At 40.4% G+C, this 60,948-nt stretch overlaps 1 pseudogene, besides 1 other annotated feature; it reads right to left on the reverse strand.

The window, feature by feature from the left end:
• Nucleotides 41,491-42,017: an enhancer, noted in NCBI's record as "H3K27ac-H3K4me1 hESC enhancer chr20:16956495-16957021 (GRCh37/hg19 assembly coordinates)". NCBI's record gives its function as "activates a minimal SCP1, AML or CMV promoter by ChIP-STARR-seq in naive H9 embryonic stem cells {active_cell/tissue: H9 hESC(naive)}" and the evidence as "EXISTENCE:reporter gene assay evidence [ECO:0000049][PMID:30033119]".
• LOC124904984 (uncharacterized) lies at nucleotides 48,472-48,674 on the reverse strand (annotated as a pseudogene).
• Nucleotides 48,675-60,948: the final 12,274 nt, after the last annotated feature.

Here is a 60,948-nt window from a genome sequence, read left to right on the forward strand (position 1 = left end):
GCAAAACTTCTCAATAAAATATTGGCAAACCAAATCGAGCAGCACATCAGAAAACTTATCCACCACAATCAAGTCAGCTTCATCCCTGGGATGCAAGGCTGGTTCAACATACACAAATCAATAAATATAATCTATCATATAAACAGAACCAAAGACAAAAACTACATGATTATCTCAATAGATGCAGAAAAGGCCTTTGATAAAATTCAACATCCCTTAATGTTAAAAACTCTCAATAAAGTAGGTATTGATGGAACATATCTCAAAATAATAAGAGGTATATCTATGACAAACCCACAGCCAATATCATATTGAATGGGCAAAAGCTGGAAGCATTCCTTTTGAAAACTGGCACAAGACAGGATGCCTTCTCTCACCACTCCTATTCAACATAGTATTGGAAGTTCTGGCCAGGACCATCAGTCCAGAGAAACAAATAAAGGGTATTCGAATGGGAAGTGAGGAAGTTAAATTGTTTCTATTTGCAGATGACATGATTGCATATTTAGAAAACTCCATCATCTCAATCCCAAATCTCCTTAAGCTGATAAGCAACTTCAGCAAAGTCTCAGGATACAAAATCAATGTGCAAATCTCACAAGCATTCCTATACACCAATAACAGACAAACAGAGAGCCAAATCATGAGTGAACTCCCATTCACAATTGCTACAAAGAGGATGAAATACCTAGGAATACAATTTACAAGGGATGTGAAGGACCTCTTCAAGGAGAACTACAAACCACTGCTTAAGGAAATAAGAGGGGACACAAACAAATGGAAAAAACATTCCATGCTCATGGATAGGAAGAATCAATATCGTGAAAATGGCCATACTGCCTAAAGTAATTTATAGATTCAATGCTATCTCCATCAAGCTACCATTGACTTTCTTCACATAATTAGAAAAAAACACTTTAAATTTCATATGGAACAAAAAAAGAGCCCGTACAGCCAAGACAATCCTAAGCAAAAAGAACAAAACTGGAGGCATCATACTACCTGACTTCAAGTTGTACTACAAGCCTACAGTAACCAAAACAGCATGGTACTGGTACCAAAACACATATATTGACCAGTGGAACAGAACAGAGGCCTCAGAAATAATGCCACACATCTAAAACCATCTGATCTTTGACAAACCTGACAAAAACAAGCAATGGGGAAAGGATTCCCTATTTAATAAATGGTGTTGGGAAAACTGGCTAGCCATCTGCAGAAAACTGAAACTGGACCCCCTCCTTACAGCTTATACAAAAATTAACTCAAGATGGATTAAAGACTTAAATGTAAGACCTAAAACCATAAAACTAAAGAGCTTCTGCACAGCAAAATAAACTATCATCAGAGTAAACAGGCAACGTACAGAATGGGAGAAAATTTTTGCAATCTGTCTATCTGACAAAGATCTAACATCCAGAATCTACAAGGAACTTAAACAAATGTACAAGAAAAAAAAAACAACCCCATCAAAAACTGGGCAAAGGATATGAACAGACACTTCTTAAAAGAAGACATTTATGCAGCCAAGAAACATATGAAAAAAAGCTCAACATCACTGATCGTTAGAGAAATGCAAATCAAAACTACAATGAGATACCATCTCATGCCAGTCAGAAGGGTGATTATTAACAAGTCAAGAAACAATAGATGCTGGTGAGGCTGTGGAGAAATAGGCATGCTTTTACACTGTTGGTGGGAATATATATTAGTTTAACAATTGTGGAAGACGGTGTGGCAATTCCTCAAGGATCTAGAACCAGAAATACCATTTGACCCAGCAATCCCATTACTGGGTATATACCCAAAGGAATATAAATCATTCTGCTATAAAGACACATGCATACACATGTTTATTGCAGCACTGGAACCAATCCAAATGTCCATCAATGATAGACTGGATAAAGAAAATGTGGTACACCATGGAATACTATGCAGCCTCAAAAATTAATGAGATCATGTCCTTTGCAAGGTCACGGATAAAGCCAGAAGCCATCATCCTCAACAAACTAACACAAGAACAGAAAACCAAACACCACATGTCCTCACTCATAAGTGGGAGTTGAAATACGAGAGCACATGGACACAGGGAGGGGAACAATACGTACTAGGCCCTGTTGGGTTGTGGGGGGCAAGGGAAGGGAACCTAGAGAATGGTTCAATAGGTGCAGCAAACTAACATGGCACACGTATACCTATGTAACAAACATGCACGTTCTGCTCATGTATCCTGGAACTTAAAGTAAAAGTAAAAATAAAAATAAATAAATAAAGCTCTTAGTTTATCCTGTAATAGAATATTCTCTCACCTTCTTTTTATTGTCTTGATTAAAAAGGACAATTATCATAATTTAAATATGTGTATATAAGAATATTCTCCTCTCAAGGCATATCATCAAATAAAACAATTTTATCAACTTTTTCTATAAACACATTTAAATATACAGAAAGTCAAAAGAGAAGTTCAATGAGCACATATAACCCCACAACCTGGACTCAGCAATTATTAACCTATTTCCATATTTGTTTTATTTCTTTTCTTTTCTTTTTGTTTTTTTAGAAGGAGTCTTGCCCTGTTGCCCAGGCTGGAGTGCAGTGGCACAATCTCCGCTCACTGCAAGCTCCACCTCCCAGGCTTACACCATTCTCCTGCCTCAGCCTCCCAAGTAGCTGGGACTACAGGTGCCTGCCACCATGCCCAACTAATTTTTTGTATTTTTAGTAGAGACGCGGTTTCATCATGCTAGCCAGGATGATCTCCATCTCCTGACCTCATGATCTGCCCACCTCGGCCTCCCAAAGTGCTGAGATTACAAGTGTGAGTCACCGTGCCCGGCACCTATTTCTTTTTATATATATATATTTTTAGTAGCTGACATCATGAAACATTTTCTCTAAGTATTTTGTCATTTGTTTTCTAAAATAAGAATATTCTCCTACAAAATCACAATATTATTATTCTACCTAAGAAAAGCCACAATCATTTAATAATATTATCTAAACTAGGTAATATTAATATTATCTTGATTAGATAACTAGACTATAGTCATATTTCTCCATTTTTACGTGTCTAAGTCTGTTTTATGTTGCTGTAACATAATATCACAGACTGGATCATTTATAAAGAGTAGAAGTTTATTTAGCCCCCATTTCTGGAGACTGGGAAGTCCAAGAGCATGGCACCAGCACCCGGTGAGGGCTGTCTTCCTATATCATAACATGGTGAAGGGTATCACATGGAGAGAGGGCGAGAGTGTGCCAGCTCAGATCCCTTGTCTTCTTCTTATTAAGCCACCAGTCTCATCATGGGGGTCCCACCCTGATGACCTTATCTAACCCTAATTAACTCTCAAAGGCCCCACCTCCAAATACCATTAATATGTGAATCTGGGGATTAAATTTCCAACACATGAAATTTGGGAGACACATTCAAACCACAATATTACCTAAAATATCTTTTCTAGAAATATTTTTTCAAACCAGAATGTTTAATCTAGCGTGATCTTCCTCAGATATGTTTTTTTCCCCATAGCATTTACTTCTTTAAGAGATCAAACCAGCTATCTTGTGGCATGTCTCTTATTCTAGATTTCTCTCATTGTTTCTTCAAGGGATTTAATTTGTTCCTATTTCTCTTGTATGTCTTACAGGCTAGAAAGAAAATCCAAAGGCTTGATTAAATTACAAAGATATTAAACATTGTTGGTAATAATTCTTCATAAATGATGCTGCCTAATTCATTTTACATTACATCAGGAGGCATATAAAATCAGATGGTCCCACTATTTGTGATAAATGCTGTTGTTGGTTAAGGTGGTGGCTTATGGATTTCTCTACCAGAAAGATACATTTCCCATTGCCACTGCCAATCTATGGAGTGATATTCTGGCATAAGTCCTAATATAGTTTTAACTTATATTTTTATAACTAGAGGTTGATAAACAATATTGAAGTATATAACTTCTGATTTTTACAAGTTGCTATTGTCCACATAGCATTCATCTCTTTGTTTCTGTATAATAAATGTGTTCAACTACATTACAGTCAGCAAACTAAAGCCCATGGACCAAATCTGGCCCACTTCCTGTTTTCATAAATAAAGTTTTATTGGGACACAGCCACTCTCATTTATTTACATATTATCTGTGACCTTTTTTTTTTTTGTATCGTGTCAGCAGAGATGAGTATTGTAACAGAAATCCTATGGCCCACAAAGCCAGAAATATTTACTCTTTATAAAAAAAAATTGCCCCCTTCCCACCCCAGAATTAGACGGTCTCAGATCTCTCTGAGTGCTAGCATTGTATTTTGCATATTCCTGCCAGATTATCTAGCACCAAATCTGGCTGGTGAGTACCTAGATTCTTACAATAGCTTTATTGAGGAATAACTGGCATACAATAAGTTGCACATATTTAAAGTGAATAACTTGAATAGTCTGACATACTAATATATCTGTGAAAACATCACTATGATCAAGATATTGAATAAATCTGTCACCCACAAGTTTCCTTACATCCCTTTGTCATCTCTTTCCCACTCCACAGTAACCATTGGTCAGCTATAGTTACCATAGATTAGTTTGCATCTTCCAGAATGATATATAAAAGGAGTATATACAGTATGTACTCTTCTTTTGTTTGGCTTTTGTCACTCAGCATAATTATTTTGAGATTTATCCACGTTCCTGCATGTGAAGGAAACCAAAATATTTCACAACATCCTAAGCCCCACCTGCAACCAACTGAAGAGACCCTTTCTTAGCCAAGAGGAGCCCAGAAAAACCTTAAAAATGGAATTCCCAGTCACGATGGGAAGGGAGGTTGAACACACTTCATTATACCCCCTCTCTTTTGGAATTTACACACAACTGACCAGCATTAACGTTTCAGTAGAGATCACAAGACTGACAGAATGGACTCTTTGTGGCAGTAAGATACCAAAGTATAAAAGACCTAAGGCAATGCAAGGCCAGGATTAAGTCACACCCTACAAACCAAAAAATCTTGTTAAACTTTTTTAAATTAACCTGATACAACGTAGCTTAATATCCAACCTGACTATGGTATAGCATCACATGACAGACAGTAGGACCCCTTATCTTAACATAAGCATTCCTTTGTATTGACTTCAAGTCTTTAGACAAAGCACAACTCTTTCAACCAATTGCTAACTAAAGATTTCCTAAAATCCACCCATGACTGTATAGCAGGTAGGCAGACATAAGCAGGGAAGGAGAGCACCCCTGTCCCCAACCAGGAATGTCAGGCGATCATCAGGTGATGGTCAGGCAGTTGTTTACTGTCTCTAAAGTAATAACTGGTTGCAGCCAGTGCCAGGGAAAGGCAGTCTCCCTGTAGATAAAAAAACCCCTGAATCTGGTGATCAGCAGCTTCCTGATAAGAACTCAGGAGTTGGGTGAGTGGGCTCACACATGCACATTAAGAGGCAAAATGGCAGAGTGTAACTGGTATATGACCTCCTAAGGAAATACAGCTGGTAAGGGAAGAACATCTTTGGTAAGCATTCATACAACTCCGGGAAACACACTGTGCTTGCTCCCCTCCCAAGTGCTAGCAAGCACTGCACATGCAGACAACCCACCCCAAGGGAAGAATCAGGGGAGAAGGGACACAAGACCCTGGAAGTGTGCCAACATATAAAACCCCAAGTCAAAAGGTCAAACCCCGCGCTTGCCCTCCAAGGTGCCCATGTGGCCCTCATCTAATTGTGCTTTACTTTCTTTTCATTCCTGCTGTAAAGCTTTTTAATAAATTTTCATTCCTACCCTAAAACTTGCCTTGGTCTCTTTTTCTGCCTTCTGTCCACCAGTCGAATTCTTTCTTCTGAAGAGGCAAGAGTTGAGGTTGCTGAAGACCTGTATGAATTTGCCACCAATAACTAGACTACCTGCCACCACTAACATGACTTGTAAGCTTTGAGATGTCCCATATCTGTGGGCTAAACCAATGAATGCTATCCATGTATTGATGTATAATTTTACCTACAATTCCTCTCTTCCTAAAATGTGAAAAACCAAACTATAACCTGACTGCCTTAGGACCAGTTAAGGTTTCTTTGATTTGTGTTTTCTGTGGGCTGTGGTCACTCATATTGGCTCAAAATAAACCTCTTTAAGATATTTTACAGAGCCTGTTTTTTCATTAACACCCCAGAATATGCTTCTCTGATGTATTTCAAGATGGCTATTCAGGAGGTCTGGAAATATAAAAATGGCTGAAAAGCCATCTTTTGTGGGGGAGATTTGCATCTGTAGAGAAAATCTGCACTGGCACAGCCAAGCTTTCTCTGAGGTCCTCCCTTGTCCAATCTAGGAAAGATGAACTGAGACATTGACACCTTTAAAGTCTGAAAGAAACCTATACCATCTATTCTCTCTGAGGGCTGCCACCTGAGAGGTTTCATCTACATAACAAGACCACCTTTGCTAGCCACGTCTCCTCTTCTCCCACTGCCATAACCCACTTGCCACCATCCAAGCCCTATTCTTTCTGTAACCTCAAGATGGTATAAAAGCTCAACCATCTTGCCTTTCTTTAAGATCTTATATATTTTGTTCCACAAGATAATGCCTGCCTCTCAGGCTCATTCAAATTCAAAAGAGAATCATTTACAAGTTAATTCCTGTCTCCCTGGTTCATTCTTTCTCCCTAATACTCACTTACTGTCCTGCAAGAGAATTGTCTACATTCCTCATATCCTCCCTCCCTTATGAAAAAGGTATATAAGCTTCTTCAACTCATTTAGGGGGTTGGGGTAAACACTCCATGGTTCTCCTCATGCATGTTAATAAATCTGTATGCAATTTCTCCTATTAATCTGCCTTCTATATGTTGATTTTCCAGCAAACCTCCAGAGGGCAAAGGGGAAGCTTTCCCTTGGCCCCTATACCTGTCTCCTTTTTTATTGCTGAGTGTTATTCCATTGTAGAAATATACTACAATTTATTTGTTCGGTCACCTGTTAATGGACATTTGGGTTGTTTCCGGTTTTACGTTACTACAAATCAAGCTGCTATAAACATATTGTACAAGACATTATATGGACACATGCTATTATTTTTCTTGAGTGAATATCTAGAAGTGAACTGTCTGGATCATATGGTAGTGTGTGTTTAACTTTTAAGAAACAGGGCAGGTCTTTAAAAATGTTTATAGTGACTTCACATTCAGAAGCCTCTGTCATTTAGGGTTGTGTTTCATTAACTTTTTATTGTTTTTAAATCCCAAGATAGAAAATTATACCAACAGTCAAGAGAAATTCATGAACTCTGATCATTTATATTAGTAAACATAATGTACATATAAATAAACTGGCACAAAGTACATATTGCAGTCATTTTCAAATGATACTTTGAAATTAGTTAATTCTAGTTTAAGATACTTTGTAAGTAATTATATGTTTCAAGGATTCTCTTCCTTCTCAGAAGCTACTTCAGTGATTAAAAAGCTTAAAAGGTTGATGTCTATGTTTTATATTTCCAAAAATCTCAGAATACAACCACAGGTTCTGAAACTTCATGGTATTGAGGATCCTTTTCTTTGAGTTGGGAGCCACTTAAGGGTCTTCTCATTATTTTGGAGGATTCAACCAGATCTTTTTAATTGTCTGGTGGCAAATAACAGGTGGCAACTCTGGCTAGCTTTTTAAAGGAAAATGTATTGTCAGGGTGTGGTCCAGCTCCCAGGATGAAGAAAGTTGAAGAACTGGGTTTGAAAGAGGTGAGACCCAGGGAATCAGAGTGCCTTCTCCAGGAGCATCTCCACAGCCTCCCAGGGCTACAACACTCAAGGAATTCAGCTGCAGCAGTTTCTTTCCTCCTTGCATCTCTCAACTCAAGTTTCAAAGTCTGAGAATGAAGCAACCTCTGCACCAACATCAGAACATGAGCTATGCACGTGGATGCACCAGGATAGCAAAAGGAAGGGTCTAGCAAAAGAAGTCTTCAAACTTGCCATTAACTATTAGCATGCCTGTGCAAGCAATTGGGTGTGCCATCCCACCAAGACTGCACAGAGTGGAGGAGAGTTCATCACCCCCAGGAAACTGAAACTGTCAGAAAAGGCAAATGAATGCTGCTCTGCCTAAAGGCTGACAACCCCTTATATAGGCAAGTGGTGTTAGAAGAGATGCATTCTATTCTCTTCAAGTTCAATCAGATCTTAAAACCCACTTTAGCTTTCTATCTAATGGTTATCAAGAAAAATGTGTTCTTTCTGCTTGACCTTCACTTCTTCAAACAGAAAACAAAACCACAGTGTCTGAGGGAGCTAAATAGAGCTCAGATACACATGAGAAATCCTGGCTTATCATTTTAATGGAAGACTGACCCTGTGCAGGCCAGCATTGACAGTAGCACCAGACTATTGGCTGTTGTACAGAGTCCTGACTCAAGCAGCAGGTACCTTATTTGCAATTAAAACCCTTGACTGAGAAGAATAACCTTCCACTTTCAGCAAACCGCAGGTAGCTTCTATTCTGCAGCATGTGGGACTGCACTAAGACTTGTGAGAATTGCACAATGTTGATGGCATGTGGAATGTTGTGCAATAGCACAAGTTCTCATATGCTAGGAGAGAGTTTAGGTTTGAGACCCCTGAGAACTGGGAATGGATGAGATGACTGTTAAATATATAATCCTATGATGTTTAAAGACAAAAAGATAAGGTAAGAACATGTTTCTGTCCTACGAGATAACTTTGTTGCTCCTAGTTACAGAAACTCTTAACTGCACTTTGTTCAGTCTGAGGAAAGACTTGAATAAATAAAAATAGCTAGCAGTAGAAGGAATGTCCTTGTGCACAGTTGTATAAAGTTTTAACATTAGCTTGCACCTTTTCAGACAACATTTTCTAAGTATTTGAAAAACTAAGTTTAGACTTACAGAAAAGTTGCAAATATACAAAGAGAGCTCCCGAATATCCTTTACCCAGATTTCCTTAAGGCTAACATCTTATGTAATTTGGTACAACTATCAAAGTCAAGAAATTAACATCAATGCAGTACTATTAACTAATCTACAGATGTTATTTGAATTCTGCCTGTTTTCCCACTAATGTCCTTATTGTGGTCCAGGATCTAATCCAGGATTCCACATTGCAATTAGTTATTGCGTCTGCTTGGTCTCTTCTAATCTATGACAGTTTTTCTTTTTCTCTCATGGCCTGGGAACTTTTGAAGTATACAAATCAGTTGTTTTGTGGAACACTCTTTAATTTGGTTTTGTCTGATATTTCTCTCAGAATCAGAGTGAGGCTATGCATTTGTTATGAATTGAATGTTTGAGTCTCCCCCAAATTCACATGTTGAAATCCTGACTTGTAGTATGACGGTGTTAGAAGGCCAGGCCTTTTGGGAAGTAATTAGGTGATGAGGGTGGAGCCTCAAGAATGGAACTAGTGCTCTAATAAGAAGAGATTGCCAGGCGCTGTGGCTCATGCCTGTAATCCCAGCACTTTGGGAGGCCGAGGTGAGTGGATCACCTGAGGTCAGGAGTTTGAGACCAGCCTGGCCAACATGGTGAAACCCAGTCTGTACTAAAAATACAAAAATTAGCCAGGCATGGTGGTGCACGCTTGTGATCCCAGCTACTCGTGAGGCTGAGGCAGGAGAATCACTTGAACCCGGGAGGCGGAGGTTGCAGTGAGCTGAGATCGCACCACTGCACTCCAGTCTGGGCAACAGAGTAAAACCCTGTCTCAAAAAAAAAAAAAAGAAGAAGAAGAGACACGGGAGCTTGCTTCCTCCATTTGTCTTCTCTCTACCATGAAGGGACACAGCAGGAAGACAGCCATGTGCAAACCAGGAAGTAGGTCCTCACCAGACACCAGATCTGCTGGCACCTTGGTCTTGGACTTTGCAGCCTCCGGAACTGCGAGAAATGAATACTTGTTATTTAAGCCACTCCATCTCCTGCAATTTGTTATAGTAGCCTGATCTAAGCTAGCATCTGTGGCAGGGATACCACGGAAGGGCCACTGTGCCCTTTCAGTGCATCACGTTGAGGGCACCTGGTAACAACCTAACTTCTGGTATGACTCATTTTGATCCCTTGATTAACGTGGTGTTGGTGAGGTTCCTGCACTGTCGTTCCTGTTTCCCTGTGCTAAAATGTTTTAAAAAGATACTTTGTGACTATGCAAATACCCTGCTTCTCATCATACTTTTACCCATTAATTTTATCACCCATCAAAGATTCTTGCTTCTCAATAATTGTCACGGTGGCGTTTACTTGAAAGTAGTTTTCTATTTTTATCACTTCTACGTTTTCTATGTTCATCACTGGAATTCAACTGTGAGGCAGAATTTAGCAAGACTTTTCTAAATGTCTATGCTGTGAGGGCACCGGGTCAGGGGACCAGCCTTCCTTCTGTTCTTCTAGGGGGTCAGTGCTGGTCAGACAAGCTCTGTCTGGCTGTTTGATCCCCCCCACAGCAGCTGCTGAGGGAGGAGGAGAGGATCCACTCCCCTTGGCTCTTTGCTGCCCCTGTGTTTTTTCTCCTGCTGTTCCTTACACCGGAATGCCTTCCCCCTCACCATCTAATTGTTCTTCAGGCCTCAGCTCCTATAAATCCTTAGCAGGGAGCTTTCCTGTGCTTCTTCCTCCACAACCTTAGCACTTCTGTGTGCTCTCTCTGTCACAGCAAAGAATATGCTATCACAAAACAGCCACATTTTCTTTTACGAGTCTCACCACACTGTGAGTAAGATCACATTATCTCTAGATTCCTGAGCTATCTGGCAATGTCTGACTTACAGGACCTCCCTGGGAAGGGTTAGATGAAGAATGAATGAATGTAAAATGGAGTATTTGTCACAACCCCCTTTTTCACATTGAACATTGCAACATATTTATTAAGGTATAATTCATACAGAAAAAAATTCACTTTTGAGGTGTGTAGTTCTATAAATGTTGATGAATGTATAGTGTCAGGTAGTCATTACCACATTAAGATACAGAAATTTTGCACCACCCTGATAAAGTTTTCTTGTCCTCTCTAAGGTCATTTACCCTTACCTCCACCTTCACCCCTGGCAACCCCTGATCTATTCTCTACTAATTTAGTTTTGCCTTTTTCTGAATGTCATATAACTGGAATTGTAAAATATGGAGCCCTTAGAATTTGACTTGTTTTAACTTACCATAATTCTTGTGAAATCCATCCATATTGCTGTTTCTATCAGTACTTTAGTCCTTTTTATTGTTGAGTAATATTCCATTTTATGGATTTATTATGGTTTCTCCATTCACCAGACACTGGACATTAGGTTGTTTCCAGTTCTGAGGATGACAGCTAAAGCTGCCACAAGCATTCATGAACCTTTTTTTTTTTTTTTGCATGTAGACTTATGTCTTCATTTCTCATGTGAACATACCTAGGAATAGAAAGGCTGGGTCATATGGTAAGTAAATGATAGACATCAGAAAATGCTGCCAAACCACTTTCCCAAGTGGCTGCAGCTCTTTGCATTCTGACCAGCACTATGTGGGAGTTTCTCCTCACTCTCACCAGAACACTGAAAGCTAGGGTGAGTGTCCCCCCCTGTTATTTTAGACAAATTATGTTAGCTCTCTTTTCATGGGCTTATTGCCTTTTTATTTTTTTTTTCATTCCTGAGACTACTGGGGAAGTATATCTTCTCTGCTGAAGCATGTATTCAGATCTTTTGCCCATTTATTTTTCCGTCATTTTTTATTATTGAATTTTGAGACCTCTTTATATATTCCGTATAGAGCAGAACTTTTAAAATTGGATGAAGTCCAATTTATTATTTTTTTCCTTTTGTGGTTTGTTCTAACATTTATTTGTTTTGGTTGATTAGTTGTTGGTTAAACCTCCTTGTCTGAATTCTTTTCTTCACCTTGGTAAGATTATTTTGGAAAACAATACAAGTCATGGTTTCTAGGCAAGTGACGTCATTTTCTTATAGGTTAAATGGGAAGAAAAGTTTCTTCTTTTTGGGAAATTTTTGTGTTGTCTCTGGTAAAAGTCAAGATATTTGCCTGCAGTGAGAATGAGAAAATGATTGGGCTTTTAGAGTTTTATGTTAGTAGCAGCAGCAGGTGGAAAAGGCAAGAAGGAGTGAGGATATACAGCAAAAGACCTGACAGAATAAAGTGATGTCAGGGGCTCCTCGCCTGGAGGGAGAGAAGGAGAAGCAGCAGGAGAGGGAATTCGGAGAGGGACCACCTTTCCATTGACACAGACATGCCCTCAAGCAGGAAATAAAAGTTTGAGAAGAAGGTAAAAAATTATTATTCAAATTTGTATTATTCAATATAAAATTATTATTATTCAGGTTTTTGTCTAAAAACAGGAAAGAAATAGAAAAAAAACCCCAGATGTTTCTATGTATTGATGGTGTCATTACCACTTCCAGAGGAAAGGTACCTTTTTCTGGAAGTATTTTCTGGCCTCGGTTCCCTTTAGAAGGTCAGTTTAAAAAAAAAAAAGGAAAGGGAATGCCATACAACAGAGTCAAGTGTCTCTTACAAGGAGTGCCTGCTATGTGCCAGCATTTGTGCCAAGAACTATACATGCTGCCCCCCAGCCCACCTTATTTGGTGTTTACACCACCTTGCTGAGGACTCAGCATGCAAGGAGGCTCTGGTCCAATAACTGCAGAATATAATAGAATATAAGTGACCCAACAATACAGTATAACTGAAAGTCTGTGTTGACTCTCTTGGGAAAGTCAAAGTTTGTTCTTCTTTACCGTACTTCACTGCATCAGCCTTCTCTTTCTGAAGACAAATGAATTCAGAGAGAAACACTGGGCTCTCAAGGTAGTAACTGAATAATGCTCTGCTAAGATAGAGTGACTTCGCAACATCCTGTCCCATCACATCCTGCGCTATAATATAGGTACATCTTAGGACAAAAATGCCCTTCTTTGACATTGTTTGCATGTATCATTGCAGATTCCCTTGACTCTACTTCCCTTCCAGACTGGGGAGGTTTTAGGTACACAAGGGTGGCCCTCCCCAGCCCAGCCCATCATAAGAAGCTTCTGATAGAGTCATTTTTCACCACCTACCTCACAAGTAAATTGTGCATCACCTTTCAAGTAGGATGGGATAAGATCTTATCAGACAGGCCTTCACTAACTGGAACCAGAAAAAAAAATCTGTCCATCTGGCCTGGGCAATATGCCCTCCTGGAAAATTACTGGATAGCTCCAAACTCCATAAAAATACATTCCTTAAAATGCCAGCAGAAGGCACAGACTTATGGAGAAATGAAGAAATTATGCAGCCTGCACAAAGCTCCATTCATCACAGGCCTGGGGAACAAGAATAAATGCCCACCCAGACTTTGTGCCAGGAACATTAATAATTAGTTCATAGGAGCTGTCACTCAGGAATGCCCCGGCCCTGATTCAGATTCTAGGCATGGGAGAATGTAATATAAACACTCTGAGACTAGAGCAATGGGACACTTCGTCCTGTGTGGGTTGAGAATCAGAAGCAACCCTCCTGCTACCAGGAGGCAGTGAGAAGTGATGGCTTTGGGGATGTCTCTATGGGCTAAGGAAGGCTTGCCAAGTTAATTCCAGCTGACTTTCCTTTTCTCTTACTGAACTTTTTACAGAAATTTGTTGTTGTTGTTGTTGTCTTCCTGGCAGAGGGGAAAGCTATCAGACTAAGGTCCACCGTGTGCCTCCTTATCTCTTCCACTGCCACCGTCTGCTCTCAATTGCTGTGACGTCCCTTAACCGGCCTCCCCACTTTCTCCTTCTCACGATCCTTCATACCTGTGTTATGGGCTGAATTTCATATACTGAAGTCCTAACTTCCAGTACATCAGAATGTGACTGTACTTAGAGATAGGGTCTTTAAAGAGGTACCTAAGTTAAAATGAGGTCATTACAGTGGGCTTTAATACAATATGATGGGTGTCCTTATAAGGAGAGGAAATTAGGACACAGACACACAGAGAGAAGGCCATGTGAAGATGCAGGTAGAAGGCGGCTGTCTACAAGCCAAGGAGAGAGGCCTGAAAGAAACCAGCCCTCCCACCACCTTGATCTCAGACTTCCAGCCTCCAGAACTGCAAGAAATAAAATTCTGTTGTTTAAGCTCCCCAGTCTGTGATAGTTTGTTATAGAGCCCTGGCAAACTAGTACACACTGCCACCTCACAAATCACTCCATGCCCTTCCTCAGGCACTGACAGTGACCTTCTGCTGCCTAATGATTAAAATGCGAAGGTCTGGCCCTGGCAATGAAGTCACTTTTATAACGATCCTCCTTCATCTTGCCTTACAGTGCCCTACTTACTTCTACGTTCAGCTCCCTTGAGCATCAGTTTTTAACCCACACTTTCTCATTCCTTGGCCTGTGCCTGTGCTGTTCCCATGCTGACATCACTCTTCCCTCAATCTCAAGCATGGGCCCCCTTCTCCATGGAGATTTTCTTACTCTCCCAGCTGAGACAGCCCTCTTTGATATTTCTTCTATGATGTGTATAATTTCCACTCACATTCTAAACATTTATGCACATGTTCTGTGTATCTAGGAGCCATGCCGGATTCAACTTTGCATTTCTTCTAGTCCCAACATATTTCGTTGCACACTAGAAGTTCTCTACCAATATTTGTCGAATAACTAGTAGAAATAACATGTGAGTGTTAATGTCTGTATGAACCCCTGCTAAGAAATATTTGTGCTTAAATGTATTTTAAAAGGTAGAATGGGGTAATGAAAATAACCAGCTAGTGATGAAACAAGTCTGGCTACAAATGTTGGCCAGACCACCACTTAGTGTCTTTCTGCATGTCCCTTGACTTTACTGTCTCTTTGCTACCTCTAAAGGGGATATTTCTACCTCTTCTATAGGATTGTTATACGGATTAGAGACAGTAAATGTGCAAAGTTGTTACACATACTAGACCCTCAGAAATGTTAATTTCCCTCCTTTATACTCATCTGAAAATACTTTACCTAAAGAAATAAGGTTCTAACAGGAGAATTTTAAACATTAGAGGCAACTGACTGGGCCAGCCATCTTTGTAGGAAGCTCTCACTGTCTGAGGAGCCCACACACAGTCCTGTACCATGCTAGGTAAACAACCTGCTCCTCTACTCCCCACTTAAGTCATGAATACTGAGAACAAGGTGATCAGAAGAGATTCTCATTCATTCTAGTCATTAGATCTGACATGAGAACTCCACATACTGTTTAAGGGCTTCATTGTGTGTGTCCAAAGGGCCAGGGGCTGTTATACCTCAATCTGGCTTGATGGGATCCTGGCTGGCATATTGTGAGAATACAACACCTGTGAAGTTTGGTTCATTTCAGCAGATATTTAACAAGTGCCTTCCACTTGTGGATCTACAGAGTGTACTTCCTCACCTTCCGTCATTTTCACCCCCATGTGGATGTAAACAGACACACAGGCAGAGCACTGTGAACTAGAGCAGGTGATTGCAAGTTCAGTGGGTCCTCATTATTAGTGTATTCTGTATTTGCAAATTCACCTATTTGCCAAAATTTATTTGTAACCCCCAAATCAATACATACTGCACTTTCACCATCATTTAAAGACATGTACAGAGCAGCAAAAATTTTAGCCACCTGACATTGCTGTTCCCAGCAGAGATGGTGCTCTGTCTCCTCATTTTAGCTCTCATACTGTAAACAAGTGTCCATCTCAAGGTCCATGTAGTGCCACATTTTCCACAGTTTTGTACTTTTTGTTGGTGATTCTGCTGTTTAATACAGATCCCAAGCATTGGCTATGCTGTCTAATATTCACAGGTGCAAAAAGGCTGTGACATGACTTACAGGGAAATACATGTGATTGATAAACTTTGATCAGGCATGAGTTCTAGTGCCACTGGCTGTGAATTCAATGTTAATGAATCCACAATGTATATTAAATAAGGGGTTTTTAAGCAGAAACACAAATAAAACAAGGATATGTCAATTGGTTGATAAAAATATGACCAGAGGCTCTTAGGAACTTAATCTTATATTTCCCCTTAGGAACAATGGTTCAGTATTTACTAATTCACCTTTCACAGTGACTTTATAGAACATAAATACAGCAAATAATGATAACTGACTGCATTTGGTATAAAATTCAGTTTGGAAGTTGAAAGTGGTAGATGAGGTTGGAGAGACACAAGCAAGGAAGTTTCTTAAATGGCAGGACTGGGCTTTGTCTTGCTGCTGGAGAGTCAATGGCAGGGAAACATGATTAAATCTTTATTTTTACATTCTGGTGCCCATGAAAGGAATGAGTTTGAAGAAGGGTTTGACAAGGGGTGGTGGTGGATAAAACAGCTTTCCAGGATTCTTTTCCCTGCATCAGCTGGTGGCACAGGACTTCTAAGTATAACTTCCACTTCTAAAAATATAACATTGTGCATGCAATGGACTGGAAAAATGAGAAAGCTTGCTCCAAAGAGCCACATAAGCCATGGTTAGCCACACTGAGTGTGTGGCTGAGCAAACACTTAGTAAAGATCTGATGGTGTGGTACATGCAGAAACACTGCCAACATGGGGATGGAGACATAATGAAGGAAGGCTGCAGGACTTTCGGGCTTTGACAGGACAGGGTCATGGAGTTATTTGCCTGTGAACATGCCCTACTCTTCAAGAGAAGTGGAAAATAACCCTGAAGGCAATTCAGAGCTAATCAGGGCCACCACCTCAGTTTCAACAGGCAGAGGCCCTCCACCTGGAGCCTTGGGGACAGAGCTGAAGGGGCAGGACCCCTATCTAGAGCTATGGGGTGGCATTGACATGCCAGTGAGCCTGGAAGGTGAGACATGGAGCCAAAGAGAATTATTCTTGAGCCTTAAGATCTCATGGAATTTGACGTGCTAGGTTTTGGATTTGCTTGGGAACTTCTGCTACTTTCCTTTTTGAATGTGAAGGTTTATCCTATGCCTGTCCCATGATTATATTTCAAAAGCACATAACTTGTCAGTTTTCACAGGTTCACAGCTGGAGAGGAATTTGGCCTCAGGATGAACTGTATCTTGAGTCTCACCCCATATGATTTAGATGATATTTAGATAAGACTTTAAATTTTAGATTTTAGAGTTAATGCTGGTATGGGGTTGTCAAAATGGAAGGCCAGGCACGGTGGCTCAGGCCTGTAATCCTGGCACTTAGGGGAACCAAGGCATGTGGATCACGAGGTCAAGAGATCGAGACCATCCTGGCCAACATGGTGAAACCACATCTATACTAAAAACAGAAAAATTAGCTGGGCTTGGTGGTGCAAGCCAGTAGTCCCAGCTACTTGGGAGACTGAGGTAGAAGAATCACTTGAACCCGGGAGGTGGAGGTTGCAGTAAGCCGAGATCATGCCACTGCACTCCAGCCTGGCAACAGAGTGAGACTCTGTCAAATAAATAATTAAAAAAAAAAAAGAAATTTATTTTACATGTGAGAAACATATAAATTTGGGAGAGGCAGGGCTAGAATGCTATGAGTTGACTTGTGTCCCCCCAAAATTTGTATGTTGAAACACTAATCCCCAGTGTGATGGTATTTGGTGACAGGGCCTTGGGGAGATAATTAAGTTTAGAAGAGGTCATGAGTGTGTGGGACATAATCTCTTTGTGACTGTGTTAGGATTACTGTCCTTCTAAGAAGAGACACCAGAGAGCTGGCTCTCTCTCCCTCAACCCTTACCTCCCACCACGTGAGGACACAGAAAAAGGCAGCCAGCTATAAACCTGAAAGACAGGCCTCACCAGAAACCAACTATGCTGTCACCTTGATCTTGTTCTTCTAGTATCTAGAACTGTGGAACAATACATTTCTATTATTTAAGTCACTCCATCTATGGTATTTTGTTATGGCAAATGAATAGTCTAAGGCAGCCTGCAAGCTGTAAAAGTTCTAGAGGTGATTTCGGGGACATAGTAGAGAGATGTTTTTATTTTATTATTTTTGTATGTGGGGACAAAAATCAATTTGGGGATTGTGTGTATGGTTATCTTTCTACTGGAAAATTTATTATGAGGAGAAAAAATCAGATATTTCAAAATTCAAATTCCTTCCTTTATCTGATTAATGAAACAATGCGTACATGCATTTCATGCATATATAACATACATATATGTATACATACATTCTTACACTTCTCTTTACTTTGGAACACATTAGAAAGAGCTATAAATTGGGAGGCAGAAGATTTTGTTTCAAGTCTCGATTTTGCCACCTACTAGATGGGATCTCTGCCCCTCAGTTTCTTCAATGGTTAAATAAGGACAATACTATTGTGTTAGCTTTACCCAGATCATAAGAATCATTGTTGGAAGACAAATAGACCATATACATTTAAAAAAAGTTTAAAGGCTATGAAGATGCAAAGTATGAACATGGCAGAAATAGAAATTGCTTCTGAATTGCTGGGAACCCAAGCCTGAAATAATTCTTGGAAGGAAGAAAGTCACTTAGGACTTTATAAGTGTCACATTGCTCTTCATGGTTTAAGAACACCAAAATAGCTAAGAAATGTTACATAAGGAAAATCACTTCTACCACTTGATAATAGTAGTTTTTATGGAACTCTGCTTTTGCTCTCATCTGCATGAACAAATATATCCACATGCAAGCTAGGTCCTGCTTCAACTAAAATTCTAAAACAACATAAAACAACAATAGAAAATCCTTGTATTAGAAACTGAAGTGGCCAACTAATTAATTTATCCCTCCCACAATTATCTGTGTACCCATTATGTGCTTAGCATTGTCTAAAGGTTTTAGGAGGTGCCCAGCAGCATCCAAGCTTCCTTTGAGATTACAATGCAGTTGGGGATAAGAGAATGACACAAAAGAGCTGTTAAATAGAGCAGGGAAAGTAGTACAAGAGATGTCACAGGCAGATTTGTGACAAGTGCTGACAGCGTGTCAAGATTTCAGAGAATGAAGAGATGAGAGAAAGCTGAGCTAATCATTGAATTTCCTGTTGAAAAGAAAGGACTTGAGTTGGATATTGATAATCAACTAGGATTTGGATAGGAGACAAAGATGAGGATGGCTTTGATTATAGAAATATGAGTTCAGGAAGTCCTGTACAAATCCACCAGCTGGAACTATCTAGGCAGAATAACAATCTTTATGTACAGTGTAATCCATAGTACAATGGCAACTGTACTATGGATTACACTATAATCCAGTGGTGATCATGAATGCCCTGATAACATAGCCCAGGCCACTACATCACCAATCCTGCTTCCTTTTGGGTCACAGGGCCTTCAAAGTATATGAACCCTTGAAATTATAATTTAAAACAATAATGCCCAAAATGAGTTTCATGAAACCTTGATACCTTTTGACATGTATCATCAGTAAGTGTTACCTCTAAAAATGAAGACATGTGGTTAAAAAAGTTCAGGAAACACTAAATACTGTATCTCCACTGGAGAGCTTCAATACACATTATTAGCTGCACTAGATTGATTTTGGTAACTCTGCTCCATTCCTGCCCCCTGCTTTATAAAATCCAAAAATTCTTTAATGGTGGGCACAAAACAAAGATACTCAACTAAATGAAGGGCAGAACTCTTAGTTACTTACATCTCTGAAGGAGAGAAGGCTGCCACGCAGGGCCACACGGGGAGTTGCAAGATGCAGAGAGCAATTTATGTCTGGTGTATGGCAAGCCGGGTTTCACAGGCTTCCTGTGAATTGACTAATTTGAATAATTTTGTGGACTCAGTACATAGAGACTGTCCCTAATTGTCTGGGGTCTGGCCCCAGGCTAATTGGGTGAGTGCATAGTGGTCTGCAGCGTGAGAGCCCAATAAGGAAAATGCTTAATCAGTTGCTCAAGGAAGGGAACTGACAGGCTTCTGGTGGGTACCTCAAATTGGGTGAAGATAACATTTCCAAAAGCAACAATAAACAAAATAGACCACTCCCTCCTGTGATCGCTACTGCATTCTAGGGTCTAGAAGCCTGATAACTACATTACTAAGATTCCAGAGGGAACAGAGTTCAGACTAGACGCTGCCAATGGAGAAGCACTTACATGAAAAGTAAAAGGCAAAAGGGAGAGAGCTACTGTTGTTTCTCCAGCAAGTGGCAGGAGTAAATCTGAGATTTGTGAGATGCAATGTTTTCTAGTCCTTTCCAGACATTCCCCTGAACATTAGTCACCTCAGGTCTGGAGACAGTAGTGATAGCGACAGCAGCTTCCTAACTGTGGTGCTCTTTGGATCTAATGGTGGCTTTACCTGATCTTTGCGACTTCAGGCCCTTCCAATAGAGTTGTAAGCTCCCAATCTTCCGCATTAAATATTTTTATGCTAGAAATCTACAGTTATTGCTGCTTTCCTGACTGTGTCCCAACAATATAGCATAGTTAAATTTCTGGGAACCCATGCTATAAAACAAAACAAAACAAAATAAACTAGCATTTCCCAAATATGTTTGACCATAGAACCTGACTCCCCATTTCCCCTTCTCCCCAAAACCACCTTCTGATATCTTGAAAAATTCGTTTCGTGGTGCTCCCTTTGGAAAACATCCATAGACTTATATGTTGAGAACTAGGAGTCCAGAAATGTGGGCTTAGTCTCAGCTGTGTGACCTTGGGTAGGTCACATCATTTATCTTGTTTTTAGTTTCTCTGCTAGATCAAAAGAAGAGTTGAATGAAGATAACCAGGAATTTTAGCTCTAATTTGTTTCCATTCTGTGAGAAATGCTGTCCTTAAAAACTATCATTGTTCAGGTAGAAAAAAATAAAAATTAAAAAAAGAACTACTGTGTTTTCCTTTGCCTTCTCTTCCTTTTTGGCTTGGTTTGCATGAATATTTTGAGTCAAGCTAGGAAAATTCCAAGAAAACTGGCAGCAAGTGAATAAATGCTGGATAGCTCTTACTAAAGTGATGTGGTGTTTTTAGAACTTTAATATATTAATGTGGATCCTAGAAATGGTCCCTTCAGAAGTGGGTTTCCTTTTGTACTGACACTGCACAGAAAGGAAGAGATACAAGAAAGAAACCTCCAGCACTCAAACTGAGTCATTTTAAAATGTAGCAAACTCCCTGTCACTGGGAACATTCAAGTAGAAACTAGATGTTGGCATGGCAGGGATAACATAATTAGTTTTGTCTTTATTTTGCTATTTTTCTGAGAGGGATGGCACAGACCATTTATACAGATCCCCACATTTTACAGACAAGGAAACAAAAAGTCATAGAGGTTATATGGATTTCCCTGGGTCACACAGCAAATCCATGGCAGAACTGGGAGAAAGACACTAGACGTCTCCTCCCTATTCCCCACTGCACTCTTCTGTACATCTGGAATTCATTTGGGCTTCTTTGAGGAGTAATGTTCCATCACTCAACCTTCATTTTTACATCTCTTTAAAGAAGCAGAGTCATTTTAATGTGAGCTGAAAGAGACTCAAGGTTGCCAGATACTGTGAGAAGGTGACGAAGTCGGAAAGTTTGAAGTCAACTTTTTGCCCTCAGAATCCTTTTATTTGGGCATCCATGGCAGGGAGACCCCATGCTCCAGCCTTGCTGTGCCCACTGGTGTCAGACCAGGCACCAGGATTCTGAACATCCCATGGCCCCGTCTACCCTCAGACAGTCCCTCTTGTCTCATTTTTGAAACTTCAGTCCCTGCAGACAGCACTGAAAAACCAACCTGAATACTAGCGTCATCTACATAGTTTGAAAACAAACTACTCACCTCAGAGAGGGCACAAAATACAGCCTGAATGTGACGCCATTTGTGGTGTGGCTGCTTGGAGTTGGGAGCTAGGCTTCCTCTGCCAACTACTTGACAGAATCCACATTCGTGTTCTCAATGCAGCTGGTAGTGGGTGTGTGTGTAGGGTAATGGCCTTTTCTTTTATTATCCAAATGCTCTTGAGGAGGGAACCAAAAAAAAAAAAAAAAATGCTGCTAAAGCAGAGAGCTATGTCTGTGACTTTGCAGAGAAACAGGTGCTTAATGCAGATCTGATTTTATCCTGAGCTTTTTCACCAAAGAAAACCCAAATGTGGTGAAGAAGAAAGAAAGCCACTGAGGTTTTCTCTTTTCCTAAGGATGGTAGAAAGAAAAGTAACATCGTATTAAAAAAAAATCTGAATTTTTACCTATGGGGTTATATGTTTACTGATTGGGTGATGAAATTATTGGAAGCCCAAACATAAGCATCATGCAATACACTCATGGCAAACTTGCACATGTACTCCCTGAATCTTAAAAAAAAAAAGTCTGAGTTTTAAGTTAGCTATTTGTTCCTTTTGCTTTACATTATGTGGGATTCATTTAGACTTCTGGGAGAACTTCCAACAGTGAGGAAGCAAGGGACAGTTGCAAAAAGGCAGCCCTGATTTTCCAAAAAATTGTGCTTGGAGATTGTGCTAGAAGTCAAGAGGGCAGTTTAGATTAGGACGATTTGAGCCTTGCACTTTTTTTTTTTTTAATAGTTAACACTAAGCAACACTTTTAACTCTACTCTGCTCTCTTGGCCCCCATGCTGAATTGATTGCAGATTTTGTTGATGATTTCCCTTTGATTCCACATCCACTGTCACTCTATCACTATTCCTTGCCTTTTACTCTTGTTGTTGGCTGCTATAGTCTAAATGTTTATGTACCCTAATCACCAATGTAATGATGTTAGGAGATGAAGCCCTTGGAGGGTGACTAGGTCATGATTAGTGCCCTTACACAAGAGGCCTCAGAGAACTGTCTTGCCCCTTCCACCATGGGATGAGAGTAAGAAGGCACCACCTATGAAACAGAAAGCAGGCCCTCCCTAGATTCCAAATTTTCCACCACCCTGATCTTACACTTCCTAGCCCCCAGAACTGTGAGAGATAAATTTCTGTTGTTGATAAGCCCCCCAAGGTATGGTATTTTAGTATAGCCTGGACCAATGGACTGAGTGGACCAAGACATTGACTTCTTACTGGCATGCTACTTCCACTCTCAACTCTCTACAATTGGCCCATGTGGCCCCTGAACACAACCTTCTTAAGCCCAGATATAATTCTATGAGTCCCTCATTCAAAATCCTATGATATATCTTGACCCTCAAGTCCCTTCATGACTGTGATGGTTAATATTGAGTGCCAACTCGATTGGACTGAACGATGCAAAGCATTGTTCCTGGGTGTGTCTGTGAGGGTGTTGCTGAAGAAGATTAACATTTGAGTCAGTGGACTGGGAAAGGCAGACCCACCCTCAATCTGGATGAGCACCATTTAATTAGCTGTCACCCTGGCCAGAATAAAAATAGGCAGAAGAATGTGAAAATACTAGACTGGCTTAGCCTCCAAGTCTACTCCTTTTTCCCATGCTGGATGCTTCCTCCCCTCAAACATCCAACTCCAAGTTCTTCAGCTTTGGGACTCGGACTGGCTTCCTTGCTCTGCAGATGGCTTATTGTTGGACCTCACCTTGTGATCATGTGAGCTAATACTCCTTAATAAACTTCATTTTATATATACATCTGTCCTATTAATTCTGTCCCTCTAGAGAACCCTAATAATGACCTAACCAGTTCTCTTCCCTCCTGTTCTAATCTTGAAGCAGAACACATATCCTTGTTTCTGTTCTTCATGTGAGACCTGCGACATTTCAGAGGAAAGTTGTGACATAAATCTACACTTTTTATACCTGAGGTTTGTCAGCGATGTGCTCAAGGCTTATGCAATGTGTCCCCTCTCCTCGTTGTCTTCCTCTGTATGGAGCAAAGGGAGTGTCTATGATTTCTCCTCTGAGCAGGACAAGTATTTTGTAAAAGGCACATTTATTCATCTGCTAGACGTTTGTTTAGATAGCAGGTTCTCTGCTAGGTTCCCCAGATACATTAGTAAAGAAGACAAGCAAAGTTCTTGCTTGTGGGGAGCTTAAATTTTGTGTGAGATGCAGATAATAAACAACTAACTAAATAAAAATGATAATTATGGTTAAAAATTTATCGGGGGTGTGGTGGATTGCACACACAATATATAGAGGGATGCCACTTAGATAGGGTTGTCAAGTAAGGAATCTATGGGAAGATGTTATTTAAGTTGAAATATCAAGGATGATAAGGAGGTTCTTATAGGGGACTGTGTTTTGGAAAGTGAATGGGCTTGGAGGTGTAGAAAAGGTGGCCAAGCAGACCATACACAGTAGGAAAGGGTGTGTTCCAGCTGACCTCTTCCCTCCTTCTGGGAGGACAGCAAAGAAATGTCCGGGGCACTCTTTGTTGTCCCTCCTTCTTCTATTTAACATTGTATTGTAAGTCTTAGCCAACACATTAAGGCATAAAAAATAAATAAAAATTAAAGATATTGGAAAATAAGAAGTAAAACTATTTTTTATTTGGAGACAGCATATTGTATATGTAGAAAATCTAAAAGAATTAATAAACTATCAGAACAAATATGTTGTTATCAAGATCACAGGATGTAAGTTTAATGTAAAAATATCAAATGTATTTCTAGGCCAGAAACGTCAATTTTGAAAATGACAGTAAGAATAACTGTATTATTTACATTATTATCAAAAAAACATTACATTGGAATAAACCTAATGAAAGATTTGCAAGACATCCAAAAACTTATCCACCATGATCAAGTAGGGTTTATTCCTGAGATGCAAGGTTGGTTCAAAATACACAAATCAATTAATGTGATCATCACATAAACAGAACTAAGACCAAAAACCACATGATTATCTCAGTAGTGCAGAAAAGGCTTTTGATAAAATTCAATATTCCTTCATGTTAAAAACTCTCAGTAAACTAGGCATTGAAGGAACATACATCAAAATAATATGATCAATCTATGACAAACCCACAGCCAACATCATTCTGAATGGGCAAAAGCTGGAAGCATTTCCCTCAAAAACCAGCACAAGACAAGGATGTCCCCTCTTACCACACCTATTCAGCATAGTATTGGATGTCTTGGTCACAGCAATCACACAAGAGAAAAGAATAAATGGCATCCAAATAGGAAGAGGGGAAGTCAAATTATCCCTGTTTGCAGAAGGCATAATTCTATATCTAGAAGACCCCATAGTCTCTGCCCAAAAACTCCTCAAGCTGATAAACAACTTCAGCAAAGTCTCAGGATACAAAATCAACATAAAAAAATCACTCGCCCTCCCATACACCAACAACAGTCAAGCCAAGAGGCAAACCAGGTGCACAATCCCATTTCCAAATGCCACAAAAATAATGAAATACCTAAGAATACAGCTAACTAGGGAGGTGAAAGATCTCTACAAGGAGAAGTACAAACCACTGCTCAAAGAAATCAGAGGTGACACAAACAAATGGAAAAACATTCCATGCTCATGGATATAAAGAATCAATGTTGTTAAAATGGTCATACTGTACAAAGCAATTTATAGATTCAATGCTATTTTTATGAAACTACCAATGACATTCTCCATAGAAATAGAAAACACTATTTTAAAATTCATATGGAACCAAAACAGAGCCCGAATAGCCAAGGCAATCCTAAATAGAAAGAACAAAGATGGAGGTATCATCCTACTTGACTTCAAACTATACTACAGGGCTACAGTAAGCAAATAGCATGGTACTGGTACAAAAATAGACACACAGGCCAATGGAACAGAGTAGAGAACCCAGAAATAAGACCACAAACCTACAACTATCTGATCTTCAACAAAGCTGACAAAAACAAGCAATGGGGAAAGTATTCCCTGTTCAATAAATGGTGCTAGGATAACTAACTAACCATATGCCGAAGATTGAAACTGGACCCCTTCCTTACACCGTATACAAAAATCAACTTAAGATGGATTAAAGACTTAAATGTAAGACCCAAAACTATACAAACTCTGGACCACAATCTAGGCAATACCATTCTGGACATTGCATTGGTCCGTTTTCATGGTGCTGATAAAGACATACCCAAGACTGGGCCATTAACAAAAGAAAGAGATTTATTGAACTTACAGTTCCACATGGCTGGGGAGGCCTCACAATCAAGATGGAAGGTGAAAGGCATGTCTCACATTGGCAGCAGACAAGAGAAGAAAGATTATGCAAAGAAGCTACCCTTTTTAAAACCATCAGATCTTTTAAGATTTATTCACTATCAAGAGAACAGTATGGGAAAGACCTGCCCCCGTGATTCAATTACCTCCCACCAGTTCCCTCCCACAACACTTGAAAATTCAACATGAGATTTGAGTGGGGACACAGCCAAACCATATCATTCCACCTCTGCCCCCTCCCAAATCTCATGTCCTCACATTTCAAAACCAATCATGCCTTCCCAACAGTCCCCCAAAGTCTTAACTCATTTCAGCATTAACTCAAAAGTCCACAGTCCAATGTCTTATCTGAGACAAGACAAATCCCTTTGCCTATGAGCCTGTAAAATCAAAAGCAAGTTAGTTACTTCCTAGATACAATGAGGGTACAGGCATTGGGGGAATACAGCTCTTCCAAATGGGAGATATTGGCCAAAACAAGGGGCTACAGGCCCCATGCAAGTCTGAAATCCAGTGGGGTACTCAAACCTTAGCACTCCAAAGTGATCTCCTTTGACTCCATGTCTCACATCCAGGTCATGCTGATGCAAGAGGTGGGTTTCCATGGTCTTGAGCAGCACCCCCAACTGTGGCTTTGCAGGGTACAGCCTCCCTGCTGGCTGCTTTCATGGGCTGGTGTTGAGTGTCCGTGGCTTTTCCAGGCACAGAGTGCAAGCACTCAGTGGATCTACTATACTGGGGTCTGGAGGACAGTGGCCCTCTTCTTACAGCTCCACAAGGCAGTGCCCTCTTAGGGGTTCTGTCTGGGGGCTCCAACCACACATTTGCCTCCACACTGCCCCAGCAGAGGTTCTCCATGAGGACTGCACCCCTGCAGCAAACTTCTGCCTAGATATCCTGGAGTTTTCATACATCCTCTGAAGTCTAAGTGGAGGTTCCCAAACCCCAATTATGACTTCTGTGCACTGGCAGGCTCAACACCACGTGGAAGCTGCCAAGGCTTGAGGCTTGCACCCTCTGAATCCACTGCCCAAGCTCTAAGTTGGCCCCTTTCAGCCATGGCTGGAGTGGCTGGGACACAGGGCACCAAATCCTTGGGGTGCACACAGCACAGGGACCCTGGGTCTGGACCACAAAACCACTTTTTCCTCCTAAGCCTCTGGGCCTGTGATGGAAGGGGCTTTGATGAAGACCTCTGACATGCCCTGGAGACATTTTCCCCATTGTCTTGGGGATTAACATTCAGTTCCTTGTTACTTATGCAAATTTCTATAGCCAGCTTGAATTTCTCCTTAGAAAATGGGATTTTATTTTCTATTGCATTGTTAGACTGCAAATTTTCTGAACTTTTATACTCTGCTTCCCTTACAAAACTGAGCATCTTTAACAGCACCCAAGTCACCTCTTGAATGCTTTGTTGCTTAGAAATTTCTTCCACCAGATACCCTAAATCATCTCTCTCAAGTTCAAAGTTTCACAAATCTCTAGGGCAGGGGCAAAATCTTGCCAGTCTCTTTGCTAAAACATAACAAAAGTCACCTTTGCTCAATTCCCAACAAGCTCCTCATCTCCATCTAAGATCACCTCAGCCTGGATTTCGTTGTCCACATAATTATCAGTATTTTGGTCGAAGCCATTCAAGAAGTCTCTAGGGAGTTCCAAACCTTCCCACATTTTCCTGTGTTCTTCTGAGCCCTCCAAACTGTTCCAACCTCTGCCTGTTACCCAGTTTCAAAGTCACTTCCACATTTTCGGATATCTTTTTAGCAATGTCCCATTCTTCTGGTACCACTTTACTGTTTTAGTCCACTTTCACACTGCTGATGAAGACATACTCAAGACTGGGCAATTTACAAAAGCAAGACGTTTAATGGACTTACATATCCATGTGGCTGGGGAGGCCTCACAATCATGGTGGAAGGTGAAAGGCATGTCTCACATGGCAGTGGACAAGAAAAGAGAGCTTGTGCAGGGCAACTCCCCTTTTTAAAGCCATCAGATCTAGTGAGACTTATTCACTATCATGAGACCAGCATGGGAAAGACATGCCCCCGTGATTCAATTACGTCCCACCAGGTCCTTCCCAAAACACATGGGAATTCAACATGAGGTCTGGGTAGAGACACAGCCAAATCACATCAACATAGGGATGGGCAGAGATTTTATAATGAATATACCACTAGCAGTTGCAACAGAAGCAAAAAAAAATGACAAGATCTAATAAAAATACTAAAGAGCTTCCGCACAGCAAAAGAAACTATCAACAGAGTGAACAGACAACCTGCAGAATGAGAGAAAATTTTTGCACACTATGCATCTGACAAAGGTCTATATATCCAGCATCTATAAGAGACTTTACCAAATTTTACCAAAATTACCAAATTTACCAAAAAAACCCCAAATGATCCCATTAAAAGGTGGGCAAAGGACATGAACAGTTTTCAAAAGAAGACGTACATGCAGCCAGTGAGTATATGAAAAAAGGCTCAACACTGATCATTAAAGAAATGCAAATCAAAACCACAAATGAGATACCATCTCACACCAGTCAGAATGGCTACTATTAAAAAGCCAAAAAATAACAGATGCTGGTGAGGTTGTGGAGAAAAAGGAACACTTACACACTGTTGGTGGTAGTGCAAATTAGTTCAACTATTTGTGTAAGACAGTGTGGCGATCCCTCAAAGATCTAAAAACAGAACTTCCATTTGACCCAGCAATCCTGTTACTGAGTATATACCTAAAGGAATATAAATCGGTCTATCATAAAGACACATGCATGTGTATGTTTATTGCAACTTAAATGTCCATCAGTGGTAGACTGGGTGAAGAAAATATGATACATATACACCATGGAATACTATGCAGCCATAAAACAGAATGAGATAATGTCCTTTGCTGAAACATGGATATAGCTGGAGGTCATCATCCTTAGCAAACTAATGCAGGAACAGAAAACCAAATACTTCATGCTCTCACTTATAAGTGGGAGCTAAATGATGAGAACACATGGACACATAGAGGGGAACAACACCCACTGGGGTCTATCAGAGGGTGGAGGATGGGAGGAGGGAGAGGATCAGGAAACATAACTAATGGGTACTAGGCTTAATACCTGGTTGATGAAATAATCTGCATAACAAACCCCCTTGACACAAGTATACCTATATAACAAATCTTCACATGTATCCCTGAATTTAAATAAAAGCTAAAAAAAGGATGTACAAAACTATACTATGCTGAAAACTACAAATATTGCCGTGAGTAATTAAAGAAGTCCTAAATAAATGAAGTGATATGTGTTGTTTATAAATTGGAATACTCAATGTTGTTAAAAATGGCAATTCTTTCTAAATTGATCAATAGCTTTGATGTAATCCTAATAAAAATCCAAACAGAATTTTTACAGCAATTGAAAAACTAATGCAAAACTTTTATGAAAATAAAAACCCTACAATTTTGGAAAAGAACAAAATTAGAGGACTTAACACTCCTTGATTTCAAGGCTTATTATAAATCTACAATAATGATTGACACATAAATAAATGAAACACATTAGAGAGCCTAGAAATAGGAATGTGCATATATGGCAAAACGATTCCAAACAGAAGATCCAGCAAGATTTAAAAACAAAGGAAACTCATTTCAACAAATGGGGATGGTACAACTGGATATCTGTATGGAAAATACTTTGATCCCTACCTCATACATACCTCCAAATTAGAGATTGTTTATAGACCTAAATGTAAAAGCTAAAACTATAAAGCTTCCAGAAGGAAAAACAGGAGAATATTTTACTGTTTTGGAGTAGCCTATTTTTTTTTGTAAAAGTACTAAGTATAAAAGTTAAGAAAAAAAGTAAAATTTAATGTCAACAAAACTACAAACTTCTCGACAAAGATGTCATTAAGAAAGTGAACAGGCAACCCATAAACTATGGAAAAGGATGAAGTACTTGCCATAGAACACCTACAGATTAATAATAAAAAGACAACAACCCCATAAAAGTGGTCAAAGGCTTAAATAGCCACTTTACAAAAGAAGATGTAAGAATGGCCAATAAGCGCATGGAAAAAGGGCTAAATATATATTAGTCACTACTGAAATAAAATATTTAAACCTCACTGAAATACCACTACACCAATTATAAAGACTAAAAGTTTTAAGAGACCATTCACACCAAATCTTGTCAAGGTTGTAAAACAACTGGAGCTCTCATTTAATTCTGTGGAGGAGGTTGTAAAATGCTAGTTATCTTGGAGAATTATTCGGCAATTTTCATATAGTAATCATGTGAACCAGAAATCCCATTTCTAAGCATTTACACAAGATAAACTAAAACACGTGTACACTCACATGCACAAACTGCAAGAATATTCATGGCAGCTTTGTTTGTAGTAGCCCCAAACTGAAACCAACTCAAATGTCCATCGACAGGTAAATGTATAGACAAACTGTGCCATATTCATAAATGGAAATCTACTCAGCAATAAAAATGAGTGAATTACTGATGTGAACAACAACACAGATGAATCTTCAAAATGCTGAATGAAAGCAGTCAGATCTAAGGGGTATACAGAATGTGAATCTGATTATGTGATGGTCAAGGACAAAACTAATTCATAGTGATACAGATCAGAACAATGGTTGACTCTGTGGACCACTGGCTAGAAATGGGCATGAGAAAATTACCAGAGGGGACAGAAATGTTCTATATTTTGATTGGGTAATAGTTCCAGAAGTGTTTATATTTTGCAAACTTACACTGTACACGTAAAGTCTGGACATTTCAATAAACATGGAAAAAAGTTCAATTAAATAAAAACTCTACTTTTCCCTCCTAACTGCCCAAAAGGTAATGAAAGCATCCTTTTAAAGATTCAGAAAGCCAGAGTGGGAAAAATATTGGATTTGGAAGTTTAGTCTTTTGTATCGTTTTTATCATACCTTCATTTCTGCAAATTGTCTTAAGAACTAAACTTTGACCTTTTTTCACTTCTCCAAATTCCTGTCAAAGGGACATGGGGAGTCACACCCTACAAACCATAAAATCTCATCAGATGGGTTTTATTAACACTATATAATGTGACTTACTTTTCAACCTGACTCTGGTATAGCATCACATGGCAGATAGCAGATGCTGAAAGAAATAAAAAGATTTTACTCCAAAATATATTTCCTTGACATATTTCGAAATGGCTGCCACAGAGTTAACATATTCAAATGGCCTTGCAAAGCTCTTTTGTGGGGAAAATTTGTTTCTGTAGAAAATCTCCATTAATTTAGCCAGACCTCTCCCATTCTAGGCCGTTCTTGGGTGTGGGAGAGATTAACTGAGAGTCTGACACTTTCAAAGTCTGAAAAGAGACATTTACCATCTATTCTCTTTGAGGGCTGTTACCTAGGAGGCTTCACCTACATAATAAAAATCTTGGTCTCCACAACCCACATATCTTAACTCAGGTATTCCTTTCTCTGATTTCAAGTCTTTAGACAATAGCTTAACTCTCCCAACCAATTGTCAACTTAAGAATCCCTATAACTCACCTATGACTTGTAAGCTCTTTCTTCGAGATGTCCCACCTTTTTGGGCTGAACGAATGTGTATCTACCTTGTGTTGATTTATGATTTACCTGAAATGTATAAAACCAAACTGCAACTAAAATACTGTAACTAAAACCAAACAGCACACTTTCTCAGTATTTCTTGAGATTGTGTAATCCACCCTGCAGTCACTCATATTGTCTCAGAATAAACCTTTTAAAGTATATTTTTCAGAATTTGTTTTTTCCATCATCAGTCTGGATTGCTTACAGTGACAACATCAAAAAAATTCACAATAATAATAATGCCATGTGTGTGGAAGGTGCACTTCTCTACAGATATTTTTTAAAGTGTTTTTCAAGTTATTTTCTTTCTGAGCAGCACAGAATCTGACATAAGGCCCACAGATAGGAGCTGGTTGCTTTGGTGGAGGCAGAAGCAGGAGAAAGAGAAGAGTAGGAGGTTCACTCTTTCCTTCTCTCCCTCTTTCTCTCAGCTAGTGTACCCTGAGGCATCTCTGCTCAGCAGAAAATAGTTTGCAAACCACAGATGCAAGGGATTCTTCTGTGTTATACTTGCGACATTGGCTTCCATTAGACGATCTTAGTAAATACTGTTATATGGTCTCTCAGTCTCACTGGAAACACATCATTTCTCAGCTTGTGACTAGTTTAAGAATAACAGAGGCAGAATTCCTTAACTGGTACTTGTCCTTAACTATTCATGCATAGCACAGCCTCTGTTTACAGAGGATTCAAAACCTTGTGTTTGTACTTGTACTTCCACCATCTCCCAGGACCATTGGGAGCTGTTCCTGGCCCTTGTATACCAAGGTCCAGGTATGGTAGAACTAAATAAACACTACTGATTCTTGCCACATTTTTTTTCATCCTTAGCTTTGTTTTTTGCCTTTGTTTTTTAACTTTCTAACTCTTTTTCTGTCTTTATTTAATGTTTTTTGTTTTTTTTTTTTTCCGTGCTCTCCACTTGCTTCCCTGATGTTTTTTCCCTTGCTTCTTCTGGGCCTCAGAAAAGGAAGGAATATATTTATGACCACAAATCTCTTTTCCAGGAATTCATCACTGTGCAATTCTTCACTACATCTCTGATAATGGACAAGTAGTCATGGGGAAAAGGCCACCAGTAAGGACAAACACAATTGAATAAATACAAAGCAAATGCTGAACTGATTTGAGAGAAGTGTCCCAGCAGGGTGCTGCTTGGGGTACACATTCCACAAACTGCATTGCAATTACTCTGAGAACACCTTGCTTCTTCCATCTCAAAAAAAATGTTAAGTATTAATTAATGAGCGATTAGTTCAGCCTTATGAGTTATTGCTCTAATAAAATGGCTGTTGAAGCAGGAATCATGACCAGTTTGAGTATATTATCGCTATTCTAAGAGACCTCTTTAATTCAACAATTAAGAGGCATGAAATGTACTTTAATAGACATAATTCAATGATATAAAATTGTTCATCTGGTGTGAGCCATTCATCTTTGTTAATACACCTCAGGTCCTATGGAAAATGACTCTTCAAGAGGACTTACAGAGGCTGTTTTTTTCTCCCTGTCCTGCAAACTACCTGTGCTGGGAAAATCAATGGTTTTTTTATATAGTCTCTGTTACCAGCTTGAGACCTTGACTGCACAATAAAAGCAAGTTCTGGGGTAGAATCACTGTCTTATGCTCTCCTGTCTATTCCCATAATGCCTAAGAGTTCTGATTAATAAGTATTTTAAATCAAATTAAAATTGAATTTCAATTGTTGAATTAAGTATAAAATTAGAAGACCTTCATGTGGAATTCAGTATATTTACAGAAACTGTAAATGGTTTATTGAATTATGCTTTTTACCTTTTGCAGTGGTTCTCATTTTGTTACCAGCAGCAAGTCTAGGAGGTTTCTTCAGTCATTGGTTCTTGTCTTCTTGGATTTGACCAAGAGACAGACGTAGATTTGAGGCAGAAACGAGAATTTATTGAAGCAAAGAAAAGTACACTTGGGCAACTAGGAAGGTTGAATGCCCCCCATCTTTGGCTCAGGAATCTTATAGATTTACTATTTCCTATTTATTTTTCTTGGTCTTCTCCCTTCCTCCTTCCCCTCGGGTGGGCTGTTGGCTAGCTGCTACATGTGCAGTGACTCCTCAGTATCTGGGAGGGGCCGCATGTGCCATTGGGTAGTTGAAATTAAAGACATGCTCTCTTAGGGAAATTTTCCCTTACTGGTCTAGCGCTCCCAGAGGAAGGTCATATACCAGTCAAACTGCCATTTTGTCCCTTACTGTGCATGTCTGGACACACTTGCTCAATTCCTAGGATCTTATCAGAAAGTCATTGCCCAGAAGCTCAAGATGTTTCCTGTTTGTTAGGAAAATTTCCCCTCCCTGACACCAGCTGTGACCATCAGTCCTGAAGAGGCCGCCTCACAATGGCATGACAGTCACCTGATGGTCACCTGACATTCCTTGGGGTCGTATCCTGCCCTGCTCATATCTGACTATCTATCTACTCCAAAACTTTCATGTGTTCTAAGAGAGTTAATGCTTTCATAACTTCTTTCATAGATCCTCCCACTTTGCTTCCCAACACTGCCACCACCCAACCCTAGCCCTCTCCTGCCTCACTCACCTGCATCTGAGTTTCTGTTATTGTGTTTGTCATACGTAAATTCCTGGTGAAGCTTCTCTTTATTTTGGCCTCTTCTTCAAGTCCTGGTTTTATAGTTCATGACCCATTTGAAATTGCTACAAAATTTTGATAGTTTAATAAAGGGTTCTTATTTTTTTACTTGAAAGCACATTAGTTTAGATAACTGTTTTATTTGTTCTTCAAGAACTTCACATTATTCTTTTTTTTCAATGACTATTGGCCAAATCAGCAAAATTTTACGTTATTCTGAATTTGAACATTAAAGGGAGCAGCATGACAAGAGTAGAAATTAAAATTGATTAGGAAGGAAATATTCTAGGTTCCTCTTCTTATTCTGCTGATAACTCAGCTCTTTAGATAACTATGGATGAGTTTCTAAGCCTCTCAAAACCTCACTTTACTTATCCATAAATTGAAGATTATTATACCTCCCAGGGTTTCTGCTAAAATCAAATGGGTATAATTGATGTGAAAATGTTTTGAAAAATAAGAGTTCTATACTAAGCCAGTTTAGCAATGTAGTCATGCATGAGAAAGCCTCAAGGGTTGGCCTTTCTCCTGCACTGCTGGTTTGTATAAAACTTTCCTGAGCTTCCACCTTCAACTCTAATTAGGTGAATATCCATTAGTGTTTCAGTCCTCAGTGTCCAAAATCCAACTCAGCATTTTTTTTTTCTGCAGAAGCTGTAACTCTAGTTGGTTCAAAACATGGCTAATATTGTTATCATATTGGTCACGCAGACCTGAAACATGAAAATTATTTTCAACTTGGATGGCCATGCCCCAGTATTGGTAGCATTATGCTGGTTTACAACGATTCCCAAATACCACATCAGAAATTTATATTCCTAGAGTTCTGGAGTTTGGAGCTTTGGAATCTAGGTGTCAGTGTGGTTGTTCCTTTTGGATGTCCTAAGGCAGAGTGTATTTCATGTTTGCCTCCTGGCTTCTGGTGGTTGCAAGCAATCTTTGGCACCTGTAGACACATCACTCTAATCTCTGCTTCCGTCTTTACATAGTGCTCCTGTTGGGTGTCTCTGTCTCTTTCCTTTCCTTATAAGAACACAAGGTCATTTGGTTTGGGGCCCACTCTAACCCAGTATGACCTCATTTTAACTTGAATACACCTACAAATGCCCTATTTTCAAATAAGGTCATATTCACAGGTAGTGGGGACTAGGACTTGAACATATCTTTTGGGAGGATATAATTTTAGTCACTATACCCTGAAATATTACCAAAAGTCCACCTTTAAACTTCAAAGTGTCCTGGTTTGGATGATAAATTTGATTGTCACCAAAAACTTTGACTCTTGGTTCTCCTCTCCAGCATCTCATCTTTTTGCCAAACCAGGAAGGAATGGTTTCTTGCATTTCAGCTATCTAAATCTGTAAATGCACCATGCCCCTTCATTTCTGACATCTCTCACTCTATTATTTTCCTCAACATCTGACCCTGTTAGCCTACCTCTACTGACCTAGTCTGCTATCATCCTCAAACTGCAACTTCAGCCTCTGGCTATCTCCTACATGTCAATTCCTCATTCCCAAATTTAACTATTAATATGTCAGCAATCCGTATGCCAAATCACCCTCTTAAGTGGTCTATTTGTCCATACAGATCATTATTTCAATAGGGTGAAAACAATTCATTCTTTTTGTAACATATAATTTGGAATTCATGTATTTTAATTAATTTATTTATTTTGAGACAGCATCTTGCTCTGTCACGCAGGCTGGAGTACAGTGGTGTAATCTTGGCTCACTGTAGCCTCACCTCTGAGGTTCCAGCGATTCTCCTGCCTCAGCTTCCCAAGTAGCTGGGATTACAGGTGCCTGCCACCACACCCGGCTAGTTGTGTAGTTTTAGTAGAGAGGGGTTTCACCATGTTGGCCAGGCTGATCTCGAACCTCTGACCTGAAGTGACCCACCTGCTTCGGCCTCCCAAAGTGCTGGGATTACAGGCATGAGCCACCGCACTCAGCTACATTTATGTATTTTAATCTCTTTCTTCTCTTATGCGGATAATGTCTAGGACTATAAAATATCTTTTCTGCCTTTTGTTCAAGACTAAGTATATACTATGTTTGTTGATATTCATCCTTATGTTCATAGGGCTTTTTAAAAAATCCTTGAATTAAGGGTAGGGATGAGGAAAAAAAATTCACAAAAGAAGAGGAACAATCAGCTGAAGCTCAGACATTTGTATTAATACATTGTTTTATAAGTACTGTATGATGTGCTTCTTTGGGTAAATATCAGAATTTTGAGTAAAGGGCACTCATGATTTTCTTGATTCTACTCTTAGTTTTGTAATAACTTGGTGTAGATTGCTTTGTGTTCGTACAAATCAGTGAGATCCTGTGGGAGAAAATTATTTTGGAGCGTGAGTGGGTTTTCAGCCAGAGACTGTGGGAGGCACACATGACGTCTGTCTGCTTTTTCCTTCTCATAACTAAAATTGTAGTATTTTTGACAGACTTAAACTCTCAGGGATGGTAGCAAATTAAAGTGGTTTCTAAACAGCCAAGTCTGGCCTGAATTCTGCTACACAAATGTGTAACAGATTACCATCAGGCAGGACATGAAAGTTGACTGTTTTAAAAATCTACAAAAGAGAGGTGAATTTCTCCCATTTAGTAGCTCAAAATGAATGCTTGTGAGAGAGCCAGCAAGCTCGGTGTGAAACCTGTACCATTTGAACATATTAAAAATAGAAAAAAATCCCGGAGAAACATCTTTTCAGAACAAGTTTAGGTTGGGCTGTAGGATTCTGGCATGGTTAAAGGTTAATCTTTGGCATTCAGAGCAGAGAAATTTAATCTGTTTAAGCTTCAAAGGACAGAAAACTCAAAGATTCCTATTTATTCCGGGGTGATTTTCTTTTGGCTCTGGCTAAATCACTTGGGGCAAAGGGGTTTTCTTTAAAAAACAAATAAAAGTAAGAAGGAAAAGGAAGAAAGACATAGTTCTGGCATAGCCAGGAGAAAATGCTAATAGGAAGTATGGAGGCAACCCTTCTCTAAAGAAGAAAGTGAAAGCAGATAAATGCTAAATTGGAGTTTGTCTGGGACAATAGAGAAATGGAATCATGTTTCTAGGTCTTCATTTTTCTAGTATACAACAAACACGGTACAAAAATTTTTATCACGGTGAGCGCCAGAGTGATTGGACTTAAGTAAAGTTTGGTATGAGAAAGACAGCAAATTGTAGTGTTGGTCTTAACTATATTCTAATGTTTATATTTGTGTATTTATACATAGTAATTAGACATAATTAAAATGTGATGCTAATTATGTTGATAAATAATTATATACTTAAAGGAAATACAAAGTTGACAAGATGGCAGGCCATCTTCCTTCCACTTTTCTCTTTTATTGCCTACGAAATACTTTCAGGTTGGGGTTGGCCAGTGCAGCTGTCAGGCACCACCCTTACCTTTCCAGGAGGTCCATCCACAGAGCATAAAAGGAGACAAATGCTTGGGAGGCATTCTTGTAAATATGGATCTCAGTGCGATAGATTGCAAATGTCAGACTGCTAGATTCCATCACTGGATTCCATCACTGGATTCCTAAGATCAGTGCAGAGATTAAAAAAAATACGTTTTTTTTTCTCCCTTAAAGAAGAACAACTTTCTAATTTTCAGATCTTTATAATTAAGGAAATTTCCAGAAGAAGTCATAAGAAAAGGCAGCATCAATAGCAAATACTTTCCTGGAAATTGATTTTAAAACATTTTTTATTTTCCACTATTTTTGTCTTCTTTCATTGGAATGAGGCTTTAAGAAAATGTCTCTGTGTTCCAGAGAGATGTGAAGCAAATAGAAACTCCGATTAAAAAGCACAGCTTCCCATCTGGAGGATAATGTTTGTTCAACTCAGCTCAAGATCCTCTAAATTTGCTAGTGATGATGCTTCATGGAAATTGACAGCTGAGGAACCCAAAGAGCTGTACTCAAATAACTGCCTCCTCCGTCTCTTCTTTCCTCTCTCCACGTCTGGTGCCCCTAAGAGCAAATGACAATGTGGGGGCGGGGGTGTACATATATCTCTGAGGGGCAACTTAATTAGCTCCCAAATAAAGAAAAAACTTCAGGGGCTGCGAAGGCAGTGATTATGTTAACCCTTGGATTGATAGGAAAACAAGTGAGGTTCTAAATCTCCTTTTTATGGATGGTGATAAAAGGGTCATCTTGTCCGTTTATTAATGAAACACCAAGACTCTCCAGGCAAGATTTTCATCAGGTTACTCACCAACTCTGCAATGTTCATGGGAACAGCATCCTTCTCAGATAAATTCCTCCTTTTCCATGTTGAACTACAGCGGTCTGATCTGAGGTGCCACTCACTAGCCAGTCCTGTGGCCTCCTTCCTGTGGCCCTGAAAATCTGTATCTGTGTTCTGTTCTGGCTGTAGAGAAAACATCAATATGTTTGATAAGACTAACGGGGATGACTTGAGTGTGAAGATTTGGTCTTGTTATTCCCTGGCAGCAATCAGTCACCCCAGAATATTCCAAAGGGACTGAAACAGTACTAACTGTGTCCATTCCATTTTCACTGCTGTTCCTTTGCCAAGGGAGTTTTCAGCAAAAATAATCAACAGAAAGAGCGAAAACAAGCTGGACAGAGCAGTCTTACTTCCAGTTGACTGACAACATAGCTACCCTAAAACTGACAACTGTGTCAAGAAAACAATTACTCACCATGTCATGACTCAGAGTAGAATTTTATTGTGCACTTGTTCTGTACCTGAAAATTTAAATATGTGTCTGTCTCTTCTGTTGGTTTCAAAATAATTGTGCATGTTGACCACTGCTACCTTTGCGATCACTTACTTCCTGCTTTTGAGTGTTGAAATGTTTCCTTTTTTACAAGATAATGTTTATAGTAGATGACTTTTTTGGTTTTATGCTTACTTTAGGTAAAATTAAAAAGTTGATGACCACATATTAGTCTCCAAATTAAAAAAACAACAACATACTAGACAGTGAAATTCAAACGTTTTAGAATCTCTAGAAAAAAATGCCCACCTTATTAATTTAGTCATCAAATATTTATTGAGTATCCACTTATATGTGGCTTTTCTAAGGCAGCACCCATCCAGGAGAAATACAATGTGAGCTATAAATGTGAGTCACCCATATAATTTTAAATTTTCTAGTAGCCACACTAAAGAAAAGGTAACAAGAAATAAGTGCTGGATTTTAATATAATATATATAAACTTTTATTGTAAGTTCGGGGGTACAAGTGCATGTTTGTTACATAGGTAAACTTGTGTCATGGAGGTTTGTTGTACCGATTATTTCATCAACCAGGTATTAAGCATAGCACCCCTTAGGTATTTTTCCTGATCCTCTCCCTCCTCCCACCCTCCACTCTCCAATAGGCCCCAGTGTGTGTTGTTCCTCTCTATGTGTCCATGTGTTCTCATCACTTAGCTCCCACTTATTAAGTGAGAGCATGCAGTAATTGGTTTTCTGTTCCTGTGTTAGTTTTGTAAGGATAATGTTCTCTAGCTCCACCCATGTTCCTGCAAAGGATAAGATTTCATTCTTTTTATGACTGCATAGTATTCCATGGTGTATATGATGGCAGCGGTGGGCGTCCAGAGTGGCTGCTGCCACCGTACTGGCTGCAGCAGGGAGGTGTGAGCAGTGGCGGCAGGAGCGGCTGCGGGAGCAGCAGTGGAAGCGATGGGTCCCCTGTGCCTTGCATCCCCAAGGCAGCTGACTACACCGCCATCACCCTCACACAGCCAGGTTGGATCTGCCACCAGACCTGGAGCCTCTGCCGCTCCAGACCCTGGCTCCCTGTCACCACTGTCACCCGCTGCTGCTGTGGGGAAGGTGCAGGGTGGAAGGCAAAGCTGGGTCCCTGACGCTGCCATGCTCCATGGAGCAGGTGGGAGCCAGGGACAAGTGGGAACCCTCCCAGAGCCCGCCGTCATGGTGGCCACCATGATGGAGCCCAGCCGAGCCATCAGCCAGTTGGGGAGCAGTGCGGTCAGGTATGGGCGGGCAGAGAGGGACCAAGCGAGGACCTGGAGCCCTTACCCCAGGCTGCAAGGAAGCACAGCCAGGGCTGCCTGTACATTCCATGGAGCGGGCAGGTGCCCCACCCTCCCAGGTGCAGGACCTGGATGTCTCTGCATTATGCACCCTTGGGGGCCCAGGAAATCCCCCACTACCCCTGCAGGCTTGAGGGTGTCTGCTCCTGCTGCCTGGCCTCTTCCTGCTCCTGGCGCTCGCTTCAATCTTGGAGCAGGGTTAGGGCCAAGCCCAGGTGCTGTCACAGGCTGGCTGGGTTTGCCCATGCTCATGGCAGCGCTGACACACCAACCCCCTGCCGCCTCGGCCCCCTCCAGACTTTGGTTGCTGACGAGTGCCGGGGGAAAGCCAAGGTGGGACTGAGGGCAGCTACCTGCTGGCTTGCAGGTGACCCTTGGCGCTAGCAGCCTGGGCGCCACGGACAGCGGCAGGAGGCAGGAAAACTCCTGGGTGGAAGGGGACGGGTCCCCGGTGAGCCCCCACCTTCAAGCCAGGGAGGGCCTGAAGGCTGGGGGCCAGGCTGCCTGTCCCGCAGACTAGAGTGGGAACTTGTGGTGCCTTTTCCGGTCGCCCGTGGCCGCCCATGGACCAATCCTCACACATGTCCTCCCCTCTGACCAATCCTCCCCTCTGACCAATCCCGCCCATGGACAAATCCTCACACACGTCCTCCCCATAAAAAGCCCAGGGCTCAGCCAGAGCTGAGCAGATGATGGAATGACTAGCCGCAGAGCAGGAGCTACCCTCTCTGCTAGGTGCTAAACACTTGTTGGGACAAGCTGCCTGCAGAGAGGAACTACCCTCTCTACTAGGAGCTGAACATTTGATGGGACACCCTGGCTGCAGAAAGGAGCTGCACCCTGCGGGTCTCCTCTGAGTTGTTCTATTGCTAAACAAAGCTCCTCTTCATCTTGCTCACCCATCACTTGTATGCATACCTCATTCTGCCTGGTTGCAGGGCAAGAACTCCGGACCCACTGAATGGCGAGGCTGAAAGAGGTGTAACACGAACAGGGCTGAGTCGTGCTCGTTGCTCACTACATTGCAGGTAAAGAGAAGGAGAGAAGCTCTGCGGCCCTTTGGGGAACCTGGACCTGCGAACTCCCTGAGCCAGGGCTGTGACTCCCTCTTTGGGGCCCTATGGTTCCTGGCGTCTCCAAGCTTCCGTGTGCCACACATTCCCCGGTGCCAGCCGTGAAAGCTGCTTGCAGTGTGCCTGGTCCAGCCGCAGCCTCGCAGAGAGCTGGGGCCTGTGCCAGCACCTGGAGCTGCCTGACCCACTGCAGCAGCCAGCATGTCTGACTGTGTGCAGTGGCCGGACCCCACACTTGCTAACACACCGCTCACCGCTCCTCACCTGACTCACCCTTGGCAGGTGTGGATCCAGGCCCTTGGCAGGCATGGGATCTAGGCCAGTAGCATGAGCCAAGCACAGCCTTCCAGGCCAGGTGGGCTCGAGCAAAACTCAGGCAAAGGAACCACCGGCCACAGAGGCTTCCAGCCAGAAAAGTGACACCTCAAGGATCCCGTAACATATATGTACCACATTTTCTTTATCCAGTCTATTATTGATGGGCATTTAGGTTGATTCCATACCTTTGCTATTGTGAATAGTGCTGCAATGAACATATGTGTGTGTGTGTCTTTATAATAGAATGCTTTATATTCCTTTGGGTGTATACCCAGTAATGGAATTGCTGGGTTAAATGGTATTTCTGTCCTCAGATCTTTGAGGGATCACCACAGTCTTTCACAAATGGGTGAACTAATTTACACTCCTATCAACAGTGTATAAATGTTCCTTTTCCTCCATAAACTCACTCACTAGCATCTGTTTTTTTTTTTTTTACTTTTTAGCAATAACCATTCTGACTGATGTGAGATGAGATCTCATTGTGGTTTTGATTTGCATTACCCTAATGATCAGTGATGTTGAGCTGTTTTTTCATATGATTGTTGTGAAGATAATTCCTAAACACATGTGGGGGATGGCTTGCTGTGTGGGGGATGGCTTGCTGTTAGCTGATCAAAACTGGGTGACCTGGCTATGCTCCACATCTTCCATCCTTCAGCCAACTAACCCAGATGTCCATGGCAATGATGGAGCTGCAAGAAAGAGCAAGCTCCAATATACAAGCCCATTTCAGTCTTCTGCTTGCATCGTGTATGTCAACATCCTATTGGGCAAACCAAGTCACATGGCTGAGCCCAGAGTCAAGAGGCAGAGCAGGTGTCTCACAGTAAGTATTAATAATAGCAAGTAATAGGTTGTCACCTAAACTTCTGGCGGACTGGTTGTGACTTGGTTTCCACAACCCCCTGCTCAGGCTTGATTAATTTGCTATAGTGACTTACTGAACTCAGGGAAACATTTTACTTAAGTTTACCCATTTATTAATAAAGGGTATAATAAACAATACAGATGAACAGCCAGAAGGAAGAGATATATAGGGTGAGGTTATGTGGGAAGAGGCACAGAGCTTCCCTGCCCTCCCTGGGCACACCACTGTCCAAGAATCTCCATGTGCTCGGCTATCCAGAAGTTCCCCAACATCAGTCCTTTTGGGTTTTTATGAAAGCTTCATTATCTATGCATGACTGATTAACTTAATGGCCATTGGTGATAAACCCAAACTTCACCTCCCCTCCCAGAAGTCTCAACCCTCTAATTTGGCCTAGGTCTTTCTGGTGAACAGCCCCCATCCTAAAGCTATCTCGGGGTCCCCAGCCACCAGTCTTTTCATTATCATATAAAAGACACTCTTATCACTAGAGATTCCAAGCGTTTTGGTAGCTCTACACCAGGAAAGGTGGACTAACACATATATGTATGTATATATGTGTGTACATGTATATGTATATATAACTGAAAATTACAGTATTATAAGTGGCCTCACCTCAATCTTTGCCTTGGGGACACAGGGATCCCTCTGCTTATTCTTGGTTCATTCTCTAGCTACCTCTCTCCCTCAGCCTGGACAGTAGCTGCATTTTGTGCTTGTACTATTGGATTACATTTCCTGAAATTATTGTCTCAGGACTGCTTTTGGAGGAACCCAGTATAAAACAGTATAATAACCCAAGCTCACTGGAGTTATATATTTTAGGTCATAGAGTGATTCACCTCATCTACAACCTATACATCATGAGTTGTAATACTGACTTGTCTGTTGCAATCTGAAGCAAATAAATAATTGTTTTAAAAATTCTTACTATGCTTCGAAGCTGTGAAAGCATGTTGCTAAAACATCTGTTTAATTTATTTACTTCAGTCCAATAATCAGTCAGTTCAGCCAGAAATATATTTGCTTGTATAAACTGAACACTCAGGGGACCCTTGAAACTGTCCATATTTTAGTTACTTAGTTTGGTATTGTTGGTACACATCTGCCATCTCAACCACCTCCACAATAAACTGAAATAATCATACCACTGTGCTCTCCATGCTGTTGTGAGGATAATTCCTAAATATTGCTGTGAGACTCATGGCACATATGAAATTTTTAAATAACAAACATGAAATGCTTTATTTAAGGGTACCCCCAAGAAAACAGATTGAGGTGAATTCATGTTTTGAATTTATCATCATTTTAATTATTATTCTCCTGTACACTGCTGGTTAAAAATGCCTTTCATACAATAGGTTTCTCAGCTTTATTCTAAGCATTAACTGTACCTGATAATGGTTTTGCTCATGAAGTTCTGATAACACAGAAATGACAAATCAATATAAGCCCAGAATGACTAATGGGCTAGAGTACAAAGATAACCCAGTACTTTTCTCTCCTTGTTCCCATTCCTTTGCCATATGACTTTGTAATATAATTTCCCATTGTGGGAAACCTGCTCTGCCCCTTGACTCTAGGCTCAGCCATGTAACTTGGTTTGCCCAACAGGATGTTGGCATACACGATGCAAGCAGAGGCATGAAATGGTCTTGTTCTCTCTTGTAGCTCTATCATTGCCATAGACAGCTGGATTAGTTTGCTGGAGAATGGCAAATGTGGAACATACCCAGGTCACCTAGTTTTGATGAGCTAACAGCAAGCCATCCTCTACACAGCAAGCCATCCCCCACACATGTTTAGAGCCAAGCTGAGAGCAGAAGAACAACCCAGCTGAGCCCAGCACAAATTCTCAACTCTCAGATTCAAGGACTAAACATATGCTTATTATTTTAAGTGACAGAGCTTTGAGGAGGTATGTTAGGTAGTGCTGTTACTACTTCTAATATGGTCAAATTCATGAGATACTTCTGCTATGGCATTGACTAATCTAGTTTCCTACCTCATTTCCTCTGTGTTGATGGTAGTCTCAGACTTTCTGACACTATCTTACTGACTGATTGCCAAGATTTTCTTCCTGACTCAAGAATTCTAAGGCTTTTCAACATTTTTCTTCTCTTGACTTCATCTCTCTTTCTATCCTGCTAGGAGTCAGACTCTGTCTTTGCCATTAACTGAATATGGAAGCAAATGGTTCCATCAATTTTTTTTTTTTTTTTTTTGAGATGGAGTCTCACTCTGTCGCCCAGGCTGGAGTGCAGTGGCACGATCTCGGCTCACTGCAACCTCCACCTCCCAGGTTCAAGGTTCAAGTGATTCTCCTGCCTCAGCCTTCTGAGTAGGTGGGATTACAGACACTCACCACCATGCCTGGCTAATTTTTGTATTTTTAGTAGAGATGGGTTTCACCATGTTGGTCAGGCTGGTCTTGAACTCCTGACCTCATGATCCACCTGCCTCAGCCTCCCAAAGTGCTGGGATTACAGGTGTGAGCCACCACACCTGGCTGGTTCAATCTTATGATCCCTCAGTAAGTTTTCTGCCTCCTTTTACCCTGTATAACTATAGTTTATTATGACACAGCCAGCAGCAACAAAAGTATTTTATTACTGTGACAGACAGTTTGAAATAAATTTCTTTTGACATTCTCCAAGCCAGTGTGGGAGCTGGAGAAACACACATTGGGTGGGAAGAAGCTGATTGAAAGGGGTATTTTCAATATATTTTTGCACAAAGGGATGCATCTATAGTTTTTGTGGCACTTGACACTTGAGTCTAAACTGCAATAGCTGTTTTTCCCCAAAACTGTGTCAATACTATATGCCAAAGAAGACTTTCTTATTTCCATTAACGCATTTACTCAGAAAGCGCATACATAGTGGGATTCTCTTTGTGAGGCCTATTTGTGCCCTGTAGCACTTTCCAGTATGTTCTTTTGCTTCCTTTGTCTCCTCCATCAAGGCTCCAAAGTAACCCTAAAAGTATTGGGACTTAGTGAAGACTTACTCCCTACTTCCCTAGTGAAATCTTCACTAAGTCTCTTCGCTTTCATGAAATCTTTTCTGGTTTACATTCAGATTCTTGCCTCTGTTTTTATCCTGGGAAAGAGAAGTTTCATAACTTCTGGGATGAATACTAAAGTTTCATAACTGGGATGAATACTAAAGCTCCAATATTTAATATTACTTGAGGGCTCCCAGAGTATCTGGTACTATCTCACTGCCTCCTGAGTTTGGTTTTGGGGAGGATTCCTGAACATTAGCCAAGACACAACAGTATATACAACAGGAGTGTATATGAAGGGGATCCCAGAGATGAGACCAACATCTTTCTCGAGCCTCCTCAAACTTGAAATTACTCTGAGGAGGCTTGGAGTGAAAGAAAAAGGACATGGAGGTAGCCGCTCAACTTCTAACAATATTTGTTTGCGAGCAAGCATGGGGCACATCCAGAAATATGTATGGGGCTTGTTCTATGCAGGGCTTGCTATATTAGACAGGATGAGAGCCAGTGAAGTAAATACTATTCCTGGTTCTAAAGGAAAGTATGAGTTATATGTGAATAAAAAGTCCTGGACTGGAAATTCAACCTTTTCAAGCTTCTTTAGTTTTCAATAGTATTACTTTCTCAAATATTTCATTTGCCTTCATTTAATTGCAAATACTTTGTATTATGCATAAGAGAACCAAGAGACAGTGTGGGCCATAAAATATTCATTGCAGATTTTAATTTTGATTCTGGAGTCAAATAATAAAATGGAAATAAGGGGAAAATATTCCAAAATGAGTCACAAGATCCACAAAGGTCTGAAGAAAGTGATCTTACCACTCAAATTGTATTAGAATATACATAAGCTAATGAATCATATATCAATGCTACTTTTTGGAGTACTAACAGATGGCACTTCTACTGGAGGAAAGTGAAATACTCATCCCTGTAGAAATCCACTTGGGTGCAAGCAAGTGGCACAGAGTCCATTGGCACTCAGGCAGCTAGTTTTGCACCTCTGTGTTCAGTGCTGTGAACTGGCCTCTCCATAAAAGTCCATCCCAATCTCTGCACAATGCAAACACATAATCATATGATAAAAATAAGATGTAGGAGTGGATTGTTGCAAAGAAGCTATTATATCCAGACTCAAAGAGAAGAAACTGTAAAAGCAATGCAACTATACTAAAAGCATTTGCTCCTTTATGAGGAAGAAAAGTTACATTTGGTTATATTGAACCCATTTGCATAGGAAAGGGATAGATATTATTGGAAGTGAAAGTGGAGAGAGACTGAGCTACATGCTCATGGCCTAGATGCAATGGTAGTTGACTTGGTAGGGGTTACATGGGGCTCTACACAACTTTCTATAGACACTCTAGGTGCCACGCCTACATCTTGTTAATCCTCTTTACCATTCCTTTACTGCTACTTTTGCTTCTGTTTGATTTTGCTTTTAATGTCCTTTACCTTGACACTGTCAAGGAGTGTCTATTTTTGGAGGCCTGTCATTGTGCTACTGGAGCCAATTTGCCCACATGTGTGGATTTTGAAGTGCTCTGGGTTTGAGACCCTTTGGGATGGCCCTTAGCCAAAGTTGATGAGTATGGAGATATGAGAGCCTAGCTCCCTTGCCTCCTGTCAGTACAAACTCTGAGATGTAATTTATGCTCTAGAGCTCTCCTGCAGGATGAGCAGAGGCTGGGATCCTCCCTAGAATTGTACCCTTGCTAAATGACTTCCCCTTCTCTTGTCTTGCTTCTCCATTCCCTCACTGGTATCTCCTGGGGCACTTCCTTAATAAATTCCTGATGAATTCCTGTTCAGGATTAGCTCCTCAAGACTCAGTCTAAGATACTCTCCAATAGATAGTTTAATCTATCCACATCCTCAGCAGAGCTTCTCTGCTCAGCATTGGTGACCAGCTTCAGATTGTAAACACTCTTACAGATAGTGCCCACAAACATTCCCTCAGAACACTCAAGGAAGGTGTAGATAGCAACAGTATTCTGAACTCTTTTGTATCCGAAAAAACAACTGGAATGATAATAAGCCACAATCTTCCAATGACAGCAATAAAAAGCAACCTTTTTACTTTAATAAATACATTTAGGGAGACAGACAAATTGGCTCTTTTGATAAACAAGATAATAATTCTATTTCTTCTCAGTCAACAGAAGTTAATAGCTTTCCTACTGAAACCTATTTAAGTTGACAATAAGTTGGAAACTAACCTGAGTTTGTGAAAAAGGTGTCATAATTAACTTACTCAGAACGTTTCTTGATGTATTGATTACCATTTATCATGGGCGGAGGACATTTGCCCTGAAAATTGGGAGGTACCAGGTGGCGAATTTACACAAACACAGTGAAGAGATCTGGATTCTCCTGATCTAGAGCTCAGAGACATGGTTGATGTTAGGAGAAAATTCAATCCTTACGTCCCTCTCTTTTTTCTTTTCTTTTCTTTTGTTTCCCCTCTCTCCCTCTCTCCCTCCCTCCTTCCCTCCTTCTCTCCTTCCTTCCTTCCTCCCTCTCTTCCTTCATTCCTTCCCTCCTCCCTCCCTTCCCTCCTGCTTTTCTCCCTTCCTCCCTCCCTTCCTTCCCTCCTTCTTTCCCTACTCCCTCCCTCCCTCTCTTCCTTCCTTCCTCCCTTCTTTTCTTCTTTCCCTCCTCCCTCCCTCCCTTCCTTCTTTCCTTCCTTCCTTCCTTGCCCCCCCTTTTCCTTCCTTCCTCCCTTCCTTCCTCCCTTCTTCCTCCCTCCCCACTTCTTACTTCCCTACCTCCCTTCTTCCTTTCTTTCCTCCCTTCTTCCTTTCCTTCCTCCCTCCTTTCTTTCCTCCTTCCCTCCTTCCTTCCCTTACTCCCTGCTTCCTTCCTTCCCTCCCTCCCTCCTTCCTTCCTTCCCTCCCTCCCTTCTTCCTCCCTCCCTTCCTGCCTTTCTCTGTTTCTTTCTATAGCGGAAACCACTCAGACTGCATCATCCTCTCCCTCTGACTCTCCACAATCACGAATGGCAAATAGCAGTTGCAGGAAAGCAGCGCCAAGAGCCAGCTTCACACTCAGGAGAGAACCCTGTGCCTCTTCCTCATGTTTCTGGTGCTCTACACATTCAGAGGAACTTCCCTAGTGACAAACTATAGAAATGATCCCTGAAAATATAATCTTCATTTTACATTTCTTAATGCAGGGGTCCCCAACCCGAGGAAACAGTCCACACAGTAAGCCCCACAGAAACAGGGGGCAAGCCAGCATTACCGCCTCAGCTCCACTTCCTGTCAGATCAGCTGGGCATTAGATTTTCATAGAAGCAGGAACCCTATTGTGAACTGCACATGCGAGGGATCTAGGTTGCCTGATTCTTATGAAAATCTAATGCCTGATGACCCGAGGTGGAACAGTTTCATCCCAAAACCTTTCCCCCACCCCCACTCCGTGGAAAAATTGTCTTCCACGAAACTGGTCCCTGGTACCAAAAAGGTTGGGGACGCTGCCTTAATAAAAGTTTTTTTAATCTGACTGGCCCCAGTCAAATTTACATTCTGTGAGAATGTAAATAGACTTCACATGAGGAAACAGTTCTGTTTATTTAATCTGCAGGACTTCTCAGAACCTTTATTTTGCTGATGTATGGTGCAAGTCTCTCAATGCTACATTTTCCAAACTTAGTGGTTGTAACATCTTTTTTTTCACAACATCTCTGCTGCTGTAGACAAGATTGTAAACTAGTCAGATTTCTCTTTGCCTTCCTCCACTTTATTTCTTTATCTCCCCTTTGATTCCTTACCTGAATCATCTTGTATGAAAATAAGTATGAGAAATATAGGTGTCTATTAATTAATATCTTATTCATCTATTATTGTGAACTCAGGCATCTGCTCTATAGAAACTCAGAATGTATTTCTTGGGAGGAATGCAGTCGATTGCACTCCAAAATGGCCTATGCTTCTTTGTTCTTCCATGCATGTCTATCTCTGTCTCCAACTAGATCAGAAGACCCTGGAGAACTGAGTAGAAGTTAAAATGTTTTGAATGAAATTAAACACTGATATTAATATTCAATTAGTTCAATTAACGTTATAGGTCTAAAACTTACCAAGCATTCCCACCAAAAAGAAAATTTGTCAATAACTTTGGGAAATAGTCTTAAAATATAAGATTTTAGCATTTGCTGTTTAGTGTCCGTGGGACAATCCTCCTAGAGAGCGCTTATCACTACATCATATATGTATGTGTTGATCTCTCTCTCTCTTCTCTTTCTCTCTCTCTCTCTTTATCTACAGGCATACCCCATTTTATTGGTGCTTTGATTTATTGTACTTCACCAGTATTAGTTTTTTTTTTTTAAACAAATTAATGGTTTGTGGCAACCCTACTTGAGCAAATCTATCGGCACCACTTTCCCAAAAGCATGTACTCACATCATGTCTCTGTAGCTCTCTCGATTTCAAACTTTTTCATTACGATTATATCTTTGATGGTGATCTGTGATCGGTGATCTTTGATGTTACTATTGTAATTGTTTTGGGGTGTCACAAACTGTGCCCATATAAGAAGGTGTACTGAATTGATAAATGTTCATGTTCTGATTGCTCCACCGACTGGCTGTTTCCCCATCTCTCTTGCTTTCCTTAGGCTTCACTATTTTCTGAGACACTACAATATTGAAATTAGGCCAATTAATAAACCTACTATGGCTTCTAAGTATTCAAGTGAAAGAAAGAGTCACATGTCTGTCACTTTCAATCAAAAGCTAGGAATGATTTAGCTCAGTAAAGAAGGCATGTTGAAAGCTGAAACAGGCTGGGCCTCTTGTGCCAAATAGTTAACCAAATTGTGAATGTAAACAAGAAGCTCTTGAAGGAGATTTAAAGTGCTTCTCCAGTTAACATATGAATAATAAGAAAGCCAAACAGTCTTATTCCTGATATGGAGAAAGTTTTAGTGGTCTGGATAGAAGATCAAACAGCTAGAACATTCCCTTAAACCAAAGTCTAATCCAGAGCAAGGCCCTAAATCTCTTCAATTCCAGAAAAACTGAGAGAGGTGAGGCAGCTGCAGAAGAAAACTCTGGAGATAGTAGAGGTTAGTTCCTGAAGTTTAAGAAAATAAGCCATCTTCATAATATAAAAGTGCAAAGTGAAGCAGCAAGTGCTGATCAGAAGCTGCAGCAAGTTATCCAGATCTTGCTAAGATCATTGAAGAAAGTGGCTACAATAAATAAAAGATGTTCAGTGTAGATCTAATAGCCTTCTGTTGGAAGGAGATGTCATCTAGGACTTCCATAGGTGGAGTGGAGAAGTCAATGGCCAGCTTTATAGCTTCAAAGGACAGGCTAGCTCTCTTGTTAGAAGCTAATGCAGCTGGTAACTTTAAGCTTAAGCCAATGCTCCTTTACTGTTCCAAAATTCTAGGGCTCTTAAGAATTAGGCTAAATCTACTCTGTCTATGCTCTATAGATGAAACAACAAAGTCTGGATGACAACACATCTGTTTGCAGAATGGTTTACTGAATGTTTTAAGCCCACTGTTGAGAATTTCTGCTTAGAAAAAATGGTTCCTTTCAAACTATTACTGCTCATTGACAATGCATGTGGTCACCCAAGAGCTCTGCCGAAGATGTACAAGGAGATAAATACTGTTTTCATGCCTGCTAACACAACATCCATTCTGCAGCCCATGGATCAAGAACTAATTTTGACTTTCAAGCCTTACTTAAGAAATACATTTAATAAGGCTATAGCTGCCATAGACAGCAATTCCTCTGATGGATCTGGGCAAAGTAAACAAAACCTTTCTGGAAAGAATTCACCAGTCTTGATGAAATTAAGAATATTTGTGGTTCATGGGAGGAGGCCAAAATATCAATATTAACAGGAATTTGGAAGAATGAGATTACAAGCCTCATGGAGGACTTTCAGGGATTCAAGATTTCGGTGGAGACAGTCACTGTAGTTGTGAAAATACAAAAGAGCTAGACTTAGAAGTGGAGCCTAAAGATGTTACTAAATTGCTGCAATCTCATTATAAAACTTAACAACTGAAGACTTGCTTCTCATGGATAAGCCAAGAAAGTGGTTTCTTGAGATAGAATCAACTTCTGGTGAAGATGCTATGAACATTGTTCAAATGACAGCAAAGGATTTAGAATATGAAATAAACGTTGTTAATAAAGCAGCAGCGCAGTTTAGGAGGATTGACTCTAGGTTTGAAAGTTCTTCTGTGGGTACAATGCTATCAGACAACATTTTATGCTATAGAGAAATCTTTCACAAAAGGAAAAATACATCAATGTGGCAAACTTCATTTTTGTCTTATTTTAAAAATTTCCCACAGCCACCCCAGGCTTCAACAACCACAGCCCTTATCAGCCTGTGGTTATCAACACTGAGGCAAGACCCTTTATAAGCAAAGAGATAATGGAGATAATGAAGGCTCAGATGATTTTTTTAAGCAGTAAACTATTTTTAATTGAGGTATATGCATTGTTATTTAGACATAATGCTATTGCACATTATTAGAATACGGTATAGTATAAACATAACTTTTAAATGCCCTGGGAAACTAAAACCTTATGTGACATGTTTTATTGCAATATTTGCTTGATTGCAGTGGTCTGGAACTGGACCTGCACGATCCCTTAGGTGTGGCTGTATACTGTATATCAATTATTTCTTCCCTCTAGAATGTAGGCTCCAAAGATTAAAGGCTTCATTTTGCTTGCTGCCATATCCTCAGTACCAGGCACATATCAGATGCTTTGATGTGTACCATTGAAAAGAAGGAAGGAAGAAAGAAAGGAAGGGAGGGAAGGAGAGAGGGAAGGAGGGAAGAAGGCAGGAATCCAGTGTATACACATGCTCATGGTACTTTTTTGCTTTTTGCCAGAGTGTAGCTGCTACCTTACACTCATATATAAAACACAAGGAGGTCATTAAATAGTGTCATAAGTGGTCTTCAGGAACTGAGTGGTTTGGGGGTTAGGATAATTCTCTTGGAAGAATAATGATAAGGCACTAAGTATGTGTTGGAAGCTGTGGTGAATATTTATTTTGGCCAGCTCAGTTGAAACATATTTATTAAAACAGAGTTTCATTGATACTAATTCTATTCAACATGGAAGCAAACAGGATAATAAGAGATGAGTTAGGTTCTAGTTTGGGGAACCAGAGGACTGGGACTTGGGGTGGGGGGCTGACTGGTGGCAGTAGAGGGGAAATGTTATTATCGGGAAGAAGTTTCAAGATGTTCCAGGCATTTACAACATTCTTATTTCCCAAAATACCCAGAAAATCAGGTCAAGTAAGACATTCTGGCCCTTCCTTCCTATAAGAACATACTTCTTACTTTTTAAAGAAAGTCTGTGAAAAGCAAAAAAGGGACCTTTTTACCAGAGCTGACTGTAATGTCAGCTACTTGCGGAATGTGACAACTGCTTGTCATTCTCAATGTCCGATCACCAGAAGGTTTCTCCCCAATCATGGATTCATGTAAGAACTTGGCTCTAAATGTTTCCAACACTAAAATTGTCTTTTCCAATAATTCATTTTTTTTATTGAGTACACTAATCTTCCTTTCTTCGAACTTAGAAGACTCTTCTTTGACCTTTGCCTCCCTTCATTGCTATGCTCAGCCTACAGTCACATCCTAATAATTTCTTCCTCATTATGCCTCTTCTTTCACCTCAAATGACTTAACCCCATCATTCAAGGGCAGGTCCCCATCACTGGTCATCTAGATAGCTCTGACAACCTGCTAGCTGTCTCCAGCCTAAGTGAGGATACTGTATCCTCAGTACCAGGCACATATCAGGTTGCAAACCCAGATTTCTTTGGGGGACTCTCAGTAGAGAGAAAACTATAGAGATATAGAGGGCTCCATTATAAGTAAAATCAGCTGGGAATAAATGTTTTCAATGTAGCTTACTCAGGAGACCCTTTGTTTTTCTCAAGGAGCACTCAGAGTTTTCATTACGTAGTTATTGTACCAGGGTGCTCAGTGAGGAAGAATTCAACACAGAAATTTTTTCAGATATATATATATATATATATATATATATATATATATATATATATATACACACATGTAGGCAGAAACATGGGGTCACCTGAGAAAATATTATTTTCTGTTCTGCTGTATACTTATGGAAATCTGGCACCCTTATACTGGAAAAAAGCTGTATGGTACATTGTATTTTTTGTTTACAATTCCATCTCTCCATGGCCTTGGTATGTCTTCCTTATGGGAGCACTTTGCTTCCAACCCTTTTGATGTGGGGTTTGACCATGTGACTGTCTATAATGACAGCTCTGCATAGAGGCTTCAAAAGACCTGCCATGTTGCAGCTTGCCTTCTTGAGTCCACCATGAGAAGAGGATGCCCCACACAGCTATGGCTCATTCAACTCATTCCCAGAGTGAAAATATGAGGAGCAAACCTGAAACTGACACAAGCCTAGAGTCCAGCCCAGCCCAGCCGATTGACCTACGGCTGATCCATGGACCTATAAACAAATGAACATGTATTTCAGATCACTGTGTTATAGGTATGTGTGTTACGGAAAATCATGGCAGAACGCATGAATACAGGTTATAAGGGGAATATGTGCCGCTTTATGTGCGGGGCCAACCTAACGCTGCTTTGCCCTTAAAAAGGACTTTTCTGCCCCTCATTTTAGTTTTCACCCCACTGTTATTATTATTATCTTGAGATGGAGTCTTGCTGTGTCACCCAGGCTGGAGTGCAGTGGCTCGATCTCGGCTCACTGCAACCTCCGCCTCCCGGGTTCAAGTGATTCTCCTGCCTCAGCCTCCCAAGTAGCTGGGATTACAGATGTGCATAACCATACCTGGCTAACTTTTGTATTTTCAGTAGCGACTGAGTTTCACTATGTTGGCCAGGCTGGTCTTGAACTCCTGACCTCAGGTGATCCGCCTGCCTCGGCCTCCCAAAGTGCTGAGCCACCATGCCCGGCCTCATCCCACAGTTCTGATTTCTGCTCTTTGCTCTTGTGTTATACTAACATCACATGGAGCACTGTAAGCGATCTGCAAAATGATCAGAGTTATACCAAAGAGTTGGATTGGGAATAAAATAGGTTAATCCTGGACAGAAGAGAAATTCTGTCACAGGTGAGGACATTGATCACATTTTTTAAGTGGGTTAGGTGAGAAATAAATTTAAATCATCCAATTGACAATGGCTATCACTGGCAGAAATTATCAATACAAAATCAACTTGACAGTGGTGGCAACTTCACATTATAACATTTGCTCTACAGGAAAAACTAAAAAAAAATATAAAGGAAGTCTTATTCCTATTAGATTTAATAGGAATAATCAGTAGAAAATAAGACAATGACAAATGGAATAAAAATTGACCCAAGAATCAAATCATCTCAAGGAATACTAATGTGAAATGACAGCCTTGGAAAAATTGGACTTGCTATGAATAAGGACCGCAGGAACAATGAGAACACATGGACACAGGAAGGGTAACATTACACACCGGGGACTGTTGTGGGGTTGGGGGAGAGGGGAGGGATAGCATTAGGAGATATACCTAATGCTAAATGACAAGTTAATGAGTGCAGCACACCAACATGGCACATGTATACATATGTAACAAACCTGCACGTTGTGCACATGTACCCTAAAACTTAAAGTATAATGATAATAAAATTTAAAAAAAAAAAAGGAAGATACTCTCAATAGGGAAACTGTGATTTGAGGATCTAGACCACCATGGCACATTCCTGCAGTGTTTTCCCTGTGGATTCCATGTCCCCTTGGCCATCAGCATGTGTGCTGTGGACCTGATCCCCACCTCCAGCCTGGCTGCCTCCTTGGAGTGGAGAAAGTTCTCTGAGGTGGCCAAGAGAGGAAATGGGACAACACTGATGTCTCCAGCAAGTGCAGCACCCACCAGTGGGCCCCGGCTGCCAGTGCTCTCCTGGTATAGCTTTGGATCTTGTATCCAGGGTGAGTCCATGCATCCAGTTCAAAGGGCTACCCTCTCCCTTCCAGGTAGGTTTCATTTCATGAGGCCACACTTCAGAGTGTGGTGAAGGCAAAGCATCCGTGTGCTTTCTATGTCCAGCTCCATCAGTGGGATTTCCTCAAATTCTGGCATTTTATTGACAGAGGTTACCTCCTGAAAAGGTGTTACCATTTTATATCAGAGCTTTCTGAAACAGTGCAATTACTCTTTGTAAGGAACTGTTGCCTTGTCTGGCATATATGTTAGCATGCATGTGTGTGTGAAAGCACATGAACTCTTTATGTGTGTGTATGTCAGCATGTGGATGTGTGTATTTATCTGTGTGCATTTATGTGTGAATGTAGGTGCATTTGAGGGTGTATGAGTGTGTGAATATGATTATGATTTTCAGTGTTTGCCGGTGAGTGTGTGTAGGAGTGTATATACTTATGCATGAGTGTTTCCATATTGTATGTATATGTATGTGTGAGTATACTGGGTGTGTGTGTATATGTGTGTTTTTGTGCATTCTGATGAGAACTTTTTCAATTAGAATACACACTACTTGTTTTGGTCATTAATATCATTTATTGTATTCATCTTTTGGGGAGTTTAGCACTTTTTGTTTTATTTTTTATTTTATTTCATTTATTTATTTATTGAGACAGAGTCTTGCTCTGTTGCCTAGGTGAAGTGGGTGTGATCTCGGCTCACTGCAACCTCTGCCTCCCGGGTTCCAGTGATTCTCCCACCTCAGCCTCCTGAGTAGCTGGGATTAAAGGCACCCACCATCATGCCCGGCTAATTTTTGTATTTTTGTAGAGATGGGGTTTCACCATGTTGGCCAGGCTGGTCTTGAACTCCTGGTCTCAGGTCATCCACCTGCCTCAGCCTTCCCAAGTGCTGGGATTACAGGCGTAAGCTACCGCGCCCAGTTGGCACTTTTTGTTTTAATCATACCCCACCACTTTCTTCAATGAGCATCCCTATTTTTTCTCTACTGGATTCTTTTTTCTTAAATGTTTTTAATATCTTTGAAATCTCTCAACAATTTGTTTCCCTTCTAAATATTTCCACTACTTTTCAAAATTTCCCTTATTAATCCTCTTGTATTCTATAAATTTTACTGGCTCACTTTCCTTTCAGAGAATTAAAGCTGATTAGACTTTAGGAACTGGGAGAAAAGTGGGGGATATTTGTTCACTTGTTCATTTAGTAAATATTAATGGAGCAACTGCCAAATGAGATGTACTGTTTTAAACACTACAACTATAGTTGTAAATAAGATTCACCTTTCTGAGACTTACATTTTAAGGCCATTCCAAGCAGAGGGAACAGCATGTGCAAAGATACAGTTGTCTGCCCAGTAAAGGCCTGGTTACCAAGCTAAGGGATTGTGTCACACTGTCATTTTGCTGCATTGTATTGGTTATGCATGTCACAGGCACAGACCAGGTACAAGAGGAGAGAACACACAAAAGCAGGAATACCACGAGGTGCAGTTCGTTGTGGACACCAATGTGACAGACATTTGCTCATACCATGCACCAGACAAATATGCTAAGTTGTGAGGTACGCCTGCCCTTCAAGAGACTGAAGGATCCTGAGGGACTGAGGGATCGAGAGGGGAATTCATTCCAATGTCGCACCAGGAACTAAGTGAAGATGTCTGGTGAGCAGTGACATGCATGCTACAGAAGCATTCGGGAAAGATCAGTACTGACAAGAAGGGGCCTGTTGGTCCATAAAAAGCTGCTGAAGTCACAGATTGACCATGGTTGTTCCAGGAGTGAGAGGAGGATGGAAGATCAAAGCCTAAGAAACACAGACATTTAAAGAACAGACTATTCCACAAAGACCATGAAGCAGAGTTGCGGGATTAAAAACCAAGAGAGGAGAATGGATAAATACATTGTAGGTGTTAAAAATTGAGAAATAGAAATTACACACACACACACACACACACACACGTAGTATACGACATCATGCTCTGAAATATGCATACATTGTGGAAGGTATCAGTTGAGCTAATTAACATATGCATTACCTCAACTACTTATTTTTTTGTGGTGAGAACACTTAAAACTCACTCTCTTTTAAATTTTAAAAACACAATACAGTGTTATTTATGACAGCCACCATGTTGTACCACAGATCTCTTGAACGTATTCCTCCATCTAACTAAATGTTTTTCTCCTCGGCCCTCCCCACTAACCCCAGCCTCTGGTAACCGACATTCTACTCTCCACTTCCATGGGATAAACTTTTTTAGATTATACATATAAGTGAGACCATGTGGTATTTGTCTTTCTGTGCCTAACTTATTTCACTTAACATAAAGTCCTCCAGATTTATCCACATTGTGGCAAATGACAGAATTTTCTTCTTTGCTAAGGCTTAATATTATAGTATTCTACTGTGTACATCTACCACATTTTATTTTTCCATTCATCCATCAACGGACACTTAGGTTGATTCCTTGTCTTAGCTATTGTGAGTAATGCTGCAATGAACATGGGAGAGTACAGATATCTCTTTAACATATTGATTTCATTTTCTTTGGATATATACCCAGTAGTAGAATTTCTAGGTAATAGGCCAGTTATATTTTTAATTTTTAAAGGACCTCTGTACTATCTTCCATAATGGCTATCCAAATTTACATTCCCACTAACAGTGTATGAGTTCTCTTTTCTCCACATCTTCCCCAACACTTGTTATCTTCTTATTTTTTAAAAAATAATAGCCATCCTGAGACTTTGCTGAAGTTGCTTATCAGCTTAAGGAGATTTTGGGCTGAGACAATGGGGTTTTCTAGATATACAATCATGTCATCTGCAAACAGGGACAATTTGACTTCCTCTTTTCCTAATTGAATACCCTTTATTTCCTTCTCCAGCCTAATTGCCCTGGCCAGAACTTCCAACACTATGTTGAATAGGAGTGGTGAGAGAGGGCATCCCTGTCTTGTGCCAGTTTTCAAAGGGAATTCTTCTAGTTTTTGCCCATTCAGTATGATATTGGCAGTGGGTTTGTCATAGATTAGCTCTTATTATTTTGAGATACGTCCCATCAATACCTAATTTATGGAGAGTTTTTAGCATGAAGGGCTGTTGAATTTTGTCAAAGACTCCCATTTACAATTGCTTCAAAGAGAATAAAATACCTAGGAATCCAACTTACAACGGATGTGAAGGACCTCTTCAAGGAGAACTACAAACCACTGCTCAATGAAATAAAAGAGGATACAAAGAAATGGAAGAACATTCCATGCTCATGGGTAGGAAGAATCAATATTCTGAAAATGGCCATACTGCCCCAGGTAATTTATAGATTCAATGCCATCCCCATCAAGCTACCAATGACTTTCTTCACAGAATGGGAAAAAACTACTTTAAAGTTCATATGGAACCAAAAAAGAGCCCACATCTCCAAGTCAATCCTAAGCCAAAAGAACAAAGCTGGAGGCATCACACTACCTGACTTCAAACTATACTACAAGGCTACAGTAACCAAAACAGCATGGTACTGGTACCAAAACAGAGTTATAGATCAATGGAACAGAACAGAGCCCTCAGAAATAATGCTGCATATCTACAACTATCTGATCTTTGACAAACCTGAGAAAAACAAGAAATGGGGAAAGGATTCCCTATTTAATAAATGGTGCTGGGAAAACTGGCTAGCCATATGTAGAAAGCTGAAACTGGATCCCTTCCTTACACCTTATACAAAAATTAATTCAAGATGGATTAAAGACTTAAATGTTAGACCTAAAACCATAAAAACCCTAGAAGAAAACCTAGGCATTACCATTCAGGACATAGGCATGGGCAAGGACTTCATGCCTAAAACACCAAAAGCAATGGCAACAAAAGCCAAAATTGACAAATGGGATCTAATTAAACTAAAGAGCTTCTGCACAGCAAAAGAAACTACCATCAGAGTGAACAGGCAACCTACAAAATGGGAGAAAATTTTCGCAACCTACTCATCTGACAAAGGGCTAATATCCAGAATCTACAATGAACTCAAACAAATTTACAAGAAAAAACAAACAACCCCATCAAAAGGTGGGCAAAGGACATGAACAGACACGTCTCAAAAGAAGACATTTATGCAGCCAAAAAACACATGAAAAAATGCTCACCATCACTGGCCATCAGAGAAATGCAAATCAAAACCACAATGAGATACCATCTCACACCAGTTAGAATGGCGATAATTAAAAAGTCAGGAAACAACAGGTGCTGGAGAGGATGTGGAGAAATAGGAACACTTTTACACTGTTGGTGGGACTGTAAACTAGTTCAACCATTGTGGAAGTCAGTGTGGCGATTCCTCAGGGATCTAGAACTAGAAATACCATTTGACCCAGCCATCCCATTATTGGGTATATACCCAAAGGACTATAAATCATGCTGCTATAAAGACACATGCACACGTATGTTTATTGCGGCACTATTCACAATAGCAAAGACTTGGAACCAACCCAAATGTCCAACAATGATAGACTGGATTAAGAAAATGTGGCACATATACACCATGGAATACTATGCAGCCATAAAAAATGATGAGTTCATGTCCTTTGTAGGGACATGGATGAAATTGGAAATCATCATTCTCAGTAAACTATCGCAAGGACAAAAAACCAAACACCGCATGTTCTCACTCATAGGTGGGAATTGAACAATGAGAACACATGGACACAGGAAGGGGAACCTCACACTCTGGGGACTGTTGTGGGGTGAGGGGAGGGGGGAGGGATAGCATTAGGCGATATACCTAATGCTAAATGATGAGTTAATGGATGCAGCACACCAGCATGGCACATGTATACATATGTAACTAACCTGCACATTGTGCACATGTACCCTAAAACTTAAAGTATAATAACAATAAAATAAAAAATAAAAAAATAAAAAATAAAAAATAATAGCCATCCTAACATGTGTGAGGTGATAGCTCATTGTGGTTTTAATTTGCATTTCCTGGCAGTGCTACTGAACACTTTTTAAAACATACCAGTTGAACATCTGTATGTTTTCTTTTGAAAAGTGTCTCTTCAGGTCCTCTGCCCATTTTTAAATTGGGTTATTTGTTTTATTGCTATTGAGTTATTTGAGTTCTTATATATTTTGTATATTAACCCCTTATCAGATGCATGGTTTACAAATGTTTTCTCCTATTCCATAGGTTATCTCTTTACTCTGCTTATTATTTCCTTAGCTGTGCAAAAGCTTTTTAGTTTGGTGCAATTTAATTTGCCTATTTTTTGCTTTCATTGCCTGTGCTTTTGGGTTGACATTCAAAAGTCATTGCACAGATAAATGTCATGGAGATTTCCCCCTATGTTTTCTTGTAGTAGTTTTATATTTTATACTCCCTCACGAATGGGATTAATGCCCTTATAAAAAAGGCTTCAGAGAGCTGTCTGGCTCTGCCATCTTTTCTGCCATGTGAG

Source organism: Homo sapiens, chromosome 20, assembly GCF_000001405.40.
Source record: "Homo sapiens chromosome 20, GRCh38.p14 Primary Assembly".
Lineage (NCBI taxonomy): Eukaryota > Metazoa > Chordata > Mammalia > Primates > Hominidae > Homo > Homo sapiens.